Source organism: Triticum urartu, chromosome 5A, assembly GCF_056163025.1.
Source record: "Triticum urartu cultivar PI428250 chromosome 5A, HENAU_Tu73, whole genome shotgun sequence".
Lineage (NCBI taxonomy): Eukaryota > Viridiplantae > Streptophyta > Magnoliopsida > Poales > Poaceae > Triticum > Triticum urartu.
In genome coordinates this window covers 505,857,202-505,929,290 of record NC_141877.1, presented here as the reverse complement: position 1 = coordinate 505,929,290, position 72,089 = coordinate 505,857,202, and the positions used below count along the sequence as shown (strand labels likewise).

Here is a 72,089-nt window from a genome sequence, read left to right as displayed (position 1 = left end):
CGACCAAATGGAGACATATGTACCGTGCGTACATAACTACGCACTCAAAATACCATGGGCATAGACGGAGGCATAACTCGATTGTGGTCCATAATATGGATCGACCTTCCTCGGACACACATACTCTACCTTTTCTTTTTTCCTTTTCTTTTCCACAGGCCCCTCACGACGGCCCGGTCACTCATCCTTTCGAAGGATGGATATACCAAGGTGGCAAGTAGCATAGACGTGTGGCGGAATCTCTAGGTGGTCTTCCTGACGATCACTCTACCTGTTTTCAGGACCCGCACGTGGCTCCCCCTCGGTATTGGCATGTTAAATCGCCTTGTTGCTTATCGCGCTATTTGTAAAAATATGCTTCAACGTATTAATCAAATTATAATGGTAACAGTTTGCGCCCCAACTTACGTGGCACTGGTTTACTACTTCATTTTATCTCGGTATTTTTATCGAGTGCACCCGTACACTTTGGTACGCTTTAATTCGCCAAGGGCTTCATTGCGCCCCATACTACAGCAACAAAGTCCGAACACTTTTACAGTATAGTTTGGCACCCCAAATTATATGCATCGGCTTCGAATCATGTCTTTGGTCAATAGTTGGGTTGCCCGGCTCTTGTGCTTGCTACCATACTTTCTGTCCTATCGGCTAGGGTAGTAAAGGGAGAACTACTGCGATTGTCTTTCTGGTTTATCCGGATTAACACCTCAGTAGAGAAAGCCGAAAACTAACTGTCATGATGCGGCGAGAGCTGGTCAGCTATTCAGAGGTTAAAATCTTTTGTGATTTTTTCTGCATTATGTGATGGATCGGCCTCCACCCGATCAGGTGTCTACAACACCCTAGTCCGGATTAACAAATACTAACTAGGGGCTGCGCCTACATTTCTATTGTCAAACTCCTATGGCTAAGTGAGGGTGATAAAGCCACATAGTCCGATTGCCTGGTTCGTTGCGCTAAACACCTCCTTCAAGGACGAAACTCTTGGATCAAGAGTGTTTAGGTTCCAACCCTAACACCCCCGTACAACCTACGTGGCGGCTGAAGCCGACGACTGGCCAACTCTTAGATTTAATAAAATGGCCACACAGGAGGAAAAAACTTAAAAACAATAAGCATTATATTACATATGAGCTTTGTTTCATAATACAAGACGGGATAACATGAACGTCTTCATTCAAAAATAATGTCTTTTGCACACTGGCCCTCTACAATGCGGGATCCCTTCAGGACATCATCAAAATACCGCTCGGGCGTGCGGTGCTCCTTGCCCGCGGGCGATCCCTTGGTCGCGAGCTTGACGGCGTCCATCTTCGCCCACTGAACCTTGACACAGGCGAAGGCCATCCGCGCACCTTCGATGCAGACCGACCGCTTGATGGCATCAAGCCGAGGGCAGGTGTTGACCGGCCGCTTGACGAGCCCTAAGTAGCTGCTGGGTATGGCGTCAGCAGGCCATAGACAGATTATCAAATCCTTCATGGCCAGTTCGGCCACGCTGTGCAGTTCGGTCAGCTCTTTCAACTGATCGCTAAAGGGCACCGGATGCTTTGGCGCAAGGTATTGCGACCAGAACAGCTTCTCCGTTGAGCTCCCCTCTTCGGCTCAGAAGAACTCTGCAGCATTGGCAACACTGCGCGGCAGGTCCGCAAACGCCCTTGGAGAACTCCAAATCCGGGTCAGTAAGAGGTACGTTCTCTTCACATATTTTCTTTGCATAATAAAGGCCTTACTTGCCGCAATTTTCCTGGCCTCCTGGATTTCCTGGAGGGCGCCCTGGGCCTCAACCCGGGCCTCTTGTGCACTTTGGCAAGACTTGGCAAGTTCGGACTCTTGGTCCGCACTCTTCCACTCCAAGGACTCGCACTTCTTTACGGCGTCCTGGAGCTCCTGCTGGACCTCCCCGACCCTCGCCTCGTGTTTTTCACGGGCGGCCTGTTCCTTCGTCGCTCTTTCTGGGCCTCGGCCAGCGCCTTCTTGAGGGTCTCCACCTCGGTCGCAGCTTCTACGAAATATCATGATAGCATGATCAACACAAACAATTCATATCTTTCTACATCGGAATAGGCCATTGCATACCTTGTTGGTCCTCTAGTTGTTTTTTCATACGGCCGAGCTCTTCCTCGGCCTGCTCCAGACTCTGCTTCAGTTTGGAGACTTCGGCAGAATGGGAGGTCGCAGCCAGCATTGACGCTTGCTTATTCACATAGACATGTATGGTTAGTCTCCTACGAAAATTATTTGATCCTCTGTCCGGCTTCTCTTTTCGAGCACCGGACAGTGTCTCAGGGGCTACTGTCTATACTATGACATTCTTTTTGCATAATTACGTCACATACCTCAAAGCATGTGAGAAGGCTGGCGCAGGCTTTGGTCAATCCGCTGTTAGTGAACTGAACCCTCTCAACCATCGTACCAATGATGATATGGTGTTCCTCCATAATGGAAGCACTTTGCAGCGCTTCCAGTAGAGTATCTGGTGTCTCTGGATGGACAGAGGTCACCGGTGGAATAGGTGCACCGCCTTCTTTCGAAGGAGGCTACTTGCCTGATTCCGGAGCCTTATGGGCCTCTAGAATAGTATTCGGCTGGGGGCCGAATTGGATATGGCCCCCGTTGCCAGTCTCCGGGGGGGTTTGCTCCCCCATGTGTCCGGCGGCCGAGGTATAACCCTCTAGCGCCACCCTGACGGCCTCATGTACCTCTCCCTGGCCAGGGAAGGTCCTTCGGGACAACACCTCAGCGTCGTCCGTGGCCTTGGGAGAGGAGGCCGCCGGAAGTGACCCGTTGTCCATCACCTTTGGATCCAGTGAATTCCCTGAAGATGAGGATCGCTAGGGGCGGTACTGGGCCGGACTGCTGCGCATGATTTGACATATTAAAACCATGAAGTTAAAAAGTGGGATATATGTGTGTATGAGTGCTTTTGAGTACTTATGATTCGGCCAGGGGCTTTTCCCTGGGGCGCCACTCGGAGTTGCTGCCAGTGTCCAACACGGAGTTATATGCGTGGGAGACCTTCCCCTTCTTGGACGTCTCTACCTCCAGATCTATGGCGGCCGTCCTCTTCTTCCTCCCCCCTAAGGGGGAGAGTTGCTTTCTTCCTCCTCCTCGTCGTCCTCGGTGGCGGGGGAGGAGTGGGTTTCGGTGTCTTCGGACGTCACGTCCAGAGTACCTTTACGGCGGAGGCCGCTTCTTCCCGTCGGACCCTTCTTCTGGGCCTTCTTCTCCGGCGCCTGGTAGGGCGCCGGAACCGGCATCTTCGTCAGAAGTGGGATTGCTGGGTTTTCCGGCAATGGAGCCGGACACTGGATCTGCTCCGCCTTCCTTGTCTAGCCCTGGAAAGACACATGGGAAGCTTAGACATCTTCCTTGAATGTACAGGTGAAGAATACACCTTGAAATATGAAAAACTTACCGGACTGGGGGGATGGGTCAGGTTGTACCCACGGCCCTCGGTCGTCTTCGGCCACGTATCATTGACCTTAAAAAGCACCTTCCAGATGCCTTCGTGTGTAACGCCGAAGAACTGTTGCAGGGTTTGGTGCTTGGCCGGATCGAATTCCCACAAATTGCAAGTCCGGCTTTGGCAAGGAAGGGTCCGGCGAAAAAGCATCACCTGAATCACATTGACAAGCTTGATGTTCTTATCCACCATGCTCTTGATGCGCGTTGATGTCTACTAAAGAACCTTCTTCTTGTAGACGTTGTTGGGCCTCCAAGTGCAGAGGTTTGTAGGACAGTAGCAAATTTCCCTCAAGTGGATGACCTAAGGTTTATCAATTCGTAGGAGGCGTAGGATGAAGATGGTCTCTCTCAAGCAACCCTGCAACCAAATAACAAAGAGTCTCTTGCGTCCTCAACACACCCAATACAATGGTAAATTGTATAGGTGCACTAGTTCGGCGAAGAGATGGCGATACAAGTGGTATATGGATGGTAGATAAAGGTTTTTGTAATCTGAAAATATAAAAAACAGCAAGGTAACTAATGATAAAAGTGAGCGTAAACGGTATTGCAATGCGTTGAAACAAGGCCTAGGGTTCATGCTTTTGCTAGTGCAAGTTCCCTCAACAATACTAACATAATTGGATCACATAACTATCCCTCAACATGCAACAAAGAGTCCTCCAAAGTCACTAATAGCGGAGAACGAACGAAGAGATTATGGTAGGGTACGAAACCACCTCAAAGTTATTCTTTCCAATCAATCCGTTGGGATATTCCTATAAGTGTCACAAACTGAAGGAAATATGCCCTAGAGGCAATAATAAAGTTATTATTTATTTCCTTATAATCATGATAAATGTTTATTGTTCATGCTAGAATTGTATTAACCGGAAACATAATACTTGTGTGAATACATAGACAAACTAAACGTCACTAGTATGCCTCTACTTGACTAGCTCGTTAATCAAAGATGGTTATGTTTCCTAACCATAGACATGTGTTGTCATTTGATTAATGGGATCACATTATTACGAGAATGATGTGATTGACATGACCCATTCCATTAGCTTAGCACCCGATCGTTTAGTATGTTGCTATTGCTTTCTTCATGACTTATACATGTTCCTATGACTATGAGATTATGCAACTCCCGTTTGCCGGAGGAACACTTTGTGTGCTACCAAACGTCACAAAATAACTGGGTGATTATAAAGGAGCTCTACAGGTGTCTCCAAAGGTACATGTTGGGTTGGCGTATTTCGAGATTAGGTTTTGTCACTCCGATTGTCGGAGAGGTATCTCTGGGCCCTCTCGGTAATGCACATCACTTAAGCCTTGCAAGCATTGCAACTAAATGAGTTAGTTGCGGGATGATGTATTACAGAACGAGTAAAGAGACTTGCCGGTAACGAGATTGAACTAGGTATTGAGATACCGACGATCGAATCTCAGGCAAGTAACATACCGATGACAAAGGGAACAAAGTATGTTGTTATGCGGTCTGACCGATAAAAGATCTTCGTAGAATATGTGGGAGCCAATATAGGCATCCAGGTCCCGCTATTGGTTATTGACCGGAGACATGTCTCGGTCATGTCTACATTGTTCCCGAACCCGTAGGGTCCGCACGCTTAACGTTACGATGACAGTTTCATTATGAGTTTATATATTTTTGATGTACCGAAGTTAGTTCGGAGTCCCGGATGTGATCACGGACATGACGAGGAGTTTCGAAATTGTCGAGACATAAAGATTGATATATCGGAAGCCTATGTTTGGACATCGGAAGTGTTCCGGGTGAAATCGGCATTTTACTGGAGTACCGGGAGGTTACCGAAACCCCCCGGTAACCTAATGGGCCTTAATGGGCCTAGTGGAGGAAGAGGAGAGGAGGCCTATGGGCTGCAGCGCGCCCCTCCCTCCCCCCCCCCCAAGTCCGAATTGGACAAGGAGGGGGGCGGCGCCCCCCCTTTCCTTTCTTCCCTCTCTTCCTTCTTCCCCAAGTCCTAATCCAACTAGGGAAAGGGGGGGAGTCCTACTCCCGGTTGGAGTAGGACTCCTCCTGCGCGCCTCCTCCTAGGGCCGGCCGCACCCCCCCCCCCCTTGGCTCCTTTATATACGGGGGCAGGGGGCACCCCTAGACACACAAGTTGATCTCTAAGATCGTTCTTTTAGCCGTGTGCGGTGCCCCCTTCCACCATAGTCCTTGATAATATTGTAGTGGTGCTTAGGCGAAGTCCTGCGACAGTAGAACATCAAGATCGTCACCACGCCATCGTGCTGACGGAACTCTTCCCCGACACTTTGCTAGATCGGAGTCCGGGGATCGTCATCGAGCTGAACATGTGCTAGAACTCGGAGGTGTCGTAGTTTCGGTGCTTGATCGGTCGGGCCGTGAAGACGTACGACTACATCAACCACGTTGTCATAACGCTTCCGCTGTCGGTCTACGAGGGTACGTCGATCACACTCTCCCCTCTCATTGCTATGCATCACCATGATCTTGCGTGTGCGTAGGAAAATTTTGAAATTACTACGTTCCCCAACAGTGGCATCCGAGCCAGGTTTTATGCGTTCATGTTATATGCACGAGTAGAACACAAGTGAGTTGTGGGCGATATAAGTCATACTGCTTAACAGCATGTCATACTTTGGTTCGGTGGTATTGTTGGACGAAGCGGCCCGGACCGACATTACGCGTACGCTTACGCGAGACCGGTTCTCCCGACGTGCTTTGCACAAAGGTGGCTAGCGGGTGTCAGTTTCTCCAACTTTAGTTGAACCAAGTGTGGCTACGCCCGGTCCTTGTGAAGGTTAAAACAGCACCAACTTGACAAACTATCATTGTGGTTTTGATGCGTAGGTAAGAACGGTTCTTGCTAAACCCGTAGCAGCCACGTAAAACTTGCAACAACAAAGTAGAGGACATCTAACTTGTTTTTGCAGGGTCTGTTGTGATGTGATATGGTTAAGACATGATGCTAAATTTTATTGTATGAGATGATCATGTTTTGTAACTGAGTTATCGGCAACTGGCAAGAGCCATATGGTTGTCGCTTTATTGTATGCAATGCAACTGCGCTGTAATGCTTTACTTTATCACTAAGCGGTAGTGATAGTCGTGGAAGCATAAGATTGGCAAGACGACAATGATGCTACGATGATGATCAAGGTGTCGTGCCGATGACGATGGTGATCATGACGATGCGTCGAAGATGGAGATCACAAGCACAAGATGATGATGGCCATATCATATCACTTATATTGATTGCATGTGATGTTTATCTTTTATACATCTTATCTTGCTTTGATTGACGGTAGCATTTTAAGATGATCTCTCATTAATTATCAAGAAGTGTTCTCCCTGAGTATGCACCGTTGCGAAAGTTCTTCGTGCTGAGACACCACGTGATGATCGGGTGTGATAGGCTCTATGTTCAAATACAACGGGTGCAAAACAGTTGCACACGCGGAATACTCAGGTTATACTTGACGAGCCAAGCATATACAGATATGGCCTCGGAACATGGAGACCGAAAGGTCGAGCGTGAATCATATGGTAGATATGATCAACATAGTGATGTTCACCAATGAAACTACTCCATCTCACGTGATGATCGGACATGGTTTAGTTGATTTGGATCACGTGATCACCTAGAGGATTAGAGGGATGTCTATCTAAGTGGGAGTTCTTTTGTAATATGATTAATTGAACTTAAATTTCTCATGAACTTAGTACCTGATTGAAGGAAATATGCCCTAGAGGCAATAATAAAGTTATTATTTATTTCCTTATAATCATGATAAATGTTTATTATTCATGCTAGAATTGTATTAACCGGAAACATAATACATGTGTGAATACATAGACAAACAAAGTGTCACTAGTATGCCTCTACTTGACTAGCTTGTTAATCAAAGATGGTTATGTTTCCTAACCATGAACAATGAGTTGTTATTTGATTAACGGGATCACATCATTAAGAGAATGATCTGATTGACATGACCCATTCCATTAGCTTAGCACCCGATCGTTTAGTATGTTGCTATTGCTTTCTTCATGACTTATACATGTTCCTATAACTATGAGATTATGCAACTCCCGTTTACCGGAGGAACACTTTGGGTACTACCAAATGTCACAACGTAACTGGGTGATTATAAAGGAGTACTACAGGTGTCTCCAAAGGTACATGTTGGGTTGGCGTATTTCGAGATTAGGTTTTGTCACTCCGATTGTCGGAGAGGTATCTCTGGGCCCTCTCGGTAATGCACATCACTTAAGCCTGCAAGCATTGCAACTAAATGAGTTAGTTGCGGGATGATGTATTACAGAACGAATAAAGAGACTTGCCAGTAACGATATTGAACTAGGTATTGGAATACCGATGATCGAATCTCGGGCAAGTAACATACCGATGACAAAGGGAACAACGTATGTTGTTATGCGGTCTGACCGATAAAGATCTCCGTAGAATATGTAGGAGCCAATATGGGCATCCAGGTCCCGCTATTGGTTATTGACCGGAGACGTGTCTCGGTCATGTCTACATTGTTCTCGAACCCGTAGGGTCCGCACGCTTAAGGTTACGATGACAGTTATATTATGAGTTTATGCATTTTGATGTACCGAAGGTTGTTCGGAGTCCCGGATGTGATCACGGACATGACGAGGAGTCTCGAAATGGTCGAGACATAAAGATTGATATATTGGAAGCCTATGTTTGGATATCGGAAGTGTTTCGGGTGAAATCGGGATTTTACCGGAGTACCGGGAGGTTACCGGACCCCCCCCCCCCAGAGCTATATGGGCCTTAGTGGGCCTTAGTGGAAAAAAAAAGGGGCTGCCCAAGATGGGCTGCGCGCCTCCCTCCCTCCCCTAGTCCTATTAGGACTAGGAGAGGTGGCCACCCCCCCCCCTCTCTCTCTCTTTTCCCCCTCCGCGAATCCTATTCCAACTAGGATTGGGGGGGGGAATCCTACTCCCAGAGGGAGTAGGACTCTCCTGGCGCGCCACCCTTGGCCGGCCAGCCTCCCCCCTCTAGTCCTTTATATACGGAGGCAGGGGCACCCCAGAAAGACACAAGTTGATCCACGTGATCTATTCCTTAGCCGTGCGCGGCGCCCCCAGCCACCATAGTCCTCGATAATACTGTAGCGGAGTTTAGGCGAAGCCCTGCTGCTATAGTGCATCAAGATCGTCACCACGTCGTCGTGCTGACGGAACTCTTCCCCGACACTTTGCTGGATCAGAGTCCGGGGATCATCATCGAGCTGAACGTGTGCTCGAACTCGGAGGTGCCGTAGTTTCGGTGCTTGATCGGTTGGATCATGAAGACGTACGACTACATCAACCAAACGCTTCCGTTGTCGATCTACTAGGTATGTAGATCACACTCTCCCCTCGTTGCTATGCATCACATGATCTTGCGTGTGCGTAGGAATTTTTTTGAAATTACTACGAAACCCAACAGTGGCATCCGAGCCTAGGTTATTTATGTTGATGTTATATGCACGAGTAGAACACAAGTGAGTTGTGGGCGATATAAGTCATACTGCCTACCAGCATGTCATACTTTGGTTCGGCGGCATTGTTGGACGAGACGACCCGGACCAACATTACGCGTACGCTTACGCGAGACCGGTTCCCCCGACGTGCTTTGCACATGGGTGGCTTGCGGGCGACTGTCTCTCCAACTTTAGTTGAACCGAGTATGGCTACACCCGGTCCTTGCGAAGGTTAAAACGGAGTCAAATTGACAAACTATCGTTGTGCTTTTGATGCGTAGGTAAGATTGGTTCTTGCTTAAGCCCGTACCAGCCATGTAAAACTTGCAACAACAAAGTAGAGGACGTCTAACTTGTTTTTGCAGGGCCTGTTGTGATGTGATATGGTCAAGACATGATGCTGAATTTTATTGTATGAGATGATCATGTTTTGTAACCGAGTTATCGGCAACTGGCAGGAGCCTTATGGTTGTCGTTTTATTGTATGCAATGCAATCGCGATGTAATGCTTTACTTTTATCACTAAGCGGTAGCAATAGTCGTAGAAGCACAAGCTTGGCGAGACGACAAAGATGCTACGATGGAGATCAAGGTGTCACGCCGGTGACGATGGTGATCACGACGGTGCTTCGGAGATGGAGATCACAAGCACAAGATGATGATGGCCATAACATATCACTTATATTGATTGCATGTGATGTTTATCCTTTTATGCATCTTATCTTTCTTTGATTGACGGTAGCATTATAAGATGATCTCTCACTAAATTATCAAGAAGTGTTCTCCCTGAGTATGCACCGTTGCGAAAGTTCTTCGTGCTGAGACACCACGTGATGATCGGGTGTGATAGGTTCTACGTTCAAATACAACGGGTGGAAAACAGTTGCACACGCGGAATACTCAGGTTATACTTGACGAGCCAAGCATATACAGATATGGCCTCGGAACACGGAGACCGAAAGGTCGAGCGTGAATCATATAGTAGATATGATCAACATAATGATGTTCACCATTGAAAACTACTCCATCTCACGTGATGATCGGTTATGGTTTAGTTGATTTGGATCACGTAATCACTTAGAGGATTAGAGGGATGTCTATCTAAGTGGGAGTTCTTTAATTAATTTGATTAACTGAACTTAAATTTATCATGAAACTTAGTACCTGATTAGTATCTTGCTTGTTTATGTTTGATTGTAGATAGATGGCTCGTGCTGTTGTTCCGTTGAATTTTAATGCGTTCCTTGAGAAAGCAAAGTTGAAAGATGATGGTAGCAATTACACGGACTGGGTCCGTAACTTGAGGATTATCCTCATTGCTGCATAGAAGAATTACGTCCTGGAAGCACCGCTGGGTGCCAGGCCTGCTGCAGGAGCAACGCCGGATGTTATGAACGTCTGGCAGAGCAAAGCTGATGACTACTCGATAGTTCAGTGTGCCATGCTTTACGGCTTAGAATTGGGACTTCAACGACGTTTTGAACGTCATGGAGCATATGAGATGTTCCAGGAGTTGAAGTTAATATTTCAAGCAAATGCCCGGATTGAGAGATATGAAGTCTCCAATAAGTTCTATAGTTGCAAGATGGAGGAGAACAGTTCTGTCAGTGAGCATATACTCAAAATGTCTGGGTATAATAATCACTTGATTCAATTGGGAGTTAATCTTCCAGATGATTGCGTCATTGACAGAATTATTCAATCACTGCCACCAAGCTACAAGAGCTTCGTGATGAACTATAATATGCAAGGGATGAACAAGACTATTCCCGAGCTCTTCGCGATGTTGAAAGCTGCGGAGGTAGAAATCAAGAAGGAGCATCAAGTGTTGATGGTCAACAAGACCACTAGTTTCAAGAAAAAGGGCAAAGGGAAGAATAAGGGGAACTTCAAAAAGAACGGCAAGCAAGTTGCTACTCAAGAGAAGAAACCCAAACCTGGACCTAAGCCTGAAACTGAGTGCTTCTAGTGCAAGCAGACTGGTCACTGGAAGCGGAACTACCCCAAGTATTTGGCGGATAAGAAGGATGGCAAGGTGAACAAAGGTATGTGTGATATACATGTTATTGATGTGTACCTTACTAATGCTCGCAGTAGCACCTGGGTATTTGATACTGGTTCTGTTGCTAATATTTGCAACTCGAAACAGGGACTACGGATCAAGCGAAGATTGGTTAAGGACGAGGTGACGATGCGTGTGGGAAATGGTTCCAAAGTCGATGTGATCGCAGTCGGCACGCTACCTCTACATCTACCTTCGGGATTACTATTAGACCTAAATAATTGTTATTTGGTGCCAGCGTTAAGCATGAACATTATATCTGGATCTTGTTTGATGCGAGACGGTTATTCATTTAAATCAGAGAATAATGGTTGTTCTATTTATATGAGTAATATCTTTTATGGTCATGCACCCTTGAAGAGTGGTCTATTCTTGTTGAATCTCGATAGTAGTAACACACATATTCATAATGTTGAAGCCAAAAGATGCAGAGTTGATAATGAGAGTGCAACTTATTTGTGGCACTGCCGTTTAGGTCATATCGGTGTAAAGCGCATGAAGAAACTCCATTCTGATGGACTTTTGGAACCACTTGATTATGAATCACTTGGTACTTGCGAACCGTGCCTCATGGGCAAGATGACCAAAACGCCATTCTCCGGTACTATGGAGAGAGCAACAGATTTGTTGAAAATCATACATGCAGATGTATGTGGTCCAATGAATATTGAGGCTCGTGGCGGATATTGTTATTTTCTCACCTTCACAGATGATTTAAGCAGATATGGGTATATCTACTTAACGAAACATAAGTCTGAAACATTTGAAAAGTTCAAGGAATTTCAGAGTGAAGTTGAAAATCATCATAACAAGAAAATAAAGTTTCTACGATCTGATCGTGGAGGAGAATATTTGAGTTACGAGTTTGGTGTACATTTGAAAAATTGTGGAATAGTTTCGCAACTCACGCCACCCAGAACACCTCAGCGTAATGGTGTGTCCGAACGTCGTAATCGTACTTTACTGGATATGGTGCGATCTATGATGTCTCTTACTGATTTACCGCTATCGTTTTGGGGATATGCTCTAGAGACGGCCTCATTCACGTTAAATAGGGCACCATCAAAATCCGTTGAGACGACGCCTTATGAACTGTGGTTTGGCAAGAAACCAAAGTTGTCGTTTCTGAAAGTTTGGGGCTGCGATGCTTATGTGAAAAAGCTTCAACCTGATAAGCTCGAACCCAAATCGGAGAAATGTGTCTTCATAGGATATCCAAAGGAAACTATTGGATACACCTTCTATCACAGATCCGAAGGCAAGACTTTTGTTGCTAAATTCGGAAACTTTCTGGAGAAGGAGTTTCTCTCGAAAGAAGTGAGTGGGAGGAAAGTAGAACTTCACGAGGTAACTGTACCTGCTCCCTTATTGGAAAGTAGTACATCACAGAAAACTGTTTCTGTGACACCTACACCAGTTAGTAAGGAAGTCAATGATAATGATCATGAAACTTCAGAACAAGATACTACTGAACCACGTAGATCAACCAGAGTAAGATCCGCGCCAGAGTGGTACGGTAATCCCGTTCTGGAAGCCATGATGCTAGATCATGATGAACCTACGAACTATGAAGAAGCAATGGTGAGCCCAGATTCCGCAAAGTGGCTTGAAGCCATGAAATCTGAGATGGGATCCATGTATGAGAACAAAGTGTGGACTTTGGTTGACTTGCCCGATGATCGGCAAGCAATTGAGAATAAATGGATCTTAAAGAAGAAGACTGACGCTGATGGTAATATTACTGTCTACAAAGCTCGACTTGTCGCAAAAGATTTTCGGCAAGTTCAAGGGATTGACTACGATGAGACCTTCTCACCCGTAGCGATGCTTAAGTCTGTCCGAATCATGTTAGCAATTGCCGCATTTTATGATTATGAAATTTGGCAGATGGATGTCAAAAATGCATTCCTAAATGGATTTCTGGAAGAAGAGTTGTATATGATGCAACCAGAAGGTTTTGTCGATCCAAAGGGAGCTAACAAAGTGTGCAAGCTCCAGCGATCCATTTATGGACTGGTGCAAGACTCTCGGAGTTGGAATAAACGTTTTGACAGTGTGATCAAAGCATTTGGTTTTATACAGACTTTTGGAGAAGCCTGTATTTACAAGAAAGTGAGTGGGAGCTCTGTAGCATTTCTGATATTATATGTGGATGACATATTATTAATTGGAAATGATATAGAATTTATGGATAGCATAAAGGGATACTTGAATAAGAGTTTTTCAATGAAAGACCTCGGTGAAGCTGCTTACATATTAGGCATTAAGATCTATAGAGATAGATCAAAACGCTTAATTGTACTTTCACAAACAACATACCTTGACAAAATTTTGAAGAAGTTCAAAATGGATCAAGCAAAGAAAGGATTCTTGCCTGTGTTACAAGGTGTGAAATTGAGTAAGACTCAATGCCCGACCACTGCAGAAGATAGAGAGAATATGAAAGATGTTCCCTATGCATCAGCGATAGGATCTATCATGTATGCAATGCTGTGTACCAAACCTGATGTGTGCCTTGCTATAAGTCTAGCAGGGAGGTACCAAAGTAATCCAGGAGTGGATCACTGGACAGCGGTCAAGAACATCCTGAAATACCTGAAAAGGACTAAGGATATGCTTCTCGTATATGGAGGTGACAAAGAGCTCGTCGTAAATGGTTACATTTATGCAAGCTTTGACACTGATCCGGACGATTCTAAATCGCAAACCGGATACGTGTTTACATTAAACGGTGGAGCTGTCAGTTGGTGCAGTTCTAAACAAAGCGTTGTAGCGGGATCTACATGTGAAGCGGAGTACATAGCTGCTTCGGAAGCAGCAAATGAAGGAGTCTGGATGAAGGAGTTCATATCCGATCTAGGTGTCATACCTAGTGCATCGGGTCCAATGAAAATCTTTTGTGACAATACTGGTGCAATTGCCTTGGCAAAGGAATCCAGATTTCACAAGAGAACCAAGCACATCAAGAATCACTTCAATTCCATCCGGGATCTAGTCCAGGTGGGAGACATAGAGATTTGCAAGATACATACGGATCTGAATGTTGCAGACCCATTGACTAAGCCTCTTCCACGAGCAAAACATGATCAGCACCAAGGCTCCATGGGTGTTAGAATCATTACGGTGTAATCTAGATTATTGACTCTAGTGCAAGTGGGAGACTGAAGGAAATATGCCCTAGAGGCAATAATAAAGTTATTATTTATTTCCTTATAATCATGATAAATGTTTATTATTCATGCTAGAATTGTATTAACCGGAAACATAATACTTGTGTGAATACATAGACAAACTAAACGTCACTAGTATGCCTCTACTTGACTAGCTCGTTAATCAAAGATGGTTATGTTTCCTAACCATAGACATGTGTTGTCATTTGATTAACAGGATCACATTATTACGAGAATGATGTGATTGACATGACCCATTCCATTAGCTTAGCACCCGATCGTTTAGTATGTTGCTATTGCTTTCTTCATGACTTATACATGTTCCTATGACTATGAGATTATGCAACTCCCGTTTGCCGGAGGAACACTTTGTGTGCTACCAAACGTCACAACATAACTGGGTGATTATAAAGGAGCTCTACAGGTGTCTCCAAAGGTACATGTTGGGTTGGCGTATTTCGAGATTAGGTTTTGTCACTCCGATTGTCGGAGAGGTATCTCTGGGCCCTCTCGGTAATGCACATCACTTAAGCCTTGCAAGCATTGCAACTAAATGAGTTAGTTGCGGGATGATGTATTACAGAACGAGTAAAGAGACTTGCCGGTAACGAGATTGAACTAGGTATTGAGATACCGACGATCGAATCTCAGGCAAGTAACATACCGATGACAAAGGGAACAAAGTATGTTGTTATGCGGTCTGACCGATAAAAGATCTTCGTAGAATATGTGGGAGCCAATATGGGCATCCAGGTCCCGCTATTGGTTATTGACCGGAGACATGTCTCGGTCATGTCTACATTGTTCTCGAACCCGTAGGGTCCGCACGCTTAACGTTACGATGACAGTTTCATTATGAGTTTATATATTTTTGATGTACCGAAGTTAGTTCGGAGTCCCGGATGTGATCACGGACATGACGAGGAGTTTCGAAATTGTCGAGACATAAAGATTGATATATCGGAAGCCTATGTTTGGACATCGGAAGTGTTCCGGGTGAAATCGGCATTTTACTGGAGTACCGGGAGGTTACCGAAACCCTCCGGTAACCTAATGGGCCTTAATGGGCCTAGTGGAGGAAGAGGAGAGGAGGCCTATGGGCTGCCGCGCGCCCCTCCCTCCCCCCCCCCCCCCAGTCCGAATTGGACAAGGAGGGGGGCGGCGCCCCCCCTTTCCTTTCTTCCCTCTCTTCCTTCTTCCCCAAGTCCTAATCCAACTAGGGAAAGGGGGGGAGTCCTACTCCCGGTTGGAGTAGGACTCCTCCTGCGCGCCTCCTCCTAGGGCCGGCCGCACCCCCCCCCCCCCTTGGCTCCTTTATATACGGGGGAAGGGGGCACCCCTAGACACACAAGTTGATCTCTAAGATCGTTCTTTTAGCCGTGTGCGGTGCCCCCTTCCACCATAGCCCTTGATAATATTGTAGTGGTGCTTAGGCGAAGCCCTGCGACAGTAGAACATCAAGATCGTCACCACGCCATCGTGCTGACGGAACTCTTCCCCGACACTTTGCTAGATCGCAGTCCGAGGATCGTCATCGAGCTGAACATGTGCTAGAACTCGGAGGTGTCGTAGTTTCGGTGCTTGATCGGTCGGGCCGTGAAGACGTACGACTACATCAACCACGTTGTCATAACGCTTCCGCTGTCGGTCTACGAGGGTACGTCGATCACACTCTCCCCTCTCATTGCTATGCATCACCATGATCTTGCGTGTGCGTAGGAAAATTTTGAAATTACTACGTTCCCCAACAGTGGCATCCGAGCCAGGTTTTATGCGTTCATGTTATATGCACGAGTAGAACACAAGTGAGTTGTGGGCGATATAAGTCATACTGCTTAACAGCATGTCATACTTTGGTTCGGTGGTATTGTTGGACGAAGCGGCCCGGACCGACATTACGCGTACGCTTACGCGAGACCGGTTCTCCCGACGTGCTTTGCACAAAGGTGGCTAGCGGGTGTCAGTTTCTCCAACTTTAGTTGAACCAAGTGTGGCTACGCCCGGTCCTTGTGAAGGTTAAAACAGCACCAACTTGACAAACTATCATTGTGGTTTTGATGCGTAGGTAAGAACGGTTCTTGCTAAACCCGTAGCAGCCACGTAAAACTTGCAACAACAAAGTAGAGGACATCTAACTTGTTTTTGCAGGGTCTGTTGTGATGTGATATGGTTAAGACATGATGCTAAATTTTATTGTATGAGATGATCATGTTTTGTAACTGAGTTATCGGCAACTGGCAAGAGCCATATGGTTGTCGCTTTATTGTATGCAATGCAACTGCGCTGTAATGCTTTACTTTATCACTAAGCGGTAGTGATAGTCATGGAAGCATAAGATTGGCAAGACGACAATGATGCTACGATGATGATCAAGGTGTCGTGCCGATGACGATGGTGATCATGACGATGCGTCGAAGATGGAGATCACAAGCACAAGATGATGATGGCCATATCATATCACTTATATTGATTGCATGTGATGTTTATCTTTTATACATCTTATCTTGCTTTGATTGACGGTAGCATTTTAAGATGATCTCTCATTAATTATCAAGAAGTGTTCTCCCTGAGTATGCACCGTTGCGAAAGTTCTTCGTGCTGAGACACCACGTGATGATCGGGTGTGATAGGCTCTACGTTCAAATACAACGGGTGCAAAACAGTTGCACACGCGGAATACTCAGGTTATACTTGACGAGCCAAGCATATACAGATATGGCCTCGGAACACGGAGACTGAAAGGTCGAGCGTGAATCATATGGTAGATATGATCAACATAGTGATGATCGAACATGGTTTAGTTGATTTGGATCACGTGATCACCTAGAGGATTAGAGGGATGTCTATCTAAGTGGGAGTTCTTTTGTAATATGATTAATTGAACTTAAATTTATCATGAACTTAGTACCTGATTGAAGGAAATATTCCCTAGAGGCAATAATAAAGTTATTATTTATTTCCTTATAATCATGATAAATGTTTATTATTCATGCTAGAATTGTATTAACCGGAAACATAATACATGTGTGAATACATAGACAAACAAAGTGTCACTAGTATGCCTCTACTTGACTAGCTTGTTAATCAAAGATGGTTATGTTTCCTAACCATGAACAATGAGTTGTTATTTGATTAACGGGATCACATCATTAAGAGAATGATCTGATTGACATGACCCATTCCATTAGCTTAGCACCCGATCGTTTAGTATGTTGCTATTGTTTTCTTCATGACTTATACATGTTCCTATAACTATGAGATTATGCAACTCCCGTTTACCGGAGGAACACTTTGGGTACTACCAAATGTCACAACGTAACTGGGTGATTATAAAGGAGTACTACAGGTGTCTCCAAAGGTACATGTTGGGTTGGCGTATTTCGAGATTAGGTTTTGTCACTCTGATTGTCGGAGAGGTATCTCTGGGCCCTCTCGGTAATGCACATCACTTAAGCCTGCAAGCATTGCAACTAAATGAGTTAGTTGCGGGATGATGTATTACAGAACGAATAAAGAGACTTGCCAGTAACGATATTGAACTAGGTATTGGAATATCGATGATCGAATCTCGGGCAAGTAACATACCGATGACAAAGGGAACAACGTATGTTGTTATGCGGTCTGACCGATAAAGATCTTCGTAGAATATGTAGGAGCCTATATGGGCATCCAGGTCCCGCTATTGGTTATTGACCGGAGACGTGTCTCGGTCATGTCTACATTGTTCTCGAACCCGTAGGGTCCGCACGCTTAAGGTTACGATGATAGTTATATTATGAGTTTATGCATTTTGATGTACCGAAGGTTGTTCGGAGTCCCGGATGTGATCACGGACATGACGAGGAGTCTCGAAATGGTCGAGACATAAAGATTGATATATTGGAAGCCTATGTTTGGATATCGGAAGTGTTCCGGGTGAAATCGGGATTTTACCAGAGTACCGGGAGGTTACCGGACCCCCCCCCCCGGAGCTATATGGGCCTTAGTGGGCCTTAGTGGAAAAGAGAAGGGGCTGCCCAAGATGGGCTGCGCGCCTCCCTCCCTCCCCTAGTCCTATTAGGACTAGGAGAGGTGGCCGCCCCCCCCTCTCTCTTTTCCCCCTCCGCGAATCCTATTCCAACTAGGATTGGGGGGGAATCCTACTCCCAGAGGGAGTAGGACTCTCCTGGCGCGCCACCCTTGGCCGGCCAGCCTCCCCCCTCTAGTCCTTTATATACGGAGGCAGGGGCACCCCAGAAAGACACAAGTTGATCCACGTGATCTATTCCTTAGCCGTGCGCGGCGCCCCCAGCCACCATAGTCCTCGATAATACTGTAGCGGAGTTTAGGCGAAGCCCTGCTGCTATAGTGCATCAAGATCGTCACCACGTCGTCGTGCTGACGGAACTCTTCCCCGACACTTTGCTGGATCGGAGTCCGGGGATCGTCATCGAGCTGAACGTGTGCTCGAACTCGAAGGTGCCGTAGTTTCGGTGCTTGATCGGTTGGATCATGAAGACGTACGACTACATCAACCAAACGCTTCCGTTGTCGATCTACTAGGTATGTAGATCACACTCTCCCCTCGTTGCTATGCATCACATGATCTTGCGGGTGCGTAGGAATTTTTTTGAAATTACTACGAAACCCAACAGTGGCATCCGAGCCTAGGTTATTTATGTTGATGTTATATGCACGAGTAGAACACAAGTGAGTTGTGGGCGATATAAGTCATACTGCCTACCAGCATGTCATACTTTGGTTCGGCGGCATTGTTGGACGAGACGACCCGGACCAACATTACGCGTACGCTTACGCGAGACCGGTTCCCCCGACGTGCTTTGCACATGGGTGGCTTGCGGGCGACTGTCTCTCCAACTTTAGTTGAACCGAGTATGGCTACACCCGGTCCTTGCGAAGGTTAAAACGGAGTCAAATTGACAAACTATCGTTGTGCTTTTGATGCGTAGGTAAGATTGGTTCTTGCTTAAGCCCGTACCAGCCATGTAAAACTTGCAACAACAAAGTAGAGGACGTCTAACTTGTTTTTGCAGGGCCTGTTGTGATGTGATATGATCAAGACATGATGCTGAATTTTATTGTATGAGATGATCATGTTTTGTAACCGAGTTATCGGCAACTGGCAGGAGCCTTATGGTTGTCGTTTTATTGTATGCAATGCAATCGCGATGTAATGCTTTACTTTTATCACTAAGCGGTAGCAATAGTCGTAGAAGCACAAGCTTGGCGAGACGACAAAGATGCTACGATGGAGATCAAGGTGTCACGCCGGTGACGATGGTGATCACGACGGTGCTTCGGAGATGGAGATCACAAGCACAAGATGATGATGGCCATAACATATCACTTATATTGATTGCATGTGATGTTTATCCTTTTATGCATCTTATCTTTCTTTGATTGACGGTAGCATTATAAGATGATCTCTCACTAAATTATCAAGAAGTGTTCTCCCTGAGTATGCACCGTTGCGAAAGTTCTTCGTGCTGAGACACCACGTGATGATCGGGTGTGATAGGTTCTACGTTCAAATACAACGGGTGGAAAACAGTTGCACACGCGGAATACTCAGGTTATACTTGACGAGCCAAGCATATACAGATATGGCCTCGGAACACGGAGACCGAAAGGTCGAGCGTGAATCATATAGTAGATATGATCAACATAATGATGTTCACCATTGAAAACTACTCCATCTCACGTGATGATCGGTTATGGTTTAGTTGATTTGGATCACGTAATCACTTAGAGGATTAGAGGGATGTCTATCTAAGTGGGAGTTCTTTAATTAATTTGATTAACTGAACTTAAATTTATCATGAAACTTAGTACCTGATTAGTATCTTGCTTGTTTATGTTTGATTGTAGATAGATGGCTCGTGCTGTTGTTCCGTTGAATTTTAATGCGTTCCTTGAGAAAGCAAAGTTGAAAGATGATGGTAGCAATTACACGGACTGGGTCCGTAACTTGAGGATTATCCTCATTGCTGCATAGAAGAATTACGTCCTGGAAGCACCGCTGGGTGCCAGGCCTGCTGCAGGAGCAACGCCGGATGTTATGAACGTCTGGCAGAGCAAAGCTGATGACTACTCGATAGTTCAGTGTGCCATGCTTTACGGCTTAGAATTGGGACTTCAACGACGTTTTGAACGTCATGGAGCATATGAGATGTTCCAGGAGTTGAAGTTAATATTTCAAGCAAATGCCCGGATTGAGAGATATGAAGTCTCCAATAAGTTCTATAGTTGCAAGATGGAGGAGAACAGTTCTGTCAGTGAGCATATACTCAAAATGTCTGGGTATAATAATCACTTGATTCAATTGGGAGTTAATCTTCCAGATGATTGCGTCATTGACAGAATTATTCAATCACTGCCACCAAGCTACAAGAGCTTCGTGATGAACTATAATATGCAAGGGATGAACAAGACTATTCCCGAGCTCTTCGCGATGTTGAAAGCTGCGGAGGTAGAAATCAAGAAGGAGCATCAAGTGTTGATGGTCAACAAGACCACTAGTTTCAAGAAAAAGGGCAAAGGGAAGAATAAGGGGAACTTCAAAAAGAACGGCAAGCAAGTTGCTACTCAAGAGAAGAAACCCAAACCTGGACCTAAGCCTGAAACTGAGTGCTTCTAGTGCAAGCAGACTGGTCACTGGAAGCGGAACTACCCCAAGTATTTGGCGGATAAGAAGGATGGCAAGGTGAACAAAGGTATGTGTGATATACATGTTATTGATGTGTACCTTACTAATGCTCGCAGTAGCACCTGGGTATTTGATACTGGTTCTGTTGCTAATATTTGCAACTCGAAACAGGGACTACGGATCAAGCGAAGATTGGTTAAGGACGAGGTGACGATGCGTGTGGGAAATGGTTCCAAAGTCGATGTGATCGCAGTCGGCACGCTACCTCTACATCTACCTTCGGGATTACTATTAGACCTAAATAATTGTTATTTGGTGCCAGCGTTAAGCATGAACATTATATCTGGATCTTGTTTGATGCGAGACGGTTATTCATTTAAATCAGAGAATAATGGTTGTTCTATTTATATGAGTAATATCTTTTATGGTCATGCACCCTTGAAGAGTGGTCTATTCTTGTTGAATCTCGATAGTAGTAACACACATATTCATAATGTTGAAGCCAAAAGATGCAGAGTTGATAATGAGAGTGCAACTTATTTGTGGCACTGCCGTTTAGGTCATATCGGTGTAAAGCGCATGAAGAAACTCCATTCTGATGGACTTTTGGAACCACTTGATTATGAATCACTTGGTACTTGCGAACCGTGCCTCATGGGCAAGATGACCAAAACGCCATTCTCCGGTACTATGGAGAGAGCAACAGATTTGTTGAAAATCATACATGCAGATGTATGTGGTCCAATGAATATTGAGGCTCGTGGCGGATATTGTTATTTTCTCACCTTCACAGATGATTTAAGCAGATATGGGTATATCTACTTAACGAAACATAAGTCTGAAACATTTGAAAAGTTCAAGGAATTTCAGAGTGAAGTTGAAAATCATCATAACAAGAAAATAAAGTTTCTACGATCTGATCGTGGAGGAGAATATTTGAGTTACGAGTTTGGTGTACATTTGAAAAATTGTGGAATAGTTTCGCAACTCACGCCACCCAGAACACCTCAGCGTAATGGTGTGTCCGAACGTCGTAATCGTACTTTACTGGATATGGTGCGATCTATGATGTCTCTTACTGATTTACCGCTATCGTTTTGGGGATATGCTCTAGAGACGGCCTCATTCACGTTAAATAGGGCACCATCAAAATCCTTTGAGACGACGCCTTATGAACTGTGGTTTGGCAAGAAACCAAAGTTGTCGTTTCTGAAAGTTTGGGGCTGCGATGCTTATGTGAAAAAGCTTCAACCTGATAAGCTCGAACCCAAATCGGAGAAATGTGTCTTCATAGGATATCCAAAGGAAACTATTGGATACACCTTCTATCACAGATCCGAAGGCAAGACTTTTGTTGCTAAATTCGGAAACTTTCTGGAGAAGGAGTTTCTCTCGAAAGAAGTGAGTGGGAGGAAAGTAGAACTTCACGAGGTAACTGTACCTGCTCCCTTATTGGAAAGTAGTACATCACAGAAAACTGTTTCTGTGACACCTACACCAGTTAGTAAGGAAGTCAATGATAATGATCATGAAACTTCAGAACAAGATACTACTGAACCACGTAGATCAACCAGAGTAAGATCCGCGCCAGAGTGGTACGGTAATCCCGTTCTGGAAGCCATGATGCTAGATCATGATGAACGTACGAACTATGAAGAAGCAATGGTGAGCCCAGATTCCGCAAAGTGGCTTGAAGCCATGAAATCTGAGATGGGATCCATGTATGAGAACAAAGTGTGGACTTTGGTTGACTTGCCCGATGATCGGCAAGCAATTGAGAATAAATGGATCTTAAAGAAGAAGACTGACGCTGATGGTAATATTACTGTCTACAAAGCTCGACTTGTCGCAAAAGATTTTCGGCAAGTTCAAGGGATTGACTACGATGAGACCTTCTCACCCGTAGCGATGCTTAAGTCTGTCCGAATCATGTTAGCAATTGCCGCATTTTATGATTATGAAATTTGGCAGATGGATGTCAAAAATGCATTCCTAAATGGATTTCTGGAAGAAGAGTTGTATATGATGCAACCAGAAGGTTTTGTCGATCCAAAGGGAGCTAACAAAGTGTGCAAGCTCCAGCGATCCATTTATGGACTGGTGCAAGACTCTCGGAGTTGGAATAAACGTTTTGACAGTGTGATCAAAGCATTTGGTTTTATACAGACTTTTGGAGAAGCCTGTATTTACAAGAAAGTGAGTGGGAGCTCTGTAGCATTTCTGATATTATATGTGGATGACATATTATTAATTGGAAATGATATAGAATTTATGGATAGCATAAAGGGATACTTGAATAAGAGTTTTTCAATGAAAGACCTCGGTGAAGCTGCTTACATATTAGGCATTAAGATCTATAGAGATAGATCAAAACGCTTAATTGTACTTTCACAAACAACATACCTTGACAAAATTTTGAAGAAGTTCAAAATGGATCAAGCAAAGAAAGGATTCTTGCCTGTGTTACAAGGTGTGAAATTGAGTAAGACTCAATGCCCGACCACTGCAGAAGATAGAGAGAATATGAAAGATGTTCCCTATGCATCAGCGATAGGATCTATCATGTATGCAATGCTGTGTACCAAACCTGATGTGTGCCTTGCTATAAGTCTAGCAGGGAGGTACCAAAGTAATCCAGGAGTGGATCACTGGACAGCGGTCAAGAACATCCTGAAATACCTGAAAAGGACTAAGGATATGCTTCTCGTATATGGAGGTGACAAAGAGCTCGTCGTAAATGGTTACATTTATGCAAGCTTTGACACTGATCCGGACGATTCTAAATCGCAAACCGGATACGTGTTTACATTAAACGGTGGAGCTGTCAGTTGGTGCAGTTCTAAACAAAGCGTTGTAGCGGGATCTACATGTGAAGCGGAGTACATAGCTGCTTCGGAAGCAGCAAATGAAGGAGTCTGGATGAAGGAGTTCATATCCGATCTAGGTGTCATACCTAGTGCATCGGGTCCAATGAAAATCTTTTGTGACAATACTGGTGCAATTGCCTTGGCAAAGGAATCCAGATTTCACAAGAGAACCAAGCACATCAAGAATCACTTCAATTCCATCCGGGATCTAGTCCAGGTGGGAGACATAGAGATTTGCAAGATACATACGGATCTGAATGTTGCAGACCCATTGACTAAGCCTCTTCCACGAGCAAAACATGATCAGCACCAAGGCTCCATGGGTGTTAGAATCATTACGGTGTAATCTAGATTATTGACTCTAGTGCAAGTGGGAGACTGAAGGAAATATGCCCTAGAGGCAATAATAAAGTTATTATTTATTTCCTTATAATCATGATAAATGTTTATTATTCATGCTAGAATTGTATTAACCGGAAACATAATACTTGTGTGAATACATAGACAAACTAAACGTCACTAGTATGCCTCTACTTGACTAGCTCGTTAATCAAAGATGGTTATGTTTCCTAACCATAGACATGTGTTGTCATTTGATTAACAGGATCACATTATTACGAGAATGATGTGATTGACATGACCCATTCCATTAGCTTAGCACCCGATCGTTTAGTATGTTGCTATTGCTTTCTTCATGACTTATACATGTTCCTATGACTATGAGATTATGCAACTCCCGTTTGCCGGAGGAACACTTTGTGTGCTACCAAACGTCACAACATAACTGGGTGATTATAAAGGAGCTCTACAGGTGTCTCCAAAGGTACATGTTGGGTTGGCGTATTTCGAGATTAGGTTTTGTCACTCCGATTGTCGGAGAGGTATCTCTGGGCCCTCTCGGTAATGCACATCACTTAAGCCTTGCAAGCATTGCAACTAAATGAGTTAGTTGCGGGATGATGTATTACAGAACGAGTAAAGAGACTTGCCGGTAACGAGATTGAACTAGGTATTGAGATACCGACGATCGAATCTCAGGCAAGTAACATACCGATGACAAAGGGAACAAAGTATGTTGTTATGCGGTCTGACCGATAAAAGATCTTCGTAGAATATGTGGGAGCCAATATGGGCATCCAGGTCCCGCTATTGGTTATTGACCGGAGACATGTCTCGGTCATGTCTACATTGTTCTCGAACCCGTAGGGTCCGCACGCTTAACGTTACGATGACAGTTTCATTATGAGTTTATATATTTTTGATGTACCGAAGTTAGTTCGGAGTCCCGGATGTGATCACGGACATGACGAGGAGTTTCGAAATTGTCGAGACATAAAGATTGATATATCGGAAGCCTATGTTTGGACATCGGAAGTGTTCCGGGTGAAATCGGCATTTTACTGGAGTACCGGGAGGTTACCGAAACCCTCCGGTAACCTAATGGGCCTTAATGGGCCTAGTGGAGGAAGAGGAGAGGAGGCCTATGGGCTGCCGCGCGCCCCTCCCTCCCCCCCCCCCCCAGTCCGAATTGGACAAGGAGGGGGGCGGCGCCCCCCCTTTCCTTTCTTCCCTCTCTTCCTTCTTCCCCAAGTCCTAATCCAACTAGGGAAAGGGGGGGAGTCCTACTCCCGGTTGGAGTAGGACTCCTCCTGCGCGCCTCCTCCTAGGGCCGGCCGCACCCCCCCCCCCCCCCCTTGGCTCCTTTATATACGGGGGAAGGGGGCACCCCTAGACACACAAGTTGATCTCTAAGATCGTTCTTTTAGCCGTGTGCGGTGCCCCCTTCCACCATAGCCCTTGATAATATTGTAGTGGTGCTTAGGCGAAGCCCTGCGACAGTAGAACATCAAGATCGTCACCACGCCATCGTGCTGACGGAACTCTTCCCCGACACTTTGCTAGATCGCAGTCCGAGGATCGTCATCGAGCTGAACATGTGCTAGAACTCGGAGGTGTCGTAGTTTCGGTGCTTGATCGGTCGGGCCGTGAAGACGTACGACTACATCAACCACGTTGTCATAACGCTTCCGCTGTCGGTCTACGAGGGTACGTCGATCACACTCTCCCCTCTCATTGCTATGCATCACCATGATCTTGCGTGTGCGTAGGAAAATTTTGAAATTACTACGTTCCCCAACAGTGGCATCCGAGCCAGGTTTTATGCGTTCATGTTATATGCACGAGTAGAACACAAGTGAGTTGTGGGCGATATAAGTCATACTGCTTAACAGCATGTCATACTTTGGTTCGGTGGTATTGTTGGACGAAGCGGCCCGGACCGACATTACGCGTACGCTTACGCGAGACCGGTTCTCCCGACGTGCTTTGCACAAAGGTGGCTAGCGGGTGTCAGTTTCTCCAACTTTAGTTGAACCAAGTGTGGCTACGCCCGGTCCTTGTGAAGGTTAAAACAGCACCAACTTGACAAACTATCATTGTGGTTTTGATGCGTAGGTAAGAACGGTTCTTGCTAAACCCGTAGCAGCCACGTAAAACTTGCAACAACAAAGTAGAGGACATCTAACTTGTTTTTGCAGGGTCTGTTGTGATGTGATATGGTTAAGACATGATGCTAAATTTTATTGTATGAGATGATCATGTTTTGTAACGATATTGAACTAGGTATTGGAATATCGATGATCGAATCTCGGGCAAGTAACATACCGATGACAAAGGGAACAACGTATGTTGTTATGCGGTCTGACCGATAAAGATCTTCGTAGAATATGTAGGAGCCTATATGGGCATCCAGGTCCCGCTATTGGTTATTGACCGGAGACGTGTCTCGGTCATGTCTACATTGTTCTCGAACCCGTAGGGTCCGCACGCTTAAGGTTACGATGATAGTTATATTATGAGTTTATGCATTTTGATGTACCGAAGGTTGTTCGGAGTCCCGGATGTGATCACGGACATGACGAGGAGTCTCAAAATGGTCGAGACATAAAGATTGATATATTGGAAGCCTATGTTTGGATATCGGAAGTGTTCCGGGTGAAATCGGGATTTTACCGGAGTACCGGGAGGTTACCGGAACCCCCCCCCCCCCCCGGAGCTATATGGGCCTTAGTGGGCCTTAGTGGAAAAGAGAAGGGGCTGCCCAAGATGGGCTGCGCGCCTCCCTCCCTCCCCTAGTCCTATTAGGACTAGGAGAGGTGGCCGGCCCCCCCTCTCTCTTTTCCCCCTCCGCGAATCCTATTCCAACTAGGATTGGGGGGGGGGGGAATCCTACTCCCAAAGGGAGTAGGACTCTCCTGGCACGCCACCCTTGGCCGGCCAGCCTCCCCCCTCTAGTCCTTTATATACGGAGGCAGGGGCGCCCCAGAAAGACACAAGTTGATCCACGTGATCTATTCCTTAGCCGTGTGCGGCGCCCCCAGCCACCATAGTCCTCGATAATACTGTAGCGGAGTTTAGGCGAAGCCCTGATGCTATAGTGCATCAAGATTGTCACCCCGCCGTCATGCTGACGGAACTCTTCCCCGAAACTTTGCTGGATCGGAGTCCGGGGATCGTCATCGAGCTGAACGTGTGCTCGAACTCGGAGGTGCCGTAGTTTCGGTGCTTGATCGGTTGGATCGTGAAGACGTACGACTACATCAAGCAAACGCTTCCGTTGTCGATCTACTAGGTATGTAGATCACACTCTCCCCTCATTGCTATGCATCACATGATCTTGCGTGTGCGTAGGAAATTTTTTGAAATTACTATGAAACCCAACACTGATAGTATCTTGCTTGTTTATGTTTGATTGTAGATAGATGGCCCGTGTTGTTGTTCCGTTGAATTTTAATGCGTTCCTTGAGAAAGCAAAGTTGAAAGATGATGGTAGCAATTACACGGACTGGGTCCATAACTTGAGGATTATCCTCATTGCTGCATAGAAGAATTACGTCCTGGAAGCACCGCTGGGTGCCAGGCCTGCTGCAGGAGCAACGCCGGATGTTATGAACGTCTGGCAGAGCAAAGCTGATGACTACTCGATAGTTCAGTGTGCCATGCTTTACGGCTTAGAATTGGGACTTCAACGACGTTTTGAACGTCATGGAGCATATGAGATGTTCCAGGAGTTGAAGTTAATATTTCAAGCAAATGCCCGGATTGAGAGATATGAAGTCTCCAATAAGTTCTATAGTTGCAAGATGGAGGAGAACAGTTCTGTCAGTGAGCATATACTCAAAATGTCTCGGTATAATAATCACTTGATTCAATTGGGAGTTAATCTTCCAGATGATTGCGTCATTGATAGAATTCTCCAATCACTGCCACCTAGCTACAAGAGCTTCGTGATGAACTATAATATGCAAGGGGTGAATAAGACTATTCCCGAGCTCTTCGCAATGCTGAAAGCTGCGGAGGTAGAAATCAAGAAGGAGCATCAAGTGTTGATGGTCAACAAGACCACTAGTTTCAAGAAAAAGGGCAAAGGGAAGAAGAAGGGGAACTTCAAAAAGAACAGCAAGCAAGTTGCTGCTCAAGAGAAGAAACCCAAATTTGGACCTAAGCCTGAAACTGAGTGCTTCTACTGCAAGCAGACTGGTCACTGGAAGCGGAACTGCCCCAAGTATTTGGTGGATAAGAAGGATGGCAAGGTGAACAAAGGTATATGAGATATACATGTTATTGATGTGTACCTTACTAATGCTCGCAGTAGCACCTGGGTATTTGATACTGGTTCTGTTGCTAACATTTGCAACTCGAAACAGGGACTACGGATTAAGCGAAGATTGGCTAAGGACGAGGTGACGATGCGTGTGGGAAATGGTTCCAAAGTCGATGTGATCGCGGTCGGCACGCTACCTCTACATCTACCTTCGGGATTAGTATTAGACCTAAATAATTGTTATTTGGTGCCAGCGTTGAGCATGAACATTATATCTGGATCTTGTTTGATGCGAGACGGTTATTCATTTCAATCAGAGAATAATGGTTGTTCTATTTATATGAGTAAAATCTTGTATGGTCATGCACCCATGAAGAATGGTCTATTCTTATTAAATCTCGATAGTAGTGACACACACATTCATAATGTTGAAGCCAAAAGATGCAGAGTTGATAATGATAGTGCAACTTATTTATGGCACTGCCGTTTAGGTCATATCGGTGTAAAGCGCATGAAGAAACTCCATACTGATGGACTTTTGGAACCACTTGATTATGAATCATGTGGTACTCGCGAACCGTGCCTTATGGGTAAGATGACAAAAACACCATTCTCCGGTACTATGGAGAGAGCAACAGATTTGTTGGAAATCATACATACAGATGTATGTGGTCCGATGAATGTTGAGGCTCGTGGCGGATATCGTTATTTTCTCACCTTCACAGATGACTTAAGCAGATATGGGTATATCTACTTAATGAAACATAAGTCTGAAACATTTGAAAAGTTCAAAGAATTTCAGAGTGAAGTTGAAAATCATCGTAACAAAAAAATAAAATTCCTATGATCTGATCGTGGAGGAGAATATTTGAGTTACGAGTTTGGTGTACATTTGAAACAATGCGGAATAGTTTCGCAACTCACGCCACCCGGAACACCACAGCGTAATGGTGTGTCCGAACATCGTAATCGTACTTTACTTGATATGGTGCGATCGATGATGTCTCTTACTGATTTACCGCTATCATTTTGGGGTTATGCTTTAGAGACGGCCGCATTCACATTAAATAGGGCACCATCAAAATCCGTTGAGACGACGCCTTATGAACTGTGGTTTGGCAAGAAACCAAAGTTGTCGTTTCTGAAAGTTTGGGGCTGCGATGCTTATGTGAAAAAACTTCAACCTAATAAGCTCGAACCCAAATCGGAGAAATGTGTCTTCATAGGATATCCAAAGGAAACTATTGGATACACCTTCTATCACAGATCCAAAGGCAAGACTTTTGTTGCTAAATTCGGAAACTTTCTAGAGAAGGAGTTTCTCTCGAAAGAAGTGAGTGGGAGGAAAGTAGAACTTGATGAGGTAATTGTACCTGCTCCCTTATTGGAAAGTAGTACATCACAGAAACCGGTTTCTGTGACACCTACACCAATTAGTGAGGAAGCTAATGATGATGATCATGAAACTTCAGAACAAGATACTACTGAACCTCGTAGATCAACCAGAGTAAGATCCGCACCAGAGTGGTACGGTAATCCTATTCTGGAAGTCATGCTACTAGATCATGATGAACCTACGAACTATGGAGAAGCGATGGTGAGCCCAGATTCCGCAAAATGGCTTGAAGCCATGAAATCTGAGATGGGATCCATGTATGAGAACAAAGTGTGGACTTTGGTTGACTTGCCAAAAGATCGGCAAGCAATTGAGAATAAATGGATCTTCAAGAAGAAGACTGATGCTGACGGTATTGTTACTGTCTACAAAGCTCGACTTGTCACAAAAGGTTTTCGACAAGTTCAAGGGATTGACTACGATGAGACCTTCTCACCCGTAGCGATGCTTAAGTCTGTCCGAATCATGTTAGCAATTGCCGCATTTTATGATTATGAAATTTGGCAGATGGATGTCAAAACTGCATTCCTGAATGGATTTCTAGAAGAAGAGTTGTATATGATGCAGCCGGAAGGTTTTGTCGATCCAAAGGGAGCTAACAAAGTGTGCAAGCTCCAGCGATCCATTTATGGACTGGTGCAAGCCTCTCGGAGTTGGAATAAACGCTTTGATAGTGTGATCAAAGCATTTGGTTTTGTACAGACTTTTGGAGAAGCCTGTATTTACAAGAAAGTGAGTGGGAGCTCTGTAGCATTTCTAATATTATATATGGATGGCGTATTGTTGATTGGAAATAACACAGAATTTCTAGCAAGCATAAAAGGATAATTGAATTAGAATTTTTCAATGAAAGACCTCGATGAAGCTGCTTATATATTGGGCATCAAGATCTATAGAGATAGATCAAAACAACTTGTGGGAACAAGGATCAACTTGCATAGGAAGGTAAAACAAGCATAACTTCTAAATTTTAAGCACATAGAGAGGAAACTTGATATTATTGCAATTCCTACAAGCATATGTTCCTCCCTCATAATAATTTTCAGTAGCATCATGAATGAATTCAACAATATAACTAGCACCTAAAGCATTCTTTTCATTATCTACAAGCATAGAAATTTTATTACTCTCCACACCAACAAAATTCTTCTCATGAATAATAGTGGGAGCAAACTCAACAAAATAATTATCATGTGAGGCATAATCCAATTGAAAACTAAAATCATGATGACACGTTTCATGGATATCATTATTCTTTATAGCATACAATTCATCACAATAATCATCATAGATAGCAACTTTGTTCTCATAATCAATTGGAACCTCTTCCGGAATAGTGGAATCATTACTAAATAAAGTCATGACCTCTCCAAATCCACTTTCATCAATATAATTATCATAAATAGGGGGCATGCTTTCATCATAATAAATTTTCTCATTAAAACTTGGGGGACAAAAAATATCATCTTCATCAAACATAGCTTCCCCAAGCTTGTGGCTTTGCATATCATTAGCATCATGGATATTCAAGGAATTTATACTAACAACATTGCAATCATGCTCATCATTCAAATATTTAGTGCCAAACATTCTAATGCATTCTTCTTCTAGCACTTGAGCACAATTATTGGAATCCTTATTCTCACGATAGATATCAAAAAGATAAAGCGTATGAGGCAAACTTAATTCCATTTTTTAATTTTCTTTTATAAACTAAACTAGTGATAAAACAAGAAACAAAAAGATTCGATTGCAAGATCTAAAGATATACCTTCAAGTGCTAACCTCCCCGGCAATAGCGCTAGAAAAGAGCTTGATGTCTACTACACAACCTTCTTCTTGTAGACATTGTTGGGCCTCCAAGTCCAGAGGTTTGTAGGACAGTAGCAAATTTCCCTCAAGTGGATGACCTAAGGTTTATCAATCCGTAGGAGGCATAGGATGAAGATGGTCTCTCTCAAGCAACCCTGCAACCAAATAACAAAGAGTCTCTTGTGTCCCCAACACAACCAATACAATGGTAAATTGTATAGGTGCACTAGTTCGGTGAAGAGATGGTGATACAAGTGGTATATGGATGGTAGATAAAGGTTTTTGTAATCTGAAAATATAAAAACAGCAAGGTAACTAATGATAAAACTGAGCGTAAACGGTATTGCAATGCGTTGAAACAAGGCCTAGGGTTCATACTTTCGCTAGTGCAAGTTCCCTCAACAATACTAACATAATTGGATCACATAACTATCCCTCAACATGCAACAAAGAGTCCTCCAAAGTCACTAATAGCAGAGAACGAACGAAGAGATTATGGTAGGGTACGAAACCACCTCAAAGTTATTCTTTCCAATCAATCCATTGGGCTATTCCTATAAGTGTCACAAACTGAAGGAAATATGCCCTAGAGGCAATAATAAAGTTATTATTTTATTTCCTTATATCATGATAAATGTTTATTGTTCATGCTAGAATTGTATTATCCGGAAACATAATACTTGTGTGAATACATAGACAAACTAAACGTCACTAGTATGCCTCTACTTGACTAGCTCATTAATCAAAGATGGTTATGTTTCCTAACCATAGACATGTGTTGTCATTTGATTAACGGGATCACATTATTACGAGAATGATGTGATTGACATGACCCATTCCATTAGCTTAGCACCCGATCGTTTAGTATGTTGCTATTGCTTTCTTCATGACTTATACATGTTCCTATGACTATGAGATTATGCAACTCCCGTTTGCCGGAGGAACACTTTGTGTGCTACCAAACGTCACAACATAACTGGGTGATTATAAAGGAGCTCTACAGGTGTCTCCAAAGGTACATGTTGGGTTGGCGTATTTCGAGATTAGGATTTGTCACTCCGATTGTCGGAGAGGTATCTCTGGGCCCTCTCGGTAATGCACATCACATAAGCCTTGCAAGCATTGCAACTAATGAGTTAGTTGTGAGATGATGTATTACGAAATGAGTAAAGAGACTTGCCGGTAACGAGATTGAACTAGGTATTGAGATACCGACGATCGAATCTCGGGCAAGTAACATACCGATGACAAAGGGAACAAAGTATGTTGTTATGCGGTCTGACTGATAAAAGATCTTCGTAGAATATGTGGGAGCCAATATGAGCATCCAGGTTCCGCTATTGGTTATTGACCGGAGACATGTCTCGGTCATGTCTACATTGTTCTCGAACCCGTAGGGTCCGCACGCTTAACGTTACGATGACAGTTTCATTATGAGTTTATATATTTTGATGTACCGAAGTTAGTTCGGAGTCCCGGATGTGATCACGGACATGACGAGGAGTCTCGAAATGGTCGAGACATAAAGATTGATATATCGGAAGCCTATGTTTGGACATCGGAAGTGTTCTGGGTGAAATCGGCATTTTACTAGAGTACCGGGAGGTTAACGGAACCCCCCGGTAACCTAATGGACCTTAATGGGCCTAGTGGAGGAAGAGGAGAGGAGGCCTAGGGGCTGCCGCGCGCCCCTCCCCCCCCCCCCAGTCCGAATTGGACAAGGAGGGGGGCGGCGCCCCCCCTTTCCTTTCTTCCCTCTCTTCCTTCTTCCCCAAGTCCTAATCCAACTAGGGAAAGGGGGAGTCCTACTCCCGGTAGGAGTAGGACTCCTCCTGCGCGCCTCCTCCTAGGGCCAGCCGCACCCCCCTTGGCTCCTTTATATACGGGGGCAGGGGACACCCCTAGACACACAAGTTGATCTCTAAGATCGTTCTTTTAGCCGTGTGCGGTGCCCCCTTCCACCATAGTCCTCGATAATATTGTAGTGGTGCTTAGGCGAAGCCCTGCGGCAGTAGAACATCAAGATCGTCACCACGCCGTCGTGCTGACGGAACTCTTCCCCGACACTTTGCTGGATCGGAGTCCGGGGATTGTCATCAAGCTGAACGTGTGCTAGAACTCGGAGGTGCCGTAGTTTCGGTGCTTGATCGGTCGGGCCGTGAAGACGTACGACTACATCAACCGTGTTGTCATAACGCTTCCTCTGTCGGTCTACAAGGGTACGTAGATCACACTCTCCCCTCTCGTTGCTATGCATCACCATGATCTTGCGTGTGCGTAGGAAAATTTTGAAATTACTACGTTCCCCAACACAAACAGCCCTAGAGTGCGTACTAGAATAACACCTTAAGACACAAATCAACCAAAACCCTAATGTCACCTAGATACTCCAATGTCACCTCAAGTATCCGGGGGTATGATTATACGATATGCATCACACAATCTTAGATTCATCTATTCAACCAACACAAAGGACCTCAAAGAGTGCCCCAAAGTTCTACCGGAGAATCATGATGAAAATGTGTGCCAACCCCTATGCATAGGTTCATGGGCGGAACCCGCAAGTTGATCACCAAAACATACATCAAGTGAATCACGTGGTATCCCATTGTCACCACAGATACGCACGGCAAGACATACATCAAGTGTTCTCAAATCTTTAAAGACTCAATCCGATAAGATTACTTCAAAGGGGAAACTCAATCCATTACAAGAGAGTAGAGGGGGAGGAGAAACATAAGATCCAACTATAATAGCAAAGCTTGCGATACATCAAGATCGTGCCAAATCAAGAACAAGAGAGAGAGAGAGAGAGAGATCAAACACATAGCTACTGATACATACCCTCAGCCCCGAGGGAGAACTACTCCCTCCTCGTCATGGAGAGCACCGGGATGATGAAGATGGCCACCGGAGAGGGGTTCCCCCTCCGGAAGGGTGCCGGAACGGGTCCAGATTGGCTTTCGGTGGCTACGGAGGCTTCTGGTGGCGGAACTCCCGATCTATTGTGCTCCCCAGTAGTTTTAGGATATATGGAGATATATAGGCGGAAGACGTACGTCAGGGGGGGGCTACGAGGGGCCTACGAGGGTGGAGGGCGCTCCCAGGGGGGTGGGCGTGCCCCCTACCTCGTGGCTTCCTCGAAGCTCCCTTGACGTGGACTCCAAGTCTCCCGGGTTGCTTTCCTTCCAAAAATAAGTTCCGTGAAGTTTCAGGTCAATTGGACTCCGTTTGATTTTCCTTTTCTTCGAAACCCTAAAATAGGCAAAAAAAAAGAAACTGACACTATGCTCTGGGTTAATAGGTTGGTCCCGAAAATCATATAAAATAGCATATAAATGCATATAAAACATCCAAGGTTGATAATATAATAGCATGGAACAATCAAAAATTATAGATACGTTGGAGACGTATCACGCATCTGCAGTGCGGACACCTCGTCCAATGACGCCCAGTCCAGGCCCTTCTCTAGTCCAGAGGTGAGACGCATTGGGGCCTTGGACTTGAATTCGGGAGCCATGGCCCAGGTGGTGTCATGGGGCACTGTAACGTAGAACCACTACTTCTGCCACACTTTGACGGTCTCCACAAAGGTGCGTCTGGGCCATGCGACATTGGACATCTTACTCACCATAGCGCCTCCGCACTCTGTGTGTTGACCGCCCACCACCTTTGGCTTCACATTGAAGGTCTTCAGCCACAATCCGAAGTGGGGTGGGATACGGAGGAAGGCCTCGCACACGACAATGAATGCCGAGATGTTGAGGAAGGAGTTCGGGGCCAGATCATGGAAATCTAGCCCGTAGTAGAACATGAGTCCGCGGACGAATGGGTGGAGAGGAAATCCCAGCCCACGGACGAAGTGGGGGATGAATACCAACCTCTCATGAGGCTCCGGGTGGGGACGATCTGCCCCTTGGCCGGAAGCCGGTGGGCGATTTCTTGGGCCAAGTATCCCGCCTCCTAGAGCTTCATGATGTCCTTCTCTGTGATGGAGGAGGCCATCCACTTGCCCTGCGCTCCAAATCCGAACATGGTCGGAGTGCTTTTTGGAGGCGGAAAGGATGGAAGCTTGGGCGCTGGAGCTCGAGAATGGATGAGCAGAGAGGAAGAAGGCGTGGGTGAAAGAATGGATCTTTATCCTCTTATAAAGGCAGCGAATGTCAAGCGCCTCCCCACTCGCCTTAAAACTCGCCTATTCCCCAAGGGTCGTGCGGGCGGTGCAGTTGGATTACCCATGCCCGTATTGATGAGAACCCCGCAATATGATTTCTGCTTCGACAAGACGTGCCAATGAAAACCGCATCTCGAAACATGGAGCGGGAGGCTAAAAACGGTTCGAAATAATGACCGGGCAGAGACGTGGTGTCTCGCTAAAAAACTTGTCAATAGATGGGACCCGATAAATATTATACTCTCTACGGTTGTGTGTGGTACTTGTTTTGTAGAGCCGAACACACTTTCTGTGTTCAAGGACTACTTTGGAGTATTCGAAGGAGGAACCCGCCTTGCAATGCCGAAGACAATCAGCGCACCGGACACATCGTCATTGAAGCCTGGTTCAGGGGCTACTGAGGGAGTCCTGGATTAAGGGGTCCTCGGGCGTCCGGCCTACGTGACATGGGCCAGACTGATGGGCCACAAAGATACAACATAGAAGACTTCCTCTCGTGTCCGGATGAGACTCTCCTTTGCGTGGATGGCAAGCTTAGCATTCGGATATGAAGATTCCTTCCTCTGTAAACCGAATATGTGCAGCCCTAGGCCCCTCCGGTGTCTATATAAATAGGAGGGTTTAGTCTGTAGAGACAATCACAATCATACACGCTAGACATCTAGGGTTTAGCTATTACGATCTCGTGGTAGATCAACTCTTGTAATCCTCATATTCATCAAGATCAATCAAGCAGGAAGTAGGGTATTACCTCCATCGAGAGGGGCTGAACATGGGTAAACATTGTGTCCCCCGTCTCCTGTTACCATCGACCTTAGACGCACAGTTCGGGACCCCCTACGCGAGATCTGCCAGTTTTGACACCGATAGTGGCCTCCGACTCTAAACAGGTTACACGGGATATTGCAAATGGATCTCAAGGTAGATATGGAGCGATAGTCTCTGAAATTAGGGAACGATCTTCCCTCTTTAATTGTCAATTTATTTTTGAATGTAGAGTTAGTAATTTTGAAGCACACAGATTAGCGAGATTTGCTATTTCGTTAGTTCTCGGGCGTCATGTGTGGTTTGGCCTACCACATGACGTGAACTTGATACCACATGTTGTGGTTTTTGATGAATAAAGTTAGACCGTTCCCTAAATTTTTTTTTATGTTTATACATTCTTGGGTGAAGGCATGAAGCTCAAGTGGCACAATGCATGGGATGACAAGAGCTGAATCTGACCGGAGTATGTTGATTCGAAAAACTAGTTGAACATCAAGTTATCTTGGATAAGTATTTATATTTGAACAATTCTCTCCCTAATCTTTACCTAATAATAAAGAAAATTGGGTTTCTTTCGTCCGTCATGACATTTTTCAGAAAAGTCCCTCTATTTCAGACAATTCAACCCACAGTCCTGTTTTAAGTTAAAACAAATCATTATTTTTGTATTTTACACAAAAGTCCCTGTCTTTTCTTGAAATCAACCCGCCGTCCGGATTTAAGTCACACCCGAACCGTTATTTTACATTTTTCAAAAAAACCTGATATTTTAGATAATTCATCCGCGGATCATATTTAAGTCAAACAAATGCTTTTTAAAATCATCCATATCTTTTAAACCGTAACTCCGATTTGAACATGTTATATATGAAATTTGATTAGAAAAATATGTAGAATGTGAATATGAGATTATTTTTACCTGTTGCGTATTTTTAAATATTATTTTGGAATATATTTGAGTCAAACCAAATGATTTTCTAAATTATCTGTATCTTTTAAACCACAACTTCGATTTTAACATATTATATATGAAATTTTATTAGAAAAATGTGTGGAATCTAAATATGATGTTAATTTTACCTGTTAAATATTTTTAAAATATTATTATGGAAGCAAACTTATAATTTATAGCGCAAGATTCATTTTTTTCATACCGGCGGCGATCCGGATTGCAAATAAACACCCCACTCTAATAATATACGGAAAAGAAAACATTGATAACTACACATGCATACCTCTGAAAAATGTCGCAGGGGAAAACAACAGATTTCTCACCGCGAGAGTGAGAGGAAGCGAGCGAGAGAGAGAGAGGGAGAGGGGGAGAGAGGGAGAGAGAGACGCCTTAGGATTAACCATATTCAACACACATTTTTTGTTGTTTTGTGTGAACACCGAGGCCATCGCCGACGAGGGTAAGAAGGAGGATAAGCGGCAACACAAATATGATGCCTCGCAAAAATAAAGAAGATGGACCTATTGTGGTCTTGAGTGATTGTTGTTGAGTTAAGAGCGTGTGTTATGTTTTCTCTCCCGTTGCAACGCACGGACTCTTTTGCTAGTAATAATAAAGCATGGATTGACTTTGTCGGGTTCACCGTCACAATACACTTTCTTCTCATGTTATAATACGCTTTTACAATTTGTATGGACAAAATTGTAATATAAACGAGGTGGTACTAATTTGGGGATGAGAAATCTGTGATTGGGCCGTCGATCCTGCACGCACACGGGAGAGGGTGTAACGCCCTCGATGCGGCTATATCTCCTACGTGTCGAAGCACGACTTAGAGGCATAACCGCATTGAAAGCAATGTCGCAAGTAAGGCAATCTTCACAACATCCCATGTAATAAAGATAATAAAAGGGGAAGGTACATAGTTGGCTTACACTCGCCACGTCAAACAAAGTACATAAATAGCATTACATCATCCAATCACTCATGGCCCGTCTACGGTGCCAAAATAAAAGATCAACCCAACATGCGACACGGTCCCGATCGCCCCAACTGGGCACCACTACGGATCATCAGGGAAAGACACATAGTAACGGCGTGAGTCCTCGTCGAACTCCCACTTGAGCTCAAGTGCATCATCTGGAACGGAGTCATCAGGCCCTGCATTTGGTTTGGAAGTAATCTGTGAGCCACAAGGACTCAGCAATCTCGCACCCTCGCGATCAAGACTATTTAAGCTTATAGGTAAGGCAAGGTAATATGTGGAGCTGCAGCACGCCACTAGCATATATGGTGGCTAACCTGTTCGCAAAAGAGAGCGAGAAGATAAGGCAAAGCGCGAACGAATAACTAGAGAACAACCTGTGGCAAGCATTACTCCAACACCGTGTTCACTTCCCAGACTCCGCCGAGAAGAGACCATCACGGTAACACACACAGTTGATTCATTTTAATTAAGTTAAGGTTCAAGTTATCTACAACCGGACATTAACAAATTCCCATCTACCCATAACCGCGGGCACGGCTTTCGAAAGTTCAAATCCCTGTAGGGGAGTCCCAACTTAGCCCATGACAAGCTCTCACGGTCAACGAAGGATATACCTTCTCCTGAGACATTCCGATCAGACTCGGTATCCCGGTTCTACAAGACACTTCGACAAGTTAAAACAAATCCAGAAACATCGCCCGAATGTGCCGACAAATCCCGATAGGAGCTGCACATATCTCGTTCTCAGGGCACACTCAGATTGTCTAAACTTCCGGTAGGCCATCCCAGAGTTTCCTCTGGTGGCCACCGACGGCTGATGAGGTGGACCAACACTCAGAGGAGCACTGGCCCGGGGGGGTTTAAATAAGATGACCCTCGGGCTCCGGAAACCCAAGGGAAAAAGAGGCTAGGTGGCAAATGGTAAAACCAAGGTTGGGCATTGCTGGAAGAGCTTTATTCAAGGCGAACTATCAAGGGGTTCCCATTATCACCCAATCGCGTAAGGAACGCAAAATCCGGGAACATAACACCGATATGACGAAAACTAGGGCGGCAAGAGTGGAACAAAACACTAGGAAAAAGGCCGAGCCTTCCACCCTTTACCAAGTATATAGATGCATTAAGATAACAAGATAATATAGTGATATCCAACAAGAAAATAATGTTCCAACAAGGAACGGTCTCCAATCTTCACCTGCAACTAGCAACGCTATAAGAGGGGTTGAGCAAAGCGGTAACATAGCCAATCAACGGTTTGCTAGGACATGGTGGGTTAGAGGTTTGACATGGCAATTTGGGAGGCATGATACGCAAGTGGTAGGCATCGTAGCATAGGCATAGCAAAAGAGCGAGCATCTAGCAAAGCAAAGATAGAAGTGATTTCGAGGGTATGATCATCTTGCCTGCAAAGTTGTCAGAATTGACTGGATCCTCGAAAGCAAACTCAACGGGCTCCTCGTTAGCGAACTCATCTCCGGCTCTACCCAAACAAGACAAGCAAGCAAAAGGACACAATCAACCATGTGCAAAGCTCAAACAACATGATGCAATCATGGTATGCTATGCGGGATGCGATATGTGATGCATATGCAAGATTTGACAAGGAAAGAATGAACCTGGCCTCAAATTGGAAATCCAAGTGTTCCACTGGAAAGGTGAGGTGATTTTGGTTGAAATCGATATAAAGAACACCGGAATCGGAGACACGGTTTGGAAATGGCAAGCAATTCAAATATGGCACCGGTCTGTGATAAATAGCAAGTAGTCATCTAAATGCAAAAAGTTAAACATGCTACAGCACCCAAACATGGCAACAAAATACATGGCAGGGATCCATTCATAATGCTTAACAAAAGATGAACACTGAGCTACGGCCAATTCATCCATTAACAGGTTCAAACAAGCATGGCAAAAGAGCAATTGGTAAACAGGTTTCAGACTTAGTGAAATTAACACTTGTCTGGAATTTCAGATCAGGTAGCACACTTTGGAGCATGAAAACTAGATGCTACAGGAACTTAACATGGCAAAGTAAAACATGGCATGGAGCTACTCAAAGAGCTTAACAAAAGTCCCTTAGTGACCTTGAGCCAAAAGGGAGCAGCAAATACAATTGCAAGCATGTGAACATGGCAAAAACTTAAACAGATCATAGACTTAGTGAAAAACTGGAACATGCAGATCTGTTAACAAGTAGGCATGTTCACGAGCTCGATGCACTCACTACAGAGCAAGGCATGACAAACTAAGCATACACCCATCAAGAATACACATTGTATAAGCTAGACATGGCAAGAACGACAACATATCATGCACGGGTCAACAACAACATCCTCGACAAAATCGTTAACAAGTAGACAATCTGCCAGGAATTATGAAATAGCAAAAGTAGAGCTCGATTGACTCAAGCTAGGATGCTCCGTAATTGCAAACAAAGACATGGATGGATAGAGCACTACAAGATTAACAAATCATCCTTACTGATCATCCTCAAAAGAGGCACGGATCACTAGGAAACAACATGAACATATGGCATATTGGTAAAACAGATCAAGGACTTAGTGGAATTGCTAAGTCCCTGAAATCAGCATTAACGAATGCACCACTTTGCAAGCTTGTGATAGTCACCGCACATATCACAAAAATACATGGATGGCACCTCTGGAAAGATGGCAAAGCATATAACAAAACATATGTAGAGCTCAGGAGCATATCATGCACACAATAATCATGGCAAAAATGACAAATAGCTATTTGGAGCAGGAGATCTGACAACTAACTCAAATAGCACTCTTCCAATGGCATTTTGGGCATCAAGATGAACTCAAATGAAAATGATGCAATGAGATGAAATGATGTGCTCTCTGAGACGAACATTTTGATATGCTATATGCCCAAAACGGAGCTACGGATGCGGAGTTATGACATGACGAACATGGGCATTTGAATCTGGAAATCTCAGGGACTTAGTGAAATTTATACCTTCGTGAAAAGTCAACGCGGGACGGAGAGAAGCGGGACGGCACGGATCCGGATCGGGGCGACGCGTTTGGATCAGGGGAGTGGTGGATCTGGTCACGATCCACGGGACCTCGCCGGAGACGACGGAGATGGCCGGACTTGGAGGAAAACCTCGCCGAAGACGCGGTGGAGGATGACGCGGAGCTCGTCGGAGTTGCACCAGGGGCGGACCCGGCGACCCAAGGTGGCGGCGGCGACTTGTATCTGGGCGGCGGAGCAGCTCGCAGCGGCGGGAGGAGAAAGGCGGCGGAGCGGAGCCGGCGCGGTGGCGGAGCCGGCGTGCGGCGGCGGGGCGGAGCCGGGGCGGTGGCGGTTGGATGCGGCGGCACTGGGCGGAGGAGGCGAACGCCTCGGGCGGCGGCGGCGCACCGGGCCGGGGGGGCGGATCTGGGCCTCCCGGGCCCGCGCGGGAGAGGCGGCGGGGCAGGCCAGGTGGCGGCGCGCGGTAGGCTGGCGGCGGCGGGGGGTGACGTGGCGCGACGAGATTCGTCGGAGCGAGGTGGCGGCGGCGGCTGGACATTGTCCGGCGCGGTGGGAGATTTGTCCGGGCGCGAGGAGGACGAAGCTAGGGTTTGATCTGCGCGAGAATTTCGTAGGGAGACACATATTTATAGGTAGAGGGAGTTAGGAGAGTCCAAATGAGGTGCGGTTTTCAGCCACGCAATCGTGATCGAACGACCGAGATGCTGGAGGAGGTTTAAGTGGGTTTTGGGCCACTTTGGAAGGGTGTTGGGCTGCAACACACACGAGGCCTTTTCGGTCCCTCGGTTAACCGTTGGAGCATCAAACGAAGTCCAAATGGTACGAAACTTGACAGGCGGTCTACCGGTAGTAAACCAAGGCTGCTTGGCATGTCCCGGTCCAATCCGGAAATGTTTAATCCCCACACACGAGAAGAAGGTAGAAATGACCACCGGAGGAGAACGGAGCGCCGGAATGCAAAACGGACAACGGGGAAAAAGCTCGGATGCATGAGACGAACACGTATGCAAATGAAATGCACATGATGACATGATATAAGATGCATGACACGCAAGCAAAGGCAAGGCAACAACAGCGAATAACTGGACGACACCTGGCACATCGGTCTCGGGGCGTTACAGAGGGTCACGTTCTCCTCCTCTTCTAGCCGCCTCTCTCCCAACACGCGCAGCCCCCACGCCGCCGCCCCATGTATGCGGCTACCCAGCCTCCTCCGTCCTACCTCGCTGCCATCAGCTTTGCCCTACCCCATCCCGCCCTCTATCAAGGATCTCCACCGATTCAAGCGGGTCTCTCAGATCCAAAACAAAATTTGTGTGAGAGATTTGGGGCTGATTGATCAATCCTTGGTTGGGATCTAGGCACGGCTATGGGGAAGATAGTGGTGGTTGTGTGCGTCGCGGCGGGACGACAATGTTTACGCTGGTGCCAGCGGTGGAAGGGGGTGGAGCTTGTGGGCTCCGCGGAGGCTGACTTGAAGATGAAGGTGGTGGCGGTGATTAAGGAGGTGGCCCGCACGCTCCTTGAGCTCGATTAATCCGATGTGTGAGTCCCATGTGTTCATCATCAAACTCATCCTCCCAAAGTACAATTAGTACAAGTTTATATCTTTTTTTTCTTTACTACTGAACTTTATTTTTCTACATACTTTTTTCTCTCTGTAATGACTTAGGATCATTACTATGTATTCAACCAGGGTTAATCAATATTTAGCCACAATATGTATGTGAGGAAACAGCTTCCACCTACAAAGAATTACAAGACATGAAACTCGGGGTTCAGGAGCTTGAGAAATTGTATGTGGACATGGCCTTGCAAAAAGAACTTAGGTGCGTTCTCTATGAGAAACTGGAAATATATTTTTTTAAATTAGGTCAGGTCTATATACTATCTTTGGTATTGAACCATGGATGTTATGCTTATATTGAAAATAATTTGAAATTTACAAGGCAGTGGAGCCGGTTCATACTTTGTGAGCAACCAAAGTGCAAGCAGCCTAAATTAGTAATCTTCGAATAAACTAGCTTATGAAATTTTGATGGTTTTGTCAATAGTACAGCACTGGATATTCTGCTGTTTCTTATATTTAGACTTTGCCCTGACCTGATTTTACTACTGTGGCATGCAGAAACCTTGATGCAAAAGGAAGCTCCAGGAAGAAGAGATTGAAAATCCAACATCACAACATATATAAGATTTCTTATTTTCATGATTAGCAAAGTTATTGCAGACTGCTTGTTTGTTGTCTGATAAAACACATCTCTGAAAATTCAATAGACCCTTTGAGCGAGTTTACATCTGTTATCGTGTCTGTTCCAAATTTGATTTAGGTCTATAGGCAAGGGCTAAACTGAATCATGCTACTACACAAGGGCAAAACTAAACCATACTACTACTTCCTACATGCCCAATTACTGATGATAGGAACTAACAGTTGGGCTGGGCGATGTTCCCATGCATGTTGGCGCTATGTTAATTAGTGTGTGCTGACCGTAACATGTTACTATTATTTTTTCGCAGAGAGCGAGGGCCTGGCGAAGCACATGGACCAGTTATCATTACGGTGGATTTTGCACGACACGCGCGCTTCGGTCTAATTAGCGCGTATGCTAACAAATAAAGTGTGCAGACTTAATTTAGCATGTCTAAACACTTTCTTTGACTGCTGAATTTAGAATTGCTGCTTGGTACGCACTATTAATTTTCATACTGATAGGCTTAACCAAATGTTGTATCAATTGGGTAAAGTACTCCATTGCACTTCCAGGCAAACTTCAGCAATTAGTCAGAATCCAATGTCACCCATGATTGGTATTATGGGTATCCATTAGTACTGCCAACGTACTGTAGCCAGGTACAATCAGTACGGACATGCACTAATCAGCATCACCTCTGCATCCTAATTATGCAGTGAACTTGCCGCTGATCAATTACAGTTTTGAAACAATGCTGAAACTCTCACACTTTTTCTTGGCAGAAAACAGCTTACAGAATATAGCCAATCTATTTTTTGTATGAATCCGAGCTTACTAATTTATTCATCTGGAGATAAATTGATTGTAGTTTGACACTTGGTTGTTGCTTCCTTATTTTTCAAATGTACCCCCCTTTCAAGCACACACTAGGTTGATTCAGATATTATAGAACTCTACATTGTATTATATATATTATTTCTGTTGTTTTTCAGCTTAGCGGAAAATTTCAGTCAAAGATTTGATTAGCATCCAACCAGAGGAATAACCCGAAGGGTTAGCAATCTTACAAGTTTGAAAAGTGTGACAATAGTAGGGATTTTGTTTTTCTGGTAACACGGTACTTGGTCAGGTTTTACAGTGTGGTCCCAGGTCTCATAGGTGTGAAAGCTTTGCTATATGTATGCTGTTGGAGAAATTATATAGCTGATGTGGTGAAAATTCCTATTTATGGTTAAATAAATCATGTTGTTTCTTCTTTGTTAATGACCATGCCTACTATGATCCTGCGCTTCTTACTCTTTGTGTAGGCTTGCTGTCAAAACAATAAACTTAGGGCCAATTCCAGTTCTGCCCCTAACTCGAACCCACTACTCAGTTTTGCCCCTAATTTTCAGGTATGCTCAGTTTTGCCCCTCCGCCGTTAGTGTCACTTATAGAAATGCCCTTTTGCGTCGTTACCGTCCGGTCAAAGTACTTTGACCATCCAGAAAAAAATAGCAAAAAAAATCAAAAAAATATGAAATTTGGTGGGATCGAAGATAGTCATGTCCGCAAGGCGCGTGCACATTTTTGTGTTGGTTGGACACTCCGGGAGCTCGTGGCAAAGGAAAACAAAAATAATTTATGCCTATGAACAGTAAATTCGAAAAAAATAGCAAAAAAGTTCAAAAAAATTTGAATTTATTTGGCGTCAAAGAGGCTTGAGTGCACAAAGTGCTTGCAAGTTTTGGTGATCAAATGACGTACGGGGCGCTCTAGAGAAAAAAAAACAAAATAGTGCATTTTTTCAAAGTTTTTTTGAGCTAAAATTTGTTTTTTTTCTCCACGAGCTCCTACAATGTCCAAACACAACAAAAACGTGCACACATCTTGCGCACCTGAATATCTTGAGTCCCACGAAATTTCATATTTTTTTGATTTTTTTTCTATTTTTTTTTGAATTTACTGCTCGCATGCGTACAAAATTTATGTTTTCCTTTGACACGAGCTCCCGGAGTGTCCGAACGGCATGAAAATGTGCACGCGCCTTGCGGACATGACTATCTTCGATCCCACCAAATTTCATATTTTTTTGATTTTTTTTGCTATTTTTTCAGGACGGTCAAAGACCTTTGACCGGACGGTAACGGCAGAGAAGGGCATTTCTATAAGTGAAACTAACGGCGGAGGGGCAAAACTGAGCATACCTAAAAATTAGGGGCAAAACTGAGTAGTGGGTTCGAGTTAAGGGCATAGATGTAAATGTCCCATAAACTTAACATGTGCTTGATTAACTCAGTCAAGCTATTGTTGTAGTTGTCTGATGTATGAAAGTGTAATGTTCTCCTCATGTCTATTCTGATGTTTCTACTATACTACTTTTCTTGAGAAGTTTTCATGGTCCCACTCAGATTATACGCCATATTAGATCATCAGATTACCTACTAATCGACCTGCCAATGACTACAACGCTTGGTTGATTGCTTGTGGATGATTCTGCAATGTAGTGAAAGAATTTCAGTAACTAAATCCGCATGCTGTTCTTCAGCAATGGACAATTTCTGAAACTTTTCTGGATTGAGATCGATATGATTCAGGTGCAGAAACGTTAGATGTTGAATGCTATAGAAATGGCGATACATATGCTATCTGCGAATCGATTGGCCCAATCTTGCCTCACTAGCTATGAGAAATAATTTAGACGAGAGTTTATAAAGAGCATGTCTAATACCATGTGCTACAGTGGATACCGTCTTTGTTTATCGGTGCAGTTTAGTAGCACATATTCTCGTGATCTCATTTTCTTTTATATTCCACGAAAGAAACATTCACGCAGGGTTTGGTTTTGTCTTGGAAGTTTATAGGATATTGTAGGAATCGATCACGACGTTGATGGATATCAAAGAAAAGTGAGTCTGGTTCACGATGGTGCGCGAAAGGTGAGGCTGCTTTGCGCTCAGGACAGTTGATTAGGAACCCTTTGATTTGTATCATTACCACTGGCTTGGTACCTGTACTTAGATGTGTATGCGTATCTGTAAAAAATTAATGTTTTGGTCTAGTATTTTTCTTAATTCTCAAGAGCAAAAAGAAAATACGTTATCAGTGTGTACGTACAATACTATACACATCAAGTCGGAATCAAAGTCGAATCGAAAGCGAAGAAATGGCTAACCCTGACCGTGCACCTCTCCAGCCCTAGGGTTTACTGCTTTGAACACTTTAACGATTTTGTTATTATTATTGTTGTTCAATCAGGTTGCGACGAATCGGATCGGGGTGAGTAGCTAGATGTGGATCGATGGTGGCGGCTGGAAAGGGTTAACCCTCACCGTCTACCTCTCCTGCTGCTCGGTGGTGACATGTGATCATCCACAGCTATCTGACGTATGAGGACTCGGAATGTGGTGTTTGCTCCACGGTGAAGCACATGACCTTTCCTTGAAGGATGCATGGACACGTGCGGACCATCCCCCACCCCCCTCCAATGAAACAAGTCTGTAACATTGATTCAGAAGCGAGAGGGCGAGTCTGCAACATTGATTCAGAAGCGAGAGGATGAGTCTGTAACATTGATTCAGAAGCGAGAGGGCGTATGAGGCTCGGTGTACATATGGACCAGGAGCATGGTGTAGCTTGCGCAAGGCGGCCCTCATGTCTAGCTCAACGAGATTAGTTTTAAACATTTCACTACGCTAGCGTGGTTCAATGACAAGTGTGTCGTGCAAATGCTTGAACTCGTCGCCTTGACATATGTTCGGGCGCATTGTGATCAGGTGGATACCACGACCACTGTGTCAGCGAGGGTGGAAGGACGATAAACAATTACATGGCTGGGGTAGAGGATGTGGGTCTGCATGGGTCTTTGAGTCATGTTCGGCGTGTGAGTTTGTTTCTCCCGTTGCAACGCACGGGCATTTTTGCTAGTTATGACCAAAGTTGAAAGCAGTCAAAATACGCCATGGATTCTGAACGAAGGGCGAAGGGCAGGAAACAAGATCGAAGTACCACAATAAAAGTGAGAAAACCCAGATGAAGGTTCCGAGCTTATTCTCCGCTCTACCAATCACCTTGCAGCTCCAAACAACGACTCGACGATCAATAGCAACTAAGCAAGCAAAGTGAAAGTACGTAGGTACCCACGGCACAAACAACACTGTCCTCTGATCCTTTCCAGGAGCCCAAACACCCTGTACCCATGCACTAGGTACGTACATCCAGATCAAGCCAACGGGGCGCCGGGTGCCCTCGCCGGGTAGCGGACGACGCAGTCGCCCCACGGCCCCTCATCGGCCGCCGCGGCGCCGCCGTATGCGGCGACGCGCTCCCACAGGGCGCTGCTCGCCTTGGGCCCGCTCCCGATGCCGAGCTGCCACACGCGGTCGCCCTGCCGGACCCGCCCCCTCGCCTCGTGGTACCCGAGCTGGTACCACAGCGACGCCGCCGACTGGTTCCCGAACCGCTGGAACGTCGCCAGCGCCGCCTCCGCCTCCCTCTCCCCCAGCCCCAGCCCCTCCGCCAGCCTCCGTATGTTCGGCATCCCCGACGACGGCAGGCAGAAGTGGCTCGCCGCGGCCAGGAAGTTCGGCCTCGGCGCCTCCACGTGGCCTTCGCCGCCTTGGACCTTCTTGCTGCTCCGGCGGCGGCGGCGGAATCGCGCGAGCGCTGCGGCGTAGCGGAGCTTCTCGTGCCATGGGAGGATGGAGGCGCCGAAGGCGGTGAGGTGGGCGCGGAGGAGGTCCCGGAACACACGGTCGAGGCCGCGCCCGATGGTGAACCCCGTGATGCCCTCGTCGTCCTCCTCCCTCATGGCCAAGTTGTAGCCGCGGTCGTCGGCCGCGATGGTCGTGCGCTTCAGCGCGACGAGCCGGTACTTGACCGGCGCTGCCGCCGATGCGGTGTTCGACAGTAGCGCGGCGGCGCATCCGGTGCGGAAGAAGCAGTTGAGCAGCAGCTTGCTGCGGTCCCTCCCTCTGTACCACCCGATCGTGACGATCTCCGCGCTGACGACGACGGCGTAGTCGACGGCGCCGGCGTGCGCCCTCAGGACGCCCCTCGCGACGTCCACGCCGACGATGCCCGCGGCGCATCCCATGCCGGACAGGTTGAAGGTCTTGACGTCGGTGGGCATGCGGTAGCGGTTGGCGATGATGGCGGCGAGCGACGGGGCAGGGCCGAACCCGCTGCAGTTGACGACGAGCGCGCCGACGGCGGACGGCGGCACGCCCGTCTTAGCGAACAGTTCGTCGAGCGTGGGGAAGAAGAGCATCCCCGCCTCCTGGACGGCGTCGGCGTGCGTGGCGGACGGCGGGAGGTAGTGCAGCGCCGGCGGGAAGTAGGTCTCGTCGCCCATGCCGCTGTCCTCGACGACCCTGGACATGAACTCGACGCTGCCGTCGTCGAAGCAGCCGATGAGGCGGAGGTGCTCGAGCAGGCCCGGGATGGTGACGCGCAGCCGGCGGGGCGGCTTCAGGTACGCGAAGTCCACCAGCCCAATGCCCGCACGTCGGCCGGAGCGCCACAGGTGCGTCAACATCGCGCAGACGGGGAGGAGGTAGAGCGCCGCGTGCCGCCGCAAGACGAGGACGGACAGCTCGGCAGCGAGGCACAGGATGAGGACGGCGGCGCCGAGGACGCCGTGCACGGCGGCGAGGATGTGGTCTCTGTGCGCCATCTCCATGTCCGTCCGTTCGGCCTGCTGCTTATCCCGCGATCTCTTGAATGTTTTGGACGCTGATTTTCTGCAGTGTATGTGTGTAGCGTGCGATGCGACGGCTTATATGGTGCGTCGTCCCCAGCTCATGTGACCGTGACAAGTCTGCATGCACATGTGCACGCCATGAATTGTGTCCGTTGCAAACTACGTCAAGATCGATCGTGTTGCCCGCGTAACATGGTTGAGAACTGCTAAAAAAACAAGACGGCTTGCTTTGAGATCGATGCAACCGGAGTTGAAGGGACAAGATCGATCCGGCCGGCCACATAAAAGCGAAGAGTAGTAGCTTTCGCCATGAAAGCAGTCGTGCTATGAACAGTAGCGCTAGCCGCCCTCTAGTGTCCTGGTTACAGGCGCTGCACGTATACGTGCCGGGCAGTGGTATAGGATGGTCAAGCCTCTACATGCACGTACCAAGAGAGGGAGAGAACATGCAGTGGCTACGCTAGATACAAAACGGAAGGTGCGGCATGCACGGGGAGGGACGTACGTAGAGCCGATCGATCTCGATCGTGTCGTCCTAACGCGCGGCGCACATGGACGCTGAGTAGGCAGAGGCATCGTGCATGCTTACACCGTTACACGGGAATGGCCAATCAGGAGCGCAAATGCGCGATGCACGGTTGGTGAAGGGTGACAAAATGGGTGGCACCTCCAAAGTCCTTTCCATGGGCGATTCAACTCGGTGGCTCCGGCTACAGTGTCGACACGCTAACGGGAGGGAGGGGGTGAGATCGACAATGCATTCTAGCTAAGGATTAATGTATACCTGGTAAAAAAAACCATCATTCAACAATTTTTAAAGATCCGTGCAACCTTTTACATGTGGACACCAGTGGCGAAGTCAGGAGTTCAAAGTTGTGATGTCAATTTAAAATTGTGATGTTAAGTAGTTGTATTTGGATTAATTCTACATTATTTTTTGAAGGATTTCTGTGTAGTCAACCGACTACACAGAACACCCATGACACCGCCATTGGTGGACACCCATAGTTGGCGAACGTTCGTCAGCTAGGGTGGCGAATCCTGGATGGCATTTTCTGTGGACCCCATAGCTAGCGAAAGTCGTTTAAGTTTCACTATTCCAGTTTCACATTGATAATAAGATTGTGACATTTTAATTTCATATTTCTGTATCACATTAATTGAAAAAATATGAATCAATTTGAAATGTATGTTTTGCTTAAATATATAAATTTAAAATATCTAAAAAATTATTGAAATGTGTTTTTAAATTGTTCTGAGAGTGAAAATAGATGCATGTTAGTGGTATGATATTTCAAAAAAAAAGTGACCGAAATGCATGTAGTATTGAAACGCAGATGCTAACAAAATGGTCTAGTAGTGAAGCATCTTGTATTGAAATATACTCCCTCCGTGGTCATCTATTTTGAAACGGAGGGAGTACCTAGTAACAAAGTGATCTGGTATTAGAATGCCACTCCGATAGATCATTTGGGCACCCTCCAACGAAAAATACTGATGACTTATCAAGAATCACCCTTTGACCAGAAGCACTGCTATACAAGTTTAGCATATCCCTAGCTTCGTCGGCAGCATGGGGTGAAGCTCTCATAGAGAGGATACTATCATCTTCAAAAAAGAAAAAGGATGGCTCATCGTTGGTGCCGTTAGTACCACCTTCAAACCAATTACTTCCAACTGTGCACTAGCTTTCAACAAAGAAGATACACCGTCACTAGCTAACAGAAATATGATCTCCCTGTTGGATTCCCCGGGCCGGTTTAAAATTCTCAAGGTGGTCACCACTGAAAAGAACTGAACAAAACCGAACTTCCCCACAAGGGCATATCCAACACGGACCCTCAAAACGACTGTACATGTCGAACATAGTTGCCCTAATACAGTTTGCCATCCAACATGTTATCTCATCGGTCCACGGACCAGTCTGGATGTCCAAAATCCCGCAAACTAGGGGGGCTTTGCGGGTGACCGCTGCCACTTATGCGTCCGCAACCCTGGACCGACCAAAAAATATCTTCTGTGCCTGCCGGTCGGTTGCCATGCATTCATGCCGCTCCGCGCCGCATTCATGCCGGCACAGAACCGACATGATCTCTCACGGGTGGAGCCAGCATTGAAGCAGGTTGTTGGCCTAGAGGGCCACCCATGACTAGGCGGAATGGCACTTCGTCTGCCTACAGGCATTAAACAGGCACAATAGCCGAAAAATACACTCCGATGCCAACATTGACACAGCCCGCCGCTTGGCATGTCTGTCACCCACTATTTAGATGCGTCCTCCCTTGCACGATCAGCACCACAGCCTGACCGCTCCCAATCCTCCTTGGTGCACCACCTTCGCCATGACCATTAGCTCTAGAGCGATGTGGTAGAGCCTCACGACGAAGCACAAGCACGAGGTGGCCAACCTTGTAGCCGGCTAGCGGGGTCGTCGTGTGCGGCGGACAGGCAGGCTTGCCGGTATGCTCACCAGAGGTGAGCGATGATGAGACGGAAGTACGGCACCCCTCCCCGCATTAGTCCCTGCCAACTTCACCATGGCGCTGGCGCAATTCAACGCCATCGTGACGAAGGTGCAGCCGGAAGAGCGGCAGGTGTTGGCGTTTTGGTAGGTGCGGGACGAGCAGCACTACATCGTCGCCCTCCTCGAGCATAACAATTTGGTGAAGGGGCAAATATACGGCGAGTTCACAAGCACGAAGCCGTGGCGGCCATAGTCGTGGAGGGCCCGAACTTCTTCAAGAGCAGCACACACTTTATGAGGTCACGTGCAGCGCTCAAACAACAGAAGCGAACGCACGGGTAACGCGTGCGGTTGTGGACGGGAATGTAGGCAGTTGTGCTAGCCAACGAGCAAGCATCCAATTTGTGACAAAACATGAGGCATGAACTACTTGAGGTAACACAAGCGAGATTTCCACTAGTTTTTCCTGGTTTCTCAGTTTTTTTTGTTTTTTCTCTTTTCTTTTTTGCTTCATTTTTGTTCGGTTTTCTCCAGGTTATTTCTCCATTTTTGTTTGTTTCTTTTCTTCTCTATTTTTAGTTTTTCTTTTGTGGGTGCCCTGTAACACCCACGATGCGGCTATATCTCCCGCGTGTCGGAGCACGACTTAGAGGCATAACCGCATGCTGGGCATGTCGCAAGAGGGGTAATCTTTACACATCTCATGTACTGAATAAGAAAGGGATAAAGACTTGGCTTACAATCGCCACTTCACACAATACGTAAATATATCATACATCATCCAGAATACAATCAAGGTCCGACTATGATACCAAAATAAAAGAAGAAAAGCCCAAATGCTAGATCCCCGATCGTCCCAACTGGGCTCCACTACTGATTAACTGGAAACGAAACAACACAACGAACACGATCTTCATCGAGCTCCCACTTGAGCTCGGTTGCGTCACCTGCACTGGAATCATCGGCACATGCAACTGTTTTGGAAGTATCTGTGAGTCACGGGGACTCAGCAATCTCACACCCTTACGATCAAGACTATTTAAGCTTAAAGGTAGGAAAGGGTAGTGAGGTGGAGCTGCAGTAAGCACTAGCGTATATGGTGGATAACATGCGCAAATAAGAGCGAGAAGAGAAGCAAAGCACGGTCGTGAACTAGAAGTGATCAAGAAGTGATCCTGAAACTACTTACGTCCAAGCATAACACAAGAACCATGTTCACTTCCCGGACTCCGCCGAGAAGAGACCATCACGGCTACACATGCAGTTGATGCATTTTAGTTAAGTCAAGTTTCAAGTTCTCTACAACCGGACATTAACAAATTCCCATCTTCCCATAATCGCGGGCACGGCTTTTGAAAGCTCATAACCCTGCAGGGGTGTCCCAACTTAGCCCATCACAAACTCTCACGGTCAACGAAGGATATTCCTTCTCCCAGAAAGACCCGATCAGGCTCGGAATCCCGGTTACAAGACATTTCGACAATGGTAAAACAAGATCAGCAAGACCGCCCGATGCGCCGACATCCCAATAGGAGCTGCACATATCTCGTTCTCAGGGCAACACCGGATGAACACTACGTACAGCTAAAACCAACCATCAAGTTTCCCCGAGGTGGCGCCGCAAGTGGCTCTGGTTCGGACCAACACTTAGAGAAGCACTGGCCCGGGGGGTTAAAATAAAGATGACCCTCGGGAGCACGACTCCCAAGGGAAAAGTAGGTGGTGGTGAGGCAAATGGTAAAACCAAGGTTGGGCCTTGCTGGAGGAGTTTTATTCGAAGCGAACTGTCAAGGGGTTCCCATAACACCCAACCGCGCAAGGAACGCAAAATCAAGGAACATAACACCGGTATGAAGGAAACTAGGGCGGCAAGAGTGGAACAAAACACCAGGCATAAGGCCGAGCCTTCCACCCTTTACCAAGTATATAGATGCATTAATTAAATAAGAGATATTGTGATATCCCAACATATCCATGTTCCAAACATGGAACAAACTTCAGCTTCATCTGCAACTAGCAACGCTATAAGAGGGGCTGAGCAAAAGTGGTAACATAACCAAACAACGGTTTGCTAGGAAAGGAGGGTTAGAGACTTGACATGGCAATATGGGAGGCATGATAAAGCAAGTGGTAGGTAACGCGGCATAGCAATAGAGCGAACAACTAGCAAGAAAAATAGAAGTGATTTCGAGGATATGGTCATCTTGCCTTAGATCCCGCAAGGAAGAAGAACGAGTCCATGAAGAAGACAAACAGACGAAGTCGAACGAATCCTCACAAACGCGACGTTATCGGAACTAACCCGAAGAAGCAACACCGAAAAGAAGCAAACAACATAGTAAACAACCACCACATAAACATGGCATGATGCACAAACAATTATCATGCATGTCCGGTTTAAAGAGGCATGGCATGGCAAAGTGCACAAGCAAAACTACAAGTTAAGTGGAGCTCAATATGCAACGAGTTGCATATTGACGAAACACCACAACAAGTTATTTAGTTCGATCTCGTTTATGTATCCAACAATATTAAATGTTGATTAACATGACAAGAGGTGAGCAAATGAAAACTACCTATCTGGGCAAGTTTAAATGAGGCCGGAACAACAAACAACAAGTCCGGAAACTCCTCATGAGCATATTTTAGGTTTGGTACTCTTCTGCCCTAAACATAATTTTAGAGTTATTAAACATGCAAATTAAGTACATCATGATAAACTAGACATTTTTCTACCCCATTTACATATAAAGTTTGTTAGGTTTGGAGCTACGGTTATTTAGTTATGAAATAAAGCATTTGAACATGGCATTTGAACAAATTTAAACAAACAGCAATTTAAACATTTTGAACATGGATGAAAATTGCATATTATGAACCTACACAAAATTCTAAGCATTTTTCATATTTAAAGTTTTTACATATGATGCATAGTTTGAGATATATGATATGCATGAACCACAGGGGGTTTTCTGTAAAACTGCAGTCTCTGGAAAATGATTAAATTCGTCTAGGAAAAAAATGTCATACGGGCCGAAATCTGAATGCACCACTGGCCCAACCGAGAGGGGGGGTTGTGGGGGCTCACATTGGGTCAAGGCCCGGTTTAGTGGAGGAGGCAGGCCGCGAAGGGGCATGCTGGCCTGGAGGTGCGGTCAACGCGACTGCAACGCGGCACTCTGCTCCTCTCGATGCAGGGGTAAGAAGAGGATGCAGCGCAGGGGAAGAAGAGGATGCAGCAGCGGACTTGGCGCGACGCACGCCGGCGACCTTGAGGACGAGCGAGCGCCGCGGCTCCAGGAGCATGGCGGGGCGGCAGTAGCAGGACGGAACGGAGGTCGGCGGCGTTTGGCGATGGAAGCGGCGGGAGGCACAGACTCATCCGAATCCACGTGGGGCAGGGTGCAGACGAGGACGGAGTGGAAGCGAGGAAGGCCGTGACGGGCGCCGGCAGTCGATGCGGGTCGTCTCTGACGCGAGGAAACAGGCGGCAGCAGGACTTGCGGCGTCGGCGGACCTCCGTGAAGAAGATGGCGGCAGTTGGATTCATGGTCGGTGGAGGACGACGAGCTCGGGAACGAGGGCGTCATGGGAGGCACACGGGGTAGGAGGCGCACTAGAGCAAGGGACCGGAGAGCTTCTGGCTCCGTGGGTCGCCGGGATGCGTCGGACGGGTGGCAGCGGCTCCGCTCGTGGACGAGCTCCGGCTGGAGGAGCACCTGCCCGAGCGCGGGGCCTGCTGGCTGGTCGTCAGATCCAGGTAGACGGCAACGTAGACGAAGCTCTGAGATGGAGCTGCTTGTGGTTCCTCATGGCGGCTCCTGCGAAGGAAAAGAGGTGAGAGCGAGAAGCGGAGGGAGAAAGCTGCGATGGCTGGTGCGGTTCGAGGAGGGCCACAGGGGGTGGTGCTGGTTGGCTTCAGTTGAATTGGGAGGAAGTCCCAAGGAGGAAGGAGGTTGGTCGGGTGGCTTGAATGGATCGGGAAAGATCCCGAGGAACAAGGAAGAGTGTGGCGGCGGCGGGGAGGATTTGATGGATGGATGGGACAGGGCTACGGTTTAGACTATATATATAGGTAGGGATTAGGGTAGGCTATCTCGTCCCTACGATTATAATCGGACGTCCAAGAAAATAAAGGCTAGAGGGTCCAAATAAATAATCGCTGATGTTTTAGGGATGTTTGGGGATGATTCGAAACCAACGATGACGACTGCCCGGGGCGGGTCCGGGACAGCTTTCGGACGCGCGCGCGAGGAGGTCCGCGGGCTGACAAGAGAGCTTAGGTTGGGCCTGGCGATGAGTGGTAGTGGGCTGTGCAGAAGGCCTTGGGCTGAGAGAAAGGAAGAGAGAGAGGCTCGACGACTGTTTTCGAAGACCAAAAACGTCCGATGATAGACCGGCTACTATTGCCGCTATAGTTATTCGTTGGGGCGTCAAACAGACTCCGAATGCGATGAAACTTGGCAGGCGACCTACTGGCAATAAAACAACACCGCATGCCAACTTTCAACCCATTCCGAGAACATTTTATGGCCACTTATAAAATACTATTCCGGACATGCCGCGGGCGCGTGTGAGTGTGGTTGGGCTCAGAACGGACAACGGATGGAACTGGGGAACCCGGACGGATGCAAGTTTCGAAAACATGATGATGCAATGCGGATGATGACATGGCAAGATGCAACACACAAGCGAAAGACAAGGCAACAACAGCGAATAACTGGAAGACACTTGGCGCAATGGTCTCGGGGCGTCACAACACTCCACCACTACGAGAGGATCTCGTCCTGAGATCTAGGATGGCACCGCAGGGGAACGGAAGAGGACGAGAAGAGGTAAAGCTAAGTTGCTTCTTTGACAAACGAGTGAAACCACGAACCTTGTGAGGTTGATCAAATTGAAAGAAAGAATACAACAAAGATGAAGAAAGTTGGAAGCACTCCGTTAGAAAAGAGGAACAAGGAACAATACGGGAACCTTGTAGGTTGAAAGACATAAGAAGAAGGGTTACAATGGATTAGAGGTACATGCAAGCACTCCGGTTGAAACGAGATGTACAATGAACGATAAAGGTCAATTACGACAACACTCCGGTTGGAAATGGAAGGTAAAGAATATGAGCTTGGAAAAATGGGAGCACTTGGATGAGAGTCCGGTTAGAAGAGGAATGATAGACACAACACTCCGGTTAACACAAAATAGAGAAGGAATAAGAATGATATAAATTGGATAGCACTCTGACTGTAAATGGAAGGAATTGAAGATGAGCTTGACAAGATGAGAGGATACTTGAAAAGAGGACACGACACTCCGGTTGAATGGGTAAGCACGAAAAGAACATGATCTTTGACAAAAACGAGATGATGGGTCGAAGAGAGCAACATCACAATGCCTCCGGAACAAATGTAAGAATGAAATCAACAGAACGGAGGAGAAAACAACATCTTCTACCTCAAATGAGCTTGAAAAGCATCTTTAGGAGAAGGGTCAAACGGAGTTGTTGGAAAACCAACAACGAAAAGAGTAAGCTTGTTGTGGGCTTATGGAAAACATCTCAAAATCTTGAGGTGAAATTCTGCCACTAACGAAAAACAATAGATTGGATTGATATCAACCAGGAGACGAGAAACTTATTTCACCGGGAGGATAAATGAAGAACTTGGGTTATTTATAAGCACCATAAATAGCGACAATCCTTAGGGAAAGCTTTAGGTGAAATATAACCCAAGATATCTCCAACGAGGAGATTGATGGATTGAGAAGAGCTCATGCTTGAAGAAATTGATGGGTTTAACTATCTCATTCTTGACAACTGTTAAATCATGACACAGGAAGGGAAATTGTCAAGAGTGACATAACACCACCTCGAAAGATAAAGTAGAACGAATTGCATTTCAGAATGCAACATGAAGAATGCTTGAACTACTGAAAACAAGACATGTGTTGAACATCATGTTTATATGAGAGTATAACTTGGCGGGACAATTGAAGAATGAAAGGAATCCTTGACGAACCACCATGTAGCCTCCAAGAAAAACTCCGGTAAACAAAATGATGATAAAAGAAAGAGAAGTTGACAACACAAGGTGAAGCCTTGCAATGATTTAGATGGAGCTTCGCGACGAGATAATGCGGAAAAACTTGGAACTCCAGAAAAGAAAGATGAAAAAAAGAAATCAAGAATTTTGATGAGCCTCCGGAATAAGGAATTGAATTTGCTCGATGAATCAAGAATAAGAATTACATTATGCTTATCCTTCACCAATTTAAATTGATGACAAGAAACGAATTTGGCATACTACTTATTTTTGTTGAAAGGGTCAAGAAAGATATAGCGCAAACTTGAGGAGGTCTTCAACGAACCACCGGTAGGATTGGAACAACGAATAAATTGATATGATAACGAAGGAAAAGAAATCTTGAATGAACCACCGTAAGAATTGAAAAACGAACGAAGTAAAGGGATGAATCACCGGTAAGAATTAGCAAATGAACGAAGATACATGAGAGAGTTTAGATATAAGAGAACGAAGAGATCATGAACTGATTAGAGAATATACGAATGATGCACCGGTAATATTTGGAGAATGAGAGCTGAAAGCAGAGAATGAATTAACCCGAAATTATGGTCTTCGAAGAATCAAACTGAAAAGACTCCTGAATTACTCCGGATGGGTGAAAAGAATTCTCACAATCGAAAACAATTATGAGAGGATGGCATGAATCTAGAACCACGAGTCTTCAAGAGAACGGATATGATTGCAGACAAACTCTTCTTCGGTCTTCAAATGTTGAGAATGATGACGAGAACCACCACTGAGAATTTTTGAGGCACTCCGAAATGAAAATTGGAAAGGTTGAGCCAATGATGAAAAGAATTTGAAAGATCATGGAGAAATACATATGACTGATGACAAATCATTCTTACGTCAAACTTTGAAATGAATTTGAAAAGCTCCGGGAAAATTAGAAGAGTCGGGTAAGATCCTGGGAAAGACCTGTGGGTTAGGGCCCACTCAAAAGAAACACCGTTGAAAAGATTGCTTGAAAGGGAGATTGCGCCGGTTGAATTAGGTTGTTTGAATGAGATAACAATCTTGAAATAGGTTTAACGGATTTTGAATGAAAAGACGAGCCTTCTGAGATATCTTCAACACTCCAGAACAATTGAATAGCAAGCGGGGAATGATTATGAGGTGCACCCGCATGACAAAGCATTTGAAACGAGGAAAAAGGATGTGATCGACAAGGCTTGACTTGAATCCACTGGAGAAAAAAAAAGAACGGAGAATGATGAACTTGAAGCTCTGCTGGTACCTTCATGAGAATCACCGGATATGAACATTGAAAGAAAAGAATGAAGAGACTTCACATGAATAAAATGGATACTTGATTAAGAAATCCGAGTCCTTGAAGAAAAAAGGGTGGGAGGGTGGAAAAACAAAGGAAACTTGGGACGGATGAAACAAATAACGTTGAGAAGACTTTGAGTTGATCTTGCGGATGTTGAAAATGATCGGATCCACTTGAAGAGAAACACACCGGTTGAAAAGGATTGACACGACAATATCAATTATCATGAAGGATTATTATTCACATAGAAATATGAGAACACCACTTAGGCAAGGTATGGAATGAACATTTGACTTCGAAGCAACTCGAATACCACAACAACAACAAAACAAGGATTTGGCTTGCAGAATAAGCCGGAAACAAACATATGATAGATCCCATATCGTATCATGTGTCTATTGGAAATAATTCCTACGTGATACTTGAATTCCCACTTATAAACTCCCAAAACTTTCTGGTTATGCAATAAGGTGTTGGGGATACAGGGGAAGCATAGTATCTCACCCAAACTAGCAAATCCTACATCCAGCTGTATCCATCCTTCAACACATAACCAAGAAACCTTCGGAAATCGTGTAACACCCACGATGCGGCTATATCTCCCAGGGGTCGGATCACGACTTAGAGGCATAACCGCATGGTAGCCATGTCGCAAGAGGGGTAATCTTTACACATCCCATGTACTAAATAAGAAAGGGATAAAGAGTTGGCTTACAATCGCCACTTCACACAATACATAAATATATCATACATCATCCAGAATACAATCAAGGTCCGACCACGGTACCAAAATAAAAGAAGAAAACCCCAAATGCTAGATCCTCGATCGTCCCAACTGGGCTCCACTACTGATCAACTAGAAACGAAACAACACAATGAACACGATCTTCATTGAGCTCCCACTTGAGCTCGGTTGCGTCACCTGCACTGGAATCATCGGCACCTGCAACTGTTTTGGAAGTATCTGTGAGTCACGGGGACTCAGCAATCTCACACCCTCGCGATCAAGACTATATAAGCTTAAAGGTAGGAAAGGGTAGTGAGGTGGAGCTGCAACAAGCACTAGCATATATGGTGGCTAACATACGCAAATAAGAGCGAGAAGAGAAGCAAAGCACGGTCGTGAACTAGAATTGATCAAGAAGTGATCCTGAAACTACTTACGTCCAAGCATAACACAAGAACCGTGTTCACTTCCCGGATTCCGCCGAGAAGAGACCATCACGGCTACACACGCGGTTGATGCATTTTAATTAAGTCAAGTTTCAAGTTCTCTACAACCGGACATTAACAAATTCCCATCTGTCCATAACCGCGGGCACGGCTTTCAAAAGTTCATAACCCTGTAGGGGTGTCCCAACTTAGCCCATCACAAGCTCTCACGGTCAACGAAGGATATTCCTTCTCCCAGAAAGACCCGATCAGTCTCGGAATCCCGGTTACAAGACATTTCGACAATGGTAAAACAAGACCAGCAAGACCGCCCGATGCGCCGACATCCCGATAGGAGCTGCACATATCTTGTTCTCAGGGTAACACCGGATGAACACTACGTACAGCTAAAACCAACCCTTAAGTTTCCCCGAGGTGGCGCCGCAAGTGGCTCTGGTTCGGACCAACACTTAAAGAAGCAGTAGCCCGGGGGATTAAAATAAAGATGACCGTCGGGAGCGCGACTCCCAAGGGAAAAGTGGGTGGTGGTGAGGCAAATGGTAAAACCAAGGTTGGGCCTTGCTGGAGGAGTTTTATTCAAAGCGAACTGTCAAGGGGTTCCCATAACATCCAACTACGCAAGGAACACAAAATCAAGGAACATAACACCGGTATGACGGAAACTAGGGCGGCAAGAGTGGAACAAAACACCAGGCATAAGGCCGAGCCTTCCACCCTTTACCAAGTATATAGATGCATTAATTAAATAAGAGATATTGTGATATCCCAACATATCCATGTTCCAAACATGGAACAAACTTCAGCTTCACCTGCAACTAGCAACGCTATAAGAGGAGCTGAGCAAAAGCGGTAACATAGCCAAACAACGGTTTGCTAGGAAAGGAGGGTTAGAGGCTTGACATGGCAATATGGGAGGCATGATAAAGCAAGTGGTAGGTAACGCGGCATAGAAATAGAGCGAAGAACTAGCAAGAAAAGATAGAAGTGATTTCGAGGGTATGGTCATCTTGCCTGAGATCCCGCAAGGAAGAAGAATGAGTCCATGAAGAAGACAAATGGACGAAGTCGAACGAATCCTCACAAACACGACGTTATCGGAACTAACCCGAAGAAGCAACACCGGAAAGAATCAAACAACATAGTAAACAACCACCACATAAACATGGCATGATGCACAAACAATTATCATGCATGTCCGGTTTAAAGAGGCATGGCATGGCAAAGTGCACAAGCAAAACTACAAGTTAAGTGGAGCTCAATATACCACGAGTTGCATATTGACGAAACACCACAACAAGTTATTTAGTTCGATCTCGTTCATGTACCCAACAATATTAAATGTTGATTAACATTACAAGAGGTGAGCAAATGAAAACTACCTATCTAGGCAAGTTTAAATGAGGCCGGAACAACAAACAGCAAGTCCGGAAACTCCTGAAGAGCATATTTTAGGTTTGGTACTGTTCTACGCTCAACATAATTTTAGAGTTATTAAACATGTAAAGTAAGTACATCATGATAAACTAGACATTTTTCTACCCCATTTACATATAAAGTTTGTTAGGTTTGGAGCTACTGTTATTTAGTTATGAATTAAAGCATTTGAACATGGCATTTGAAAAAAATTAAACAAACAGAAATTTAAACATTTCGAACATGGATGAAAATTGCATATTATGAACCTACACAAAATTCTAAGCATTTTTCATATTTGAAGTTTTTACATATGATGCATAGTTCGAGATATATGATATGCATGAACCACAGGGGGGTTTCTGTAAAACTACAGTCTCTGGAAAATGATTAAATTCGTCTAGGAAAAAAACGTTATACAGGCCAAAATATGAATGCACTGCTGGCCCAACCGAGAGGGGGGCTGTGGGGGCTCACATTGGGCCAAGGCCCGGTTTAGTGGAGGAGGCAGGCCGCGAAGGGGCATGCTGGCCTGGAGGTGCGGTCAACGCGACTGCAGCGCGACACTCTGCTCCTCTCGATGCAGGGGGAAGAAGAGGATGCAGTGCAGGGGAAGAAGAGGATGCAGCAGTGGACTTGGCGCGACGCACGCCGGCGACCTTGAGGACGAGCGGGCGTCGCGGATCGAGGAGCATGGCGGGGCGGCAGCAGGACGGAACGGAGGTCGGCAGCGTTTGGCGATGGAAGCGGCGGGAGGCACGGACTCATCCGAATCCATGCGATGCAGGGTGCAGACGAGGACAGAGTGGAAGCGAGGAAGGCCGGGACGAGCGCCGGCGGTCGATGTGGGTCGTCTCTGACGAGAGGAAACAGGCGGCAGCAGGACTTGCGGCGTCGGCGGACCTCCGTGAAGAAGATGGCGGCGGCTGGATTTATGGCCGGTGGATGACGACGAGCTCGGGTACGAGGGCGCCATGGGAGGCGCATGGGGTAGGAGGCGCACTAGAGCAAGGGACTGGAGAGCTTCTGGTTCCGTGGACGAGCTCCAGCTCGAGGAGCACCTACCCAAGCGCGGGGCCTACTGGCTGGTCGTCGGATCCAGGTAAACGGTAGCGCAGATGAAGCTCTGAGACGGATCTGCTTGTGGTTCCTCATGGCGGCTCCTGCGAGGGAAAAGAGGTGAGAGCGAGGAGCGGAGGGAGAAAGTTGCGCTGGCTGCTGCGGTTCGAGGAGGGCCACAGGGGGTGGTGCTGGTTGGCTTCGGTTCAATTGGGAGGAAATCCCAAGGAGGAAGGAGGTTGGTCGGGTGGCTTGAATGGATCGGGCAAGATCCCGAGGAACAAGGAAGAGTGGGTGGCGGCGGCGGGGAGGATTTGATGGATGGATGGGACACGGCTAGGGTTTAGACTATATATACAGGTAGGGATTAGGGTAGGCTATCTCGTCCCTACGATTATAATCGGACGGCCGAGAAAATAAAGGCTAGAGGGTCCAAATAAATAATCGCAGATGTTTTAGGGATGTTTGGGGATGGTCCGAAACCAACGGTGACGACTGTCCGGGTCGGGTCCAGGACAGCTTTCGGACGCGCGCGCGAGGAGGTCCGCGGGCTGACAAGAGAGCTTAGGTTGGGCCTGGCGGTGAGTGGTAGTGGGCTGTGCAGAAGGCGTTGGGCTGAGAGAAAAGAAGAGAGAGAGGCCCGGCGACTATTTCCGGAGACCGAAAATGTCCGATGATAGAGCGGCTACTATTGCCGCTATAGTTATTCGTTGGGGCGTCAAACGGACTCCGAATGCGATGAAACTTGGCAGGCGACCTACTGACAACAAAACAACACCGCATGCCAACTTTCAACCCATTTCGAGAACATTTTATGGCCACTTATAAAATACTATTCCGGACATGCCGCGGGCGCGTGCGAGTGTGATTGGGCTCAGAACGGACAACGGACGGAACTGGGGAACCCGGACGGATGGAAGTTTCGAAAACATGATGATGCAATGCGGATGATGACATGGCAAGATGCAACACACAAGCGAAAGACAAGGCAACAACAACGAATAACTGGAAGACACCTGGCACAACGGTCTCGGGGCGTCACAGCACTCCACCACTACGAGAGGATCTCGTCCTGAGATCTAGGATGGCACCGGAGGGGAACGGAAGAGGACGAGAAGAGGTAAAGCTAAGTTGCTTCTTTGACAAACGAGTGAAACCACGAACCTTGTGAGGTTGAACAAATTTAAAGAAAGAATACAACGAAGATGAACAAAGTTGGAAGCACTCCGTTAGAAAAGAGGAACAAGGAACAATACGGGAACCTTGTAGGTTGAAAGACATAAGAAGAAGGGTTACAATGGATAAGAGGTACATGCAAGCACTCCGATTGAAACGAGATGTACAATGAACGATAAAGGTCAATTACGACAACACTCCGGTTGGAAATGGAAGGTAAAGAATATGAGCTTGGCAAAATGGGAGCACTTGGATGAGAGTCCGGTTAGAAGAGGAATGATAGACACAACACTCCGGTTAACACAAGATAGAGAAGGAATAAGAATGATATAAATTGGACAACACTCTGACTGTAAATGGAAGGAATTGAAGATGAGCTTGACAAGATGAGATGATACTTGAAAAGATTACACGACACTCCGGTTGAATGGGTAAGCACGAAAAGAACATGATCTTTGACAAAAACGAGATGATGGGTCGAAGAGAGCAACATCATAATGCCTCCGGAACAATGTAAGAATGAAATCAAAAGAACGGAGGAGAAAACAACATCTTCTACCTCAAATGAGATTGAAAAACATCTTTAGGAGAAGGGTCAAACGGAGTTGTTGGAAAACCAACAACGAAAAGAGTAAGCTTGTTGTGGGCTTATGGAAAACATCTCAAAATCTTGAGGTGAAATTCTGCCACTAACGAAAAACAATAGATTGGATTGATATCAACCAGGAGACGAGAAACTTATTTCACCGGGAGGATAAATGAAGAACTTGGGTCATTTATAAGCACCATAAATAGCGACAATCCTTAGGGAAAGCTTTAGGTGAAATATAACCCAAGATAACTCCAACAAGGAGATTGATGGATTGAGAAGAGCTCATGCTTGAAGAAATTGATGGGTTTAACTATCTCATTCTTGACAACTGTTAAATCATGACACACGAAGGGAAATTGTCAAGAGTGACATAACACCACCTCGAAAGATAAAGTAGAACGAATTGCATTTCAGAATGCAACATGAAGAATGCTTGAACTACTCAAAATAAGACATGTGTTGAACATCATGTTTATATGAGAGTATAGCTTGGCGGGACAATTGAAGAATGAAAGGAATCCTTGACGAACCACCATGTAGCCTCCATGAAGTGAAGGAAATATGCCCTAGAGGCAATAATAAAGTTATTATTTATTTCCTTATATCATGATAAATGTTTATTATTCATGCTAGAATTGTATTAACCGGAAACATAATACATGTGTGAATACATAGACAAACAGTATGTCACTAGTATGCCTCTACTTGACTAGCTCGTTGAATCAAAGATGGTTAAGTTTCCTAGCCATAGAAATGAGTTGTCATTTGATTGACTTGACCCATTCCATTAGCATAGCACTTGATTGTTTAGTTTGTTGCTATTGCTTTCTTCATGACTTATACATGTTCCTATGACTATGAGATTATGCAACTCCCATTTACCGGAGGAACACTTTGTGTGCTACCAAACGTCATAACGTAACTGGGTGATTATAAAGGTGCTCTACAGGTGTGTCTGAAGGTACTTGTTGGGTTGGCGTATTTCGAGATTAGGATTTGTCACTCCGATTGTCGGAGAGGTATTTCTGAGCCCACTCGGTAATGCACATCACTATAAGCCTTGCAAGCGTTGCAACTAATGAGTTAGTTGCGGGATGATGTGTTATGGTACGAGTAAAGAGACTTGCCGGTAACGAGATTGAACTAGGTATTGAGATACCGACGATCAAATCTCGGGCAAGTAACATACCGATGACAAAGGGAACAACGTATGTTGTTATGCGATTTGACCGATAAAGATCTTCGTAGAATATGTAGGAGCCAATATGAGCATCCAGGTTCCGCTATTGGTTATCGACCGGAGACGTGTCTCGGTCATGTCTACATAGTTCTCGAACCCGTAGGGTCCGCGCGCTTAAAGTTCGATGACGGTTATATTATGAGTTTATGTGTTTTGATGTACCGAAGGAGTTCAGAGTCCTGGATGAGTTCGGGGACATGACGAGGAGTCTTGAAATGGTCGAAATGTAAAGATCGATATATTGGACGACTATATTCGGACATCGAAAAGGTTCTGAGTGATTCGGGTATTTTCGGGAGTACCGGGGAGTTACGGGAATTCGTATTGGGCCTTAATGGGCAATACGGGAAAGGAGAGAAAGGCCTCAAAGGTTGGCTGCACCCCTCCCCATGGGCTGGTCCGAATTGGACTAGGGAGGGGGGCGCCCCCTTCCTTCCTTCTCCTTTTCCCTTCCCTTTCCTTCCCTCCTACTCCTACTACTTGGAAGGGCTCCTAGTTCTACTAGGAAAGGGGGAATCCTACTCCCGGTGGGAGTAGGACTCCCCTAGGGCGTGCCATAGAGAGGGCCGGCCCTCCCCCTCCTCCACTCCTTTATATACAGGGGCAGGGGGCACCCCAAATACACAACAATTGATCCCTTGGATCTCTTAGCCGTGTGCGGTGCCCCCCTCCACCATAATCCACCTCAGTCATATCGTAGCCGTGTGCGAAGCCCTGCGTCGGTAGAACATCATCATCGTCACCACGCCGTCGTGCTGACGAAACTCTCCCTCAACACTCGGCTGGATTGGAGTTCGAGGGACGTCATCGAGTTGAACGTGTGCAGAACTCGGAGGTGCCGCGTGTTCGGTACTTGATCAGTCGGATCGTGAAGACGTACGACTACATCAACCACGTTGTGCTAATGCTTCCGCTTTCGGTCTACGAGGGTACGTGGACAACACTCTCCCCTCTCGTTGCTATGCATCACCATGATCTTGCGTCTGCGTAGGAAATTTTTGAAATTACTACGTTCCCCAACAGTGGCATCCGAGCCTGGTTCTATGCGTTGATGTAATATGCACGAGTAGAACACAAGTGAGTTGTGGGCGATATAAGTCATACTGCTTACCAGCATGTCATACTTTGGTTGAACCGACGGTATTGTTGGATGAAGCGGCCCGGACCGACATTACGCGTACGCTGAGACTGGTTTTACCGCCGTGCTATGCACACAGGTGACTAGCGGGTGTCAGTTTCTCCAACTTTAGTTGAACCGAGTGTGGCTACGCCCGGTCCTTGCGAAGGTTAAAACAACACCAACTTGACAAACTATCGTTGTGGTTTTGATGCGTAGGTAAGAACGGTTCTTGCTCAGCCCGTAGCAGCCACGTAAAACTTGCAACAACAAAGTAGAGGACGTCTAACTTGTTTTTGCAGGGCATGTTGTGATGTGATATGGTCAAGACATGATGAGATATAAGTTGTTGTATGAGATGATCGTGTTTTGTTGAAGTTATCGGCAATAGGCAAAACCCTTATGGCTATCTCTCTATTGCATAAGATGCAAGCGTCAAATAATTGGTTTACTTTATCGCTATGCGATAGCAATAGTTGCAAGAGCAATTGTTGGCGAGACAACCATGGGACGACACATTGATATAGATCAAGATGATGGAGATCATGGTGTCATGCTGGTGACTATGGAGATCATGACGATGCTTTGGAGATGGAGATCAAAGGCACAAGATGATGATGGCCATATCATGTCACATATTATGATTGCATGTGATGTTTATCTTTTATACATCTTATTTTGCTTAGTTCGCCAGTAGCTTTATAAGATAATCTCTCACTAAATTATCAAGGTATAAGTGTTCTCCCTGAGTATGCACCTTTGCAAAAGTTCTTCGTGCTGAGACACCACGTGATGATCGGGTTTGATAGGCTCTACGTTCAAATACAACGGGTGCAAAAAAGTTGCACACGCGGAATACTCAGGTTAAACTTGACGAGCCTAGCATATAAAAGATATGGCCTCGGAACACGGAGACCGAAAGGTCGAGCGTGAATCATATAGTAGATATGATCAACATAGTGATGTTCACCATTGAAACTACTCCATCTCACGTGATGATCGGACATGGTTTAGTTGATATGGATCACGTGATCACTTAGGAGATTAGAGGGATGTCTGTCTAAGTGGGAGTTCTTAAGTAATATGATTAACTGAAATTTAATTTATCATGAACTTAGTCCTGATAGTAGTAGCATATCTATGTTGTAGATCAATAGCTCGCGATGTTGCTCCCAGTTTATTGTGTTCCTAGAGAAAAATTATGTTGAAAAATGTTAGTAGCAATGATGCGGATTGGATCTGTGATCTGAGGATTAACCTCATTGCTACACAGAAGAATTATGTCCTTGATGCACCGCTAGGTGACAGACCTATTGCAGGAGCAGATGCAGACGTTATGAACGTTTGGCTAGCTCAATATGATGACTACTTGATAGTTTAGTGTACCATGCTTAACGGCTTAGAATCGGGACTTCAAAGACGTTTTGAACGTCATGGACCATATGAGATGTTCTAGGAGTTGAAGTTAAATATTTCAAGCAAATACTCGAGTTGAGAGATATGAAGTCTCCAACAAGTTCTATAGCTAAAAGATGGAGGAGAATAGCTCAAGCAGTGAGCATATGCTCAGATTGTCTGGGTACTACAATCGCTTGAATCAAGTGGGAGTTAATCTTACAGATAAGATAGTGATTGACAGAGTTCTCTAGTCACCATCACCAAGTTACTAGAACTTCGTGATGAACTATAGTATGCAAGGGATGACGAAAACGATTCCCAAGCTCTTCGTAATGCTGAAATCAACGAAGGTAGAAATCAAGAAAAATATCAAGTGTTGATGGTAGACAAGACCACTAGTTTCAAGAAAAGGGCAAAGGGAAGAAGGGGAACTTCAAGAAGAACGGCAAGCAAGTTGCTGCTCAAGTGAAGAAGCCCAAGTCTGGTCCTAAGCCTGAGACTAAGTGCTTCTACTGCAAAGGGACTGGTCACTGGAAGCGGAACTGCCCCAAGTATTTGGCAGATAAGAAGGATGGCAAAGTGAACAAAGGTATATTTGATATACAGATTATTGATGTGTATTTTACTAGTGATCGTAGCAACCCCTCGGTATTTGATACTGGTTCAGTTTCTAAGAGTAGTAACTCGAAACGGGAGTTGCAAAATGAACAGAGACTAGTTAAGGGTGAAGTGACGATGTGTGTTGGAAGTGGTTCCAAGATTGATATGATCATCATCACACACTCCCTATACTTTCGGGATTAGTGTTGAACCTAAATAAGTGTTATTTGGTGTTTGCGTTGAGCACGAATATGATTTGATCATGTTTATTGCAATACGGTTATTCATTTAAGTAAGAGAATAAATTGGTGTTCTGTTTACATGAATAAAACCTTATATGGTTACACACCCAATGAAAATGGTTCATTGGATCTCGATCATAGTGATACACATATTCATAATATTGAAACCAAAAGATGCAAAGTTAATAATGATAGTGCAACTTATTTGTGGCACTGCCGTTTAGGTCATATTGGTGTAAAGCGCATGAAGAAACTCCATGCAGATGGACTTTTGGAATCACTTGATTATGAATCACTTGATGCTTGCGAACCATGCCTCATGGGAAAGATGACTAAGACTCCGTTCTCTGGAACAATGGAGCGAGCAACTGACTTATTGGAAATAATACATACTGATGTATGCGGTCCGATGAGTGTTAAGGCTCACGGCAAGTATCGTTATTTTCTGACCTTCACAGATGATTTGAGCAGATATGGGTATATCTACTTAATGAAACACAAGTCTGAAACATTTGAAAAGTTCAAATAATTTCAGAGTGAAGTGGAGAATCATCGTAACAAGAAAATAAAAGTTTCTACGATATGATCGCAGAGGTAAAATATTTGAGTTAAGAGTTTGGCCTTCAGTTAAAACAATGTGAAATAGTTTCACTACTCACGCCACCTAGAACACCACAGTGTAATGGTGTGTCCGACTGTCATAACCGTACTTTATTAGATATGGTGCGATCTATGATGTCTCTTACCGATCTACCACTATCGTTTTGGGGTTATGCATTAGAGACAACTGCATTCACGTTAAATAGGGCACCATCTAAATCCGTTGAGACGACACCGTATGAACTATGGTTTGGCAAGAAACCTAAGCTATCGTTTCTTAAAGTTTGAGGTTGAAATGCTTATGTGAAAAGGTTTCAACCTGATAAGCTCAAACCCAAATCGGAGAAGTGCGTCTTCATAGGATACCCCAAAAAAATTTGTTGGGTACACCTTCTATCACAGATCCGAAGGCAAGATATTCGTTGCTGAGAATGGATCCTTTCTAGAGAAGGAGTTTCTCTCGAAAGAAGTGAGTGGGAGGAAAGTAGAACTTGATGAGGTAACTGTACCTACTCCCTTATTGGAAAGTAGTTCATCACAGAAATATGTTCCTGTGACTACTACACCAATTAGTGAGGAAGCTAATGATGATGATCATGTAACTTCAGATCAAGTTGCTAACGAACCTCGTAGGTAAGCCAGAGTGAGATCCGCACCAGAGTGGTACGGTAATCCTGTTCTGGAGGTCATGTTACTTGACCATGACGAGCCTACGAACTATGAGGAAGCGATGATGAGCCCAGATTCCGCGAAATGGCTTGAGGCCATGAAATCTGAGATGAGATCCATGTATGAGAACAAAGTATGGGCTTTAATTTACTTGCCCATTGATCGGCGAGCCATTGATATTAAATGGATATTCAAGAGGAAGACGGACGCTAATAGTAGTGTTACTATCTACAAAGCTAGAATTGTCGCAAAAAGGTTTTCGACAAGTTCAAGGTGTTGACTACGATGAGAGTTTCTCACTCGTATCTATGCTTAAGTCTGTCTGAATCATGTTAGCAATTGCCGCATTTAATGAAATCTGGCAAATGGATAAACAAAACTGCATTCCTTAATGGATTTATTAAAGAAGAGTTGTATATGATGCAACCAGAAGGTTTTGTCAATCCTAAAGGTACTAACAAAATATGCAAGCTCCAGCGATCCATCTATGGACTGGTGCAAGCATCTCGGAGTTGGAATATACGCTTTGATAAGTTGATCAAAGCATATAGTTTTATACAGACTTGCGGTGAAGACTGTATTTACAAGAAAGTGAGTGGGAGCACTACAACATTTCTAATAAGTATATGTGAATGACATATTGTTGATCGGAGATAATGTAGAATTATTCTGCAAAGCATAAAGGAATGTTTGAAAGGAGTTTTTCAAAGAAAGACCTCGGTGAAGCTGCTTACATATTGAGCATCAAGATCTATAGAGATAGATCAAGATGCTTGATAAGTTTTTCAATGAGTACATACCTTGACAAGATTTTGAAGTAGTTCAAAATGGAACAGTTAAATAAGGAGTTCTTGCCTGTGTTACAAGGTGTGAAGTTGAGTAAGACTCAAAACCCGACCATGGCAGAAGATAGAGAGAGAATGAAAGTCATTCCCTATGCCTTAGCCATAGGTTCTATAAAGTATGCCATGCTGTGTACCAGACCTATTGTATACCCTGCCCTGAGTTTGGCAAGGGAGTACAATAGTGATCTAGGAGTAGATCACTGGACATTGGTCAAAATTATCTTTAGTGGAATAAGGATATGTTTCTCGATTATGGAGGTGACAAAAGGTTCGTCGTAAAGGGTTACGTCGATGCAAGTTTTGACACTGATCCAGATGACTCAAAATCTCAATCTGGATACATATTTAAAGTGGGAGCAATTAGCTAGAGTAGCTCCGTGCAGAGCATTGTTGACATAGAAATTTGCAAAATACATACGGATCCGAATGTAGCAGACCCGTTGACTAAACTTCCCTCACAAGCAAAACATGATCACACCTTAGTACTCTTTGGGTATTAATCACATAGCGATGTGAACTAGATTATTGACTCTAGTAAACCCTTTGGGTGTTGGTCACATGACAATGTGAACTATGGGTGTTAATCACATGGTGATGTGAACTATTGATGTTAAATCACATGGCGATGTGAACTAGATTATTGACTCTAGTGCAAGTGGGAGACTGAAGGAAATATGCCCTAGAGGCAATAATAAAGTTATTATTTATTTCCTTATATCATGATAAATGTTTATTATTCATGCTAGAATTGTATTAACCGGAAACATAATACATGTGTGAATACATAGACAAACAGTATGTCACTAGTATGCCTCTACTTGACTAGCTCGTTGAATCAAAGATGGTTAAGTTTCCTAGCCATAGACATGAGTTG

The 72,089-nt window shown here is 45.4% G+C and overlaps 1 pseudogene; it reads right to left on the bottom strand.

Moving 5' to 3' along the window:
* Window positions 1–47,564: 47,564 nt before the first annotated feature.
* Window positions 47,565–49,342, bottom strand: LOC125556422 (3-ketoacyl-CoA synthase 4 pseudogene; annotated as a pseudogene).
* Between the last annotated feature and the right edge of the window lie 22,747 nt (window positions 49,343–72,089).